The sequence below is a fragment of the Odocoileus virginianus genome, chromosome 27, assembly GCF_023699985.2.
Source record: "Odocoileus virginianus isolate 20LAN1187 ecotype Illinois chromosome 27, Ovbor_1.2, whole genome shotgun sequence".
Classification (NCBI taxonomy): domain Eukaryota; kingdom Metazoa; phylum Chordata; class Mammalia; order Artiodactyla; family Cervidae; genus Odocoileus; species Odocoileus virginianus.
In genome coordinates, this window is record NC_069700.1 from 3,089,788 (window position 1) to 3,161,532 (window position 71,745).

The window sequence follows — 71,745 nt, forward strand, 5'->3', positions numbered from 1 at the left end:
AAATACAACTTTCAGCATTGATCTTACAACCTGGTACAGAAGCAGCGTGTACTGAGAAGCTCCGTCACTCGGCATCTGAGCATTAAGCTGCCACAGCTTTCAACCGTGTCTGGGAGCACTTGGGTTTTATCTCGACTTATCTGTATTTTGTGCGTCCATCAGCAAGATGTGCTGTAGTCACTGCTTCTTCACTTCATGCCATCGGCTCACAGAAGGCTGCAGAGAAGGGAGGAGCCGCGCTGACGGCTGAGAGTTCACAGTGCTTGGAGTGTTCTTTACAAAAATACAGACTACTGTGCGATTGTGCAGAAAAACTGGGGGACACACCTGTACTATGCATTTTCATGATACCACTTCAGGAATCTTTTTCATTTAAAAAAATTTATTGGTATATAGTTGATTTACAATGTGTTAGTTTCTGCTATATAGCAAAAAAGTCAGTTAATACACATTAAGGAGGTTTTTTTTTTGAACCATAAAAGTACTGTTTATCTGATGTGTGGCTGCCGGTTCAACATTAGGTGAGCAAAACACTAAGTTCCCTATATTTCTACCGTCTTACTCTTTCTCTAAAAACAAAGTGAGCACATCTTGTTTAGAAGGATGAAGAAAGATTACATTATATAAGGCACTTAAAAAGTACACTGTAAGCTGTGTTATACAGATATAATTATTGTATTTACTTACCATAAATTGATTATTTCCACAGATAGTTTGAATCCTGACTTTTGGATCAAAAGTCAAAAGGATCAAAATAGTGTAATTATTAATTTATTGCTCTGTTGAGTGCACCGTGTTTGAAAACCCAGGTTATTTTCCTCTTGTTTATGGAACACAAATATGAAAATATCAGAGAAAATACGGCTTTGCTAAGGTGGACAGGCAAGTCACAAGAAAACACTGTTTAGGCAGTTTAAAAAATGAGAAGAATAAGAAAGAGCAGGTAGTAAGTGACAACTAATTACCATCCTCTATTCATTGTATGACTTTGAGTTATACTAAGTCAATAAAATATTAATCTCTGCATTTAATTGCAGTTGAAAATTAATGAAATAATTGTAAAACCTTTCTGAAAGACTAAAAGCAGGCTACTAAAAATGCATTCTCTATAATGATCTAGCTTCAAATAGTTTGAGTGAATTAACATTTTTAATATTTTTTCTGATATTTTTCATCCTGAGATAAAGACTTACAGCTGTAAAATGACAAAAAAGAGGCCTGAGGGTACAATTTCAGAAAAGGCAATCATTACGCCAAATTACAAAGCAATAAAACCCTCTGCCTTTTAATTTGCAATGGCAACCAAAACCCAATGTATTGAAACATACGTACTGTAGAAGACAGTTCAAGAAGTAAACAGAAGTGTTCAGACTGAAAAACCTATGTGTGACAGAAGCAGAAAGGAGAATTCAAAATGTACTTTGGAGGTATCTGTGATTTCTCCTGATTTTCATGGAATGTTGGGGTTAATACCACAAATCTAGTACTTCTATCTACATACTTATAACAGGGACCTGGCACATTTTCACAAACTACAATAATGTCCTAAAAAGAAAAAAAAAATTCCAAAATGAAGTACTCAGGTTAAGAGTCATACAGGTTCAAAACAAGACTACTATGCTCTTATTTGCTTTTATTAGCTCACGCATAGTAAAAAGAATTCAACAGAACAGAAACAATAAAATTAGCTTACAGACAAGAAACCTAATAATAACAATAATAAAAAAAGAAACCACCAAATAGAAAATATTAGGCACAATGACTGAAAGAGGAAGACATCATCCTTTATACTAGAATATGGACATGGTGTTTTAGGAGGGAAATTTGAACATAATAAAATCAACGTATACCTATCTAACATGCCATTTCTTTTTTTGGGTAACTTTATTTTTTGACTTTTTTAACTTTTTACTTTGTATTAAGGTATAGCTGAGTAGATCACTGCAGATGGTGACTGCAGCCATGAAATTAAAAGACACTTACTCCTTGGAAGTAAAGTTATGACAAACCTAGACAGCATATTAAAAAGCAGAGACATTACTTTCCCAACAAAGGTCCGTCTGGTCAAGGCTATGGTTTTCCAGTGGTCATGTATGGATGGGAGAGTTGGACGGTGAAGAAAAACTGAGCGCCGAAAAATTGATGCTTTTGAACTGTGGTGTTGGAGAAGACTCTTGAGAGTCCCTTGGACTGCAAGGAGATCCAACCAGTCCATCCCGAAGGAGATCAGTCCTGGGTGTTCACTGGAAGGACTGATGCTGAAGCTGAAACTCCAATACTTTGGCCACCTCATGTGAAGAGTTGACTCATTGGAAAAGACCCTGATGCTGGGAGGGACTGGGGGCAGGAGGAGAAGGGGATGACAGAGGATGAGATGGCTGGATGGCATCAACGACTCGATGGACATGAGTTTGAGTAAAGTCTGGGAGTTGGTGATGGGCAGGGAGGCCTGGCGTGCTGAGATTCATGGGGTCGCAAAAAATCGGACACAACTGAACAACTAAACTGAACTGAACAGCTGATTAACAAACGATGTTGTTGTATTTCCAGGTGAACAGCGAAGGGACTCAGCTATACACATACACACATCTATTCCTCCTCAAACTGCCCCCCTCTCCAGGCTGCCATGTAACACTGGGAGGCGTTCCCTGTGCTGTATAGTAGGTCCCTGTTGGTTATCCATTTTAAATAAAGGCGTGTCACACACTATTTCTGTACAGAGAAATCTCACTAGCTACTGAACAACTGAAATGCTGGAGAAAATTTAAACTATTTTTTTTTAATATATGGCTGAGTTCTTGGCAAATTAATGAACACAACTGAAGGCATACTGGGAAAAGCTGAAATTCCACAAGACAGTTTGGCTACAGAACTGATAAGTGTCGCAGGTCCCACCCTGATGCCTAGAAGGACCCCAGTTTTAAGGACGACACCTGCATGGGCGGCAGGAATCACGGCCTGGGACTGGGTTGGTCTGCTCAGGTCACCGTACACAGCTCCACAGACGGGCAGCGTACACGCAAGAAAATCATTTTCACATGGTTCTGGAGGCAAGATGTCCAAGATCAAGGCGACATAAAATTCCATCCCGTTGAGACCTCTTTTCTAGTTTGCAGACAGCCACCTTTTCTGTGTGCACATGGAGAGATGGTCTCTTCTGGTAAGAACACAGGCTCTGTCAGATCAGGGCCCCACCCTTCTGACTCCATTCAACCGTAATTACCTCCTTATCAGCGCCATCTCCAAATACAGACGCACTGGAGGCTGGAGCTTCAACATATGAATTTGGGGAACACAATTCAGCCCACACCAGCGACTGAGCTGGACTGCAACACCACTGATGACTCCCCAAATGACCCTCTCAGGGTGTGAGCTAGGAAAACTCCGCAAGTTTCTCATCTGCGTTCCAAGTGGAGATGTGAAGGATGAAAAAAGTCTCCAGGAATGCCTTATCATGGCTTGACACTGCTGCATGTCTGCGGAGGAAATTCACAAGGCTGTGCGTGTCGGCGAGCACACGGACACGCTGAAGGACAGGGAGGGAGCGGGGGAAACCCAAGGGAGCTCTGACTCTGAAGCAGCCCAGGGTTAGCAGGGCCAAAGGAAACAAAACGCAAGCGCTAGGGAAGAAACAGCATCACAAACTTCTCTGCTGGAACGTATCAAAAATCCCCCAAATGGAGTTCAGAGGATGTCAATTCACAACGACAATTCACTGATCACATCGGAAAACAGGTCATACACTTGTTTCGGACAAAACAAACTATATATTCAGATCCACAAAAAAAGGATAAAAATATTGAAATTATCATATACAGAATATAAAATAAGAACATTTAATATGATAAAAGAAAAGAAAAAGAGAGAATAGAGGAACTACCCCAAATGACCAAGAAAGTCTGAGAAAGAACCAAACAACATTTCTGGAAATGAAAAAATATAATCACAATTAAGAACGATAGACAGGTTAAATACATTAGAGACAGCGAGAAGACATAATTAGTGAACTGGACAACAGATGTAAAGAAATTATCTAGTGTTCAACACAGAAACAATGGGATAGAAAAATATGAAACAGAGATTATGAGATATAAAGAACAGAGTGAGATGGTAAAACTTAAGTCTAATTTGATTTCCTAAAGTAGAGAACTGAGAACATGCAAACGTATATTACTCAAAGAGGTCAAAGCTGAAAATTTTCCATAATTCATGAAAGGCACCAACTCTCAGATTCAAGCAGCTCAGTGAATCTGAGTAGATTAACAAAAAGAAATCCTCAGCAGACAAGTTTTAGTACAATGACATTTGATTGCAACATGTCAGAGATAAAGAACTTAAACATAACCCGACTGATCAGCTGACAAGGGTCATTTCAGAAGCATCAGCGGAAGCAACACAAGAGTGAAGCAGCATTATTAAACAATGAGAGAAAGTAACTGCCAATCCAGACTTGTATACCCAGCTAACTTTCAAGGACAATAAAACAGTAAACTTGTAGGTAAATTTAAACAAATACTGACTGTATACAATAGAATTAAACGGAGATAAAACTAAAATTCTAGACACTTATAAATTAAGGGAAGGCAATCAGATTGTGTTCAGAAGTCTGATGTTCAGCGTAAGAGTGAAAACATAAAACTTTAGATTCTGTTACTTAAATGCAAACTAAAATTCACAGTAAGCACTAAAAAGACAAAATTTGAGTTTTACCTTTTAAACTAGCAGAGAAAAAGTAGATGGAAAAACAAGAAACTCAATGCAGAAGATGGGGTGAGGGGGTGGGGGGGTGGAAAACACCCAAGGGCAGAGAGATGATAAAATGGTAGAACAAAAAAATGAACAATAAGATGGTATAAATAAACCCTAATATGTTAGTAATTTCCACAAATGTAAATCAATTAACGTCTCCAGCTAAAAGATAGATAGAAAAAAAAAATCTAGTTAGTTTTTAGTGGGTACATGAAAACACAGCATAAAGGTCTGACAGAAGAATAGAGAAACATATACCATACTAACACTAACTAGCTGGTGTGGCCTATATAATAAATATTTCTTTCAGAAACATAACAAAGTTTCAGAACATATAAAACAAAAACTAACACAATTACAGAGAGAAATTAGAAAATCCACTAGAACAGAAAATTTTAACACCTCTTAGAAACTGAAAGATCAAGTAGAAGAAAAAAGAACATTAAAATAGAGACAATCTGGCCAATACAATTAACAGTTTGGTCTAATGAACACCCAACAACTGGAAATAGGCATACTTTCGAGCACTAACACAACATTTAAAAAAACTTGACCATATTTTAGGTCAGAAGGCAAATCTCAACAAACTGTAACAGTTCAGTCTTATATGAATCTATTCTTGGACCACAGTCCAATGAAAGCAGAAATCAGTAAGAACAGAACTTAAAAGTCTACATGTTAAGGGAAAAAAAAAATCCACATATGCAAGTTAAAAAAAAAAGAAATCATGATGGAAAATAAAAAATAGTTAGAATTTAAAAACAAACATTTCTATAGCACTTTAAATTGACAAAACATTATTTCATTTGCCTATTAGAAAGTAATCCATGCAGTGAGCCACGCAGAAGCCATATTCTGCTAGACACCATAACAGCAGAAATGCTGTTTATTATGTAACTACTAAAGCAAATTCTTATATATAAATACATATCAAAAGTGATTTAGAAACTGAGAAATATAAGTGAAAGTGTTCACTACTAAAAATATTAAAAGGAAAAAGAACCAACCATCTGTTTTAAAGGTATACTGAGTAGCTAAAAAAGTTACAAAGAAGAGATTTAGCATCAATGTTTAAAGCTCAAAAAGTTCATAAAGTCATTTTGGTTTAAGAAGGCCCTTAGATCCTCATATAATATATACAAACTCATACGGTAAAGTATTTATTATCCACACGAGATGAATGAACATGGTCAAAAATCTATGCACAAGTGGAGGAGTCGTTACTGCTCACACACACGACCCTGGTTTCCTGGTTCCAGCATCTGTTCAGCGGGGCACTGGCAATTAATAGCTCTTCTGAAACTGCCTACAGTACAAAGGGAATTTTCATTTAGGGTTCCCCTCCCTTTTCATGTGCAGGATATTTTTGGAAGTATGTTTTCTTTTTCCATCTACTGAAAAGAGAATTAAGAAAATTCCAACATGCCTGCGTGTCAGCAAGTACTCTTTCTGGTCCAGGTACCAGAGGATGATGGATGAGCTTGTCAAGCCTACAGTAGCGGACAGAGGGAGTTGGCAGAAGTTCTGTGTTATTGAAAGAAATCTCAAATACTTATTTCATCTCCTCTATTAACTTTAATCACATTTTCAACATGCAGCCAAGAATGAAGCCTTGACAGAAAGCCATAAATTTACACAGGCAGGCATTGTCACTTTCCTGCAGCAACACTGAGATAACACAAGCGAGCTGGGTGTTTTCTTCGCTGAAGAGCAAGAAGAAAAACACCGAGAGGTCTATCCATACCTCACACTCATCTGCCATAAATCTCTTGAAATTATTGCATAAAATTCTGCTTGATTCATGGTAAATAATAAAAAAAATCTATTTAGTTCCTCAATTAGACTGTTAAATGCAGATTTTTAAAGATCACAGTGATGACAGAACTGGTACATGTTTCATCATAATACACCTGCTTATGAGGACAGACGTTCAACACAAAAAAGGATTTACATTTAACATGGATCATTTGCCGTGTGGGCAAATACTTCTGGTTTACTCAGAGCCAGGATCTTTATACGGTTCCAGAGGGAGGCCTTGGCAGAATTTGCTGATTACTCATTAAATGGCTGAAACATGTAGAGACGTTATTTATCTTACAAAGCTTACCCACAGCAAAAACAGACGTAAAAATGAGGTAAAGACTATGGGCAAGGTTATGGTTCTTGGTTCAAAGTCAACTGTGTTTCTGGTAAGCTTTTCTTTGTAAGCATGTTTTAAACAAAGCTGAAAACATGAAGTGTTGGAAGGCCACAATCTTAACAAGCGTGTCTTGTTGTCCAGAGAAAACACGGCATTATACGACAACTTCTCCCAACGGACTGTTCAGAGACCGGCGTGGCCCCATGTCACAGCAGAGACGTGGTCTGACGCTCCTCTCTCTGCACTATGATTTCTGCTCCCGGGACAGCTGTTTCTGTCTACATTACTCATGGAATAACACCATATACATTCCTTCAAGAGCCAAGGAGGCCACGACAGGCAGACACCATCTCTGCTTTCTAAGCCACGATGGTAAACTTACATTAACCCTGCAGAAGGAGGAATTACCTTACTTCCCTAAGAAGTCTGTACTTACAGTTAGTTCTCTGAGATAATCAATCAATGGAAACCACGACTGGTCCACATTAATCGAGAGCATGTGGACACCGCTTTCCTCCCACTTCTTCCCCTTCAAAGGACCATTTAGAGGCACTTGAAACTGCAAAGAGGTGGCACTCCTCTAGGAAACAGCGAAGGCTCCAGGACAGGGCTCCGTCTTCCGACAGAAGAGTGCCATCGAGTATATTGCTAAGCGTGAAGCAGAGGCTAACTGGTGGGTGGGAGCCGTTTTTCGGTCAGCTTTTCCTCGGTAGCTCGTCACCGCTGTGGCTCACGTGCTCAGAAGGTTGAGAACCTGGCCAGGCCCTTCTCCATCTCGGCATACTGCTCTCTGAGCTTCTCCAGGGCCTTCCTGTGCTCGCCGTCCACTTCGGCCTGCTTGCCGTGCTGCTCCTTCATGAAATCCTCCCACCGCGTCTCCTGCTGTTTCTCACGAGCTATCAAAAGGTCATTATGAATCTGAGAAAAGAAAATCTGAAAGTCACGTGACATTTTCCAAACAATTGTTTTGCCATGCAGGGAGACAAAAATAATTTTCTCTCTTGACATTTGCTCACTGCAGCATAACAATCAGCTTGTAAGTCACAATGATAAAACTCTGCTACAGTTTAATGTACAAAAAGAAAACAACGTATCAGACACATAAGGCAGTTCTCTTACTACGCCTGAACGTGGGCATTCACATTTATGAAATTTCAAAAATATCTAGTATTTTAAACGACAGATCCAAACACAATCCAAATAAATTTTCATACCTCTATTTCTCAAATTTCATTTAATTGCATATAATTTAAAAGGAAAGAATACATGCCAAAAGAATTGCTGTTGCAAGAAATTAAAATGCATGTCTTACACAAAATATTTTTTAGACACATTTAAAAGAACCACAGATTATTAATCAATGGGAGAGAATTCAAGCAATCTCTTTTAGCTCAGTTCCAATTCTTAAAACAAATAAACACCAAAAGTATCTGCATCAAAATCTTAAGCTCATCTTGAGATGTCCCTTACTATTTCTACATGAGGACACTAAATGTACTTCTTCATGGTCACTGAGCTGCTAAATCGCAGACTCAAACGCAGGGCTCGCTGACACCCAAACCTATGTCTTTTCTATCACAAATGCAAATCAGATCATTCCAGGGAAGTTTTACACAGTTAAAAGTCTTACATACACACACACAAAAAGCTATTGCAAGAGTATTTTTCTGGCAATCTGATCTAAAGTTCCTCAGCACCAAGGCTTTCCAAGTAAAAAGAGGTCAAGAGTGAATCTGAAGTTTCACTTAGAGTGAAGCAACCCCCTCAGGCATGCCCCTCGACCCACGGGGTCTGAGTAGGCGGACCGTGGTGCAGAGCGCGCGTCAGGGTGGGGTTTGCCGATCCAATGCGTTGGGGAAACAGGTTAGACAAAAGGCAAAACATGACTTTTTAACCTTTCAGCCTCAGAGGCGGTCATTCTTCATAAGATAAATAAAACATTAAGAGTTCATTAAATTCTTTTCATGGAACTCTGGCAAAAACTATTATATTCTAAGAGAAAAGCCATAGTCAGACAAGAAAAATGCAAATAAACTTCATCAAAATGATACTCTAATTTTAGTTGGAAATTAATTTCTAATAAGCACAGAGGATACTAACTAACCCTGCATACTCAGAAGCAAGTTAAAAAGTATTGTAAGCCGACAAGAGTGAAGGTTCTCTCGGGTCTCATCTATTCCGGTTGTCAGGAAATGCGGTCTGCCTAGCTGTGACTTCCCCAGAACCGAGCCTAGACAGGGAGCCCAACTGCTCTCCATCAGAAGCAGCAAAGATGCCCCCAAGCTCATCCCAACAGGAGCAGGCTTCCTGGCCTAACAAGCCAAGGACTCTGTTTACAATTAAAAAGGACTCTCTCAAATAAGGGACAGGGTGGGTGGGAGGGAGGCGATATATATGTATACTGAAGGCTGATTCCTGCTGTAGTGTGGCAGAAACCCACACAACATTGTAAAGCAATTATCCTCCAATTAAGGGCTTCCCTGTGGCTCAGACGGTAAAGAATTTCCCTGCAATGCAGGAGATCCAGTTTCGATCTCTGGGTCGGGAAGATCCTCTGCAGAAGGGCACGGCAACCCACTCCTCCAGTGTTCTTGCCTGGAGAATCCCATAGACAGAGGAGCCTGGCGGGCTACAGTCCACGGGGTCACAGTCAGACACGACTGAGTGACTAACACTACTACTACTATCCTCCAATTAAAAATAAATTAAAAAAAAAAGGAACAATCTTGTAAACTGTGAGCTCACGTCAGATGACCATCTTAATTCGGCTTTTAAGGTGGTCAAATAAAGGGACTGTGTCAGATTCAGTCTGAAACAAGGACTCCTCTAGCTGAAACACTCTTGAAAAATCACTGTCACATCTGTCCTCATGCTCAACAGATTCACACATGACTAACAGAAGAACACAATAAAGCAATCAAATTATTTACCTGTAGTAAGTAATAGTTAAAATTACCTTTAATAGGTAATTATGGTTTGCAGTTAAAATTTCTAGCAGCTACCAAAAAAGTGCATACTAAATTATACATTCAAAAGTTGATGTTCATGGTGGTGGGAGTAATTAGTACCTTTGGCAAGCAATCTGCAAAAATCTATCAAAACAGAAAGTGTAAATATTTATGGCTCAGTAATGTCTCTTGGATTAGCACCTCCCCTTCATTTTTATTAAAGTATTACAGAGCTTAGAAACAAATTCAAATACAAGATTATAAAGGGACAGTCCCCCTCCTTCACCCCCCCACACACATCAAATCCATGTCCTTTTTTCTAGGACTATTACTAGTTCTACGACTACACTTGTAGTCTTTTTCCTATGTTTATGCAAACATTTACTTAATAACAAAATGGGAGTCATATTACACGTTTGCAAGTACACTTTTTCAATAATGATACAATACAGCAGGAGTGGGGAGAGCTCTGCCTGGGTGCAGGCAACAAGAGGGTGCACTGTCCAAACAAAATTTCATCAGTGACACAAACAACGGAAAGACTGGTTCTTATTATCACCAGGCACTGGCAGTACGGAATAAGGTCAGACACAGGACTCCTCAGCCCCAAAGACTTCTTTGGTCTGAGCTCTAAACAATTGCTGAGATTACTGTTGAAGTTCAGTAATACCCAAGTTTCAAATTAAGACATTTTCATTGTTTATCCTTTAATAATAAACTCTGAAGTTAATTCAAAGGACTTCCAGTTACAGAGCCAATCCTGGACAAATTGAGTCGCCCACACATGTTCATTTCCAAAGTAAATCCCAACAGCTCAGAACCATGTCGCGTGCTTTCCTTAGACGCTCAGCCCCTCTGACTCCTGGGTCACTCAATACTCCTGCATTTTTTTAAAAAAGTGACATAGGTGAGCAATTGCAGAAATAAAGCCTGAATTAGCTCAAATCTAGAATTCTACACTACAATGTTTACTTAAGTTTACATATTTTTACTCTGTACTTAAAATTTTTATCCTGTGGAGACTGGGACCCACTACAATGGTTCCAAAGAAATAAAGATAGTATTGCAATTTCTAGAATTTACTGTGAAATGTGCTTTTTATGAATCTTTTCCAGACTTACGTTTAATACTTCCCCCAAACTATGTATGTGTGCATTTTATCACAATTAAAAAAACTTCAAGTTTCAGGGTGGGTGGGGTTCCCAAATGAAATCAACTGCATACTCAAAGATGTAGACATATTTGTTTTCTCAAGATAAAAAAAGAAAACCCCACTTTAAAAGAAAATAAAGGAAAAGTTTATTAAAGAACTGTAACTGGTACCAAAAGTAATTAGCTGTAAAGGTTTGTCTCTTTCTACAACAGAGAAATAGTAATAACAACCCAGCTTCCTTACATCCCATTGGCAATAAATGTGAAGTCAGTCCTGAAGGCAAATCGTGTCCAGGACCAGGTCTATAAAAGAACTGACGGACACACAAACATTTTTGCACGCTTTACTCTAAGCTGGTAATTCTCACCTGGGGGGTGATTCTGATGCTCCTGTCCTCTCCTGTCCCCCAGATTTTTGGTTATTACAATGCGGGTTGAGGGGGAAAGGGTCATACTGGCATCTGGTAGGCAGCGGCCAAGGACATGCTAAACATCCTACACAGACTCTACAACAGAGATTTATCTGCTCCAAAACGTCAACAGTGCAGAGGCCGAAAAACCCGGGTCTAAGGGAAAACTCTGAATAAACCAACGGTTGTCTAAAAGGTTCTTTGGAATATCTGTAAGCAATACATGTGCCTTTAATCTCACATATGCCTTACACAGATAAATGAGAAAGCATAAAGTGTCAGAACAGCAAGTGTAGTTATTTTCAGTACTTAAAACACTATGTACAGTCACCCTGAGGGATCTGTGGGGTGATGATTCCAGGACCCTCCCGGATACCAAAGTCCGCAGATGCTCAAGGCCCTTAGAGAAACGGTACAGGACACGGCATGTAACCCGTACATCTTTCTACACATTTAAAGTCATCTCTAGATTACGCGTAATGCCCATTCTAATACAATTGTAAATGCTATGCAAGTACAACATAAATGCTATGCAAACAGCTGCCGGCATGTGGCAAATTCAAGTTTTGCTTTTTGGAACTTTCTGGAATTTAAAAAATATCCATTTAAAACAATTTGGTTGAATTCATGGATGCAAGACCAGCGGATACAGACAGCCTAGTGTACTGACCCACTACTTGGTATTTTCAAACTCTATCAAGAGAAATATATAAGCCACACTATCTCACTGCTCTCATAACAAAACAAGAAATAAAACTAAAGCTAGTTAAGTATTTGTGGATGAGATGAATCAAAGGATTCACATTCACTTTATTATTATCTCTAGTGTGATTGAACAGAACTTCAAAAAGTTGATGCTTGTGCACAAACCTCAGTATAAACTAGTATCAGATAATCAATCAACTCATCATCTGCTTTTGGCAGCTTATTTATGTCACTGAATTTTATCAGCCATTTGTATTTTCATCTCACTACTCTTATTGGTAGCACCCAACATGCAACTTGTATTAGTTACTAGTTTTTAAGGCATATGTCAAATAGCTGGGGAATGCGAATTTGTTGTTCTAAGTGTACTTTTAGGTATCAATTGCGGGAAATGTGACTTGGATGAATGACGTTTATCATAATTTACTTCCCACAGAATTCCACAAATTGTCTCGATATGAAAGCAATAACGATTAAAGGCAATGGTCTATTTTATTCCATTACTACTCCCATCTTTCTTTGTTCTGAGAACCATTCAAATACACAAAATGCAGCCAAGAGAATAACCAAGGCGACGGTTAACATTAGACTGTAAAATGCAGCTAGAGGCCAATTTTGCTTGGTACAGACTTGCTAGACGAGAAATTAAGCCTCACTTTTCTGTCTTATATACATGTAGTCCCACACATTTTGGGAAAACCAGGTGTGACAGTTGAAAAAGAAAAGACCTTGAAGATCTGTATTTCAAATGCTCTGCTAACTAGATAAGTACTAATAAAGATATTTCAATGTATTCTAAAATCCTGATTTTTAATGTGTATTCCATTAAAAAAAACAGTTCAATAACAATCTTTGAGATAATACCTACAATGTACTTAAAATGAAATTTAAGATGAAAATCCCCAAGGGCTTTATTATTTCTTGAGGCTTTTTTTTTTTTTTTTAAAAAAAACCAAGGGACAGTATCTTTTAATTTAGAAAATCATCAACAGGCAGGATTCTCAAGAACTTCACCAACCCTACAGACCACAGCAGGGCTCTTATCCAGAGTGACTGCCTGCATCTCACCCAAACGATCGAGCTGGCGGGGGAAACGCCACCTGACATTTGTAGAGTAACACCATTTCACATAAATCACACAACACAGTGTATCAGACATAAAGCATCAGTCTATCCCCTGAGAAGAACAAGCATTTTCGTTGAAGCTCAAGGGCTTATCCAAGGGCATATGGTCAGCTAACAAAGGCAAGTACCTAAAAATAGAAGACACCAGGTTTTTCCTTTTTATCCAATCTGGTAATTTTCCTACTTAGACACTATTAATACACCAAATGTGAAAAAAAGTTCAGAGAGTCAAGAAGAACCATCCATCCCCAATATAATTTAATTTTAGGTTAGTTCTGTTCAAGAATGGCAAGAATTGCCATTTTATCAGAAACCAGAATTGCTCTGAGAATGTCTTAGAGACAAGGATCAATAACGAGTGCACAGTCACATAAAAAAAAAAAAAGACCCTTTTTCATTTTTATTTTGAAAGCCAAGAGAACAGAATATGTTAAAGCCAGGGCTCTATCATAGTCTCCCTGATTCTCAAACGCAAACACGTCCCTGGTGCTTCCACAACAAACTGCTTCACATCCCACGCCTGGTTCTCTGTGCTCCTCTCCGGCAAGACCCACGTGGATGCTCCACGCACCAGTTCCCTGGACCCCTGACCTCTCCCATCCATGGCTCTGCTCCCCCTGTTCCCTGTCCTACAGTATCTTTCTTTCCATCTTCCATCACTCACGTTCCTACACGCAGATCAAGGTTGGGCTGAGGTGCCCCCATCCTCCTAGTAAATTACACTCTTTGCCCGGGCCATGCAAAGTTCTCCACAACTTTATGAGAGGTCTTAACTTTATCCTATACTATATTAGTGTCAGTGGTTGGGACTCCTAGACCTTTAGCTTCTGTGTACAAACTGCCTTAAAGTAAAATCTTTCACCCCCAGTGGCACCTAGTCAAGTGGAGACCGGAACAATACCTGCGGTCCAGCAGGGCCTCGCCCACCCCGCCCATGCCTTGTGCTCTGGACACCGGGCGGGTACGACGCCCCGACTTCGCGGCCAGCACGGCCCGGCCAGGTCACAGGTGTGCTCGAGACAGCCCTGCTTCCCCCCGGCCCACCGGGATCCTGTTCCTCCCAGGCAGCCTTCCCACCTGGCTTCATCGTCAAGTCCTCTTGCTGAGGCTTGATGTATCAAACTGCTGAATCTTTAAACTTCATATCAACATTAACAATTGAACAGAAAGTTGAGAAATTTAAACTTGGGCATGGTTCATTTCTCTTTTTTTACAGTGGCAGAGCTGTACCATTATTATCGATTAACCACACACTGCAGAGAAATGGAGACAGTAATACTTGCTGATACAACACACGCAGAAAGACAGTATTTTCCGTATTTCTTAATAAGCATATTTCTACTGGCTTAGAACAATAAATAACTCATAAAAATTCTCTAAACTGCAAGTTAAAACACCAAGTATCACGGGAACTTAAATTCTTGTGTTTTTCCACACCTGAATTTAGTTAAGATATAATTTAAATAAGCAAAGCACTAACCAGCAGGTGATTCGCACACTCTCAGATTAGTCATTAAAGAACCCATCCACAGGCATGAATGCCTCCTTCTCTAGAAAAAATATACATCATACACTCAAGGCTTCAGGCTCAAAGACTGCTATTTCCAAGCTGGTGGGTATTTTCTGTTCCATGTAAAAGTCCTATTCTTTCTCCTCTTAGAGAGAAATCCATTTTCAGGGAACAGATGGAAATGTTGAGAAAGAAAAAAAAGAAGTCTGTAATCTGAATGATAAAAATATAGACAGTGCAATTATGTGACTTCACTGACTCAGCACATCTTCAATGAATCAGCCACTTTTTAATCTTTAAAAATCACTGCATAAAAGAAAATAAATTCAGAGTTTTTTTTTTTTAACCGAAAGTAACTGCTAATAATATGATGATAAAAGCCCTGGAGTTACAGGCTCCACATTATCCAAAGGATCCACTTTTACCTTTTTTTGCTGCTGTTCCCTCTGCTGGAGTCTACAGACCGAGTCAGTAGCTGCTTGCACTGAAACAAAACACACAGCGATTTTCAGTCACCAACCCTTACTCAAGGGGAGACTTATTTGGATTAAAAAGCAAAAGGACAAACAAAACAACACTTGGATTGTCTTAGATCTCAAGAAACCACACACAAAAAAGCTAGTTTTGTTCATGGCATGGTGGCTAAAAAGTGAGGGGAAAAAAAAAGATTCGGAATGGCATAATAAGAACCACTATCATTTGTGAGCCAAGGACATTTAGTACCAATTTCAATGAGAAGTCATCATTATAACAACCTCAAGATTCTCTGGAAAGATATAAACACATGATAAATGCATCATTCCCTTCCGATGGAGCGGCCTTTACAGCACCTCTGATTCATCAACTTTCCCTCTCCTTTTCCTCATCCCTTGCAGGCAGGAACTGATACCCAGAAAGCTGCAAGGACCTTCTACTATTCTTCTCCCGCCTTTTAATTCGCCCTGGCTGCTACTGCCAGACTCAGGTTTCTCTGGACTGCTTGCTTTCCAGTCAGCTCCCTTTCCAATGAATTGAAACAGCTGGTAACAATGACTGTAGCTAATTGCTGAGTGTTACTGTGTGTCAAGAGCTGCGTTAAGTACTGTCCATGTTACTCCTCTCCACTTTCCTACTAGGTGAGGATCACCTTCCCATTTGACACATTTTTGACATCTGTAGAAAACTGAGGTGTGAAGAAGTGAAATGTCAGTATGTGGCTAACAGACAGGCAAAGCAGGACTTAGATGAGGCCCTGAGTCTGAAGACTCGGCGCTCACCGTCAACACTGTCCCTCCTACGATTTCACCAAGGAGAGCGGCCCGTCACGCCAAACCTCCTCATCTCCCAGACCCACTTTACTGCTGTGCACACGTTCTCACTTACTTGGCTGGCCTGCGTGCAGGCTGAGTCAGCCTCCGCGGTCACACCCAGAGCCTTACTACCTGGGTAGCCGCGCTGGGGCGTGCCTGCATCCTCACTCATCTGTCAGGCGATTTCTTGAGCACCTGCGAGGTGCCAGGTGCTACCGCTGCTGCTCCTCACCTCTCAGAATCTTAGCTCCTCATTTGTGAAACGAACATAACGACTGGCGACAGGACTTAAAGAGCTGATGGCAGAAATAAGTAATGAAGTAGACAACATGCTTAAAACCACAGAAAGACCAATATTAATAGTATAAGCCACTCAGAGCAGTGGTTCTTGCATATGGTAAGCAGTCAGGAAACGTCACTGATGCTATCATTCTACACCCTGGCCTCTCCCTGTTCAAAGGGCTTTCCTTATTCCTCTCCTCTAGTTATAACGTGGACATGTTTCAGAAGCTCAGTCCCAGGTTTAGCCCTCCAGATGAAACCTATCCCTATGTGGATTTCCTCTTATTTGAAATTCTTTTATCAGGGAGGTGTATATCCTACCCCGTGACCTTGCATTGCCTCAAACAGAGGCTTCCCCAGCTGTTTCCCAAGTATGCCTTCTACCCGCCCCGAGCCAGCCCCAGTGAGATCACAGCTCCATGCAGGGCAGGCGCTGGGACGTCCTTCAGAAAAATGTTAGGCCCCTCCCTGTGAGAACATGGCAAAGAGGAGGATGCCACTTTAAAAAGTCAAGTTTTTATCAGTAGCCATTTGTTCCAGTCATATCAAAGATAATACTCTAGTACTAAAAATGAAGGTTCCCAATCACTGTTTGTTCTAATAGAAAAGCTGAAAACAAAACAAAACAGGAGTCGATTAGATCTGCCTTCTTTCTGTGGTATATTATTATTACATCATCTCTCCCGAGCAGTGGTTCCATTTCCTGGTTTTTTTTCCCCCTGGCTCTGAACATAACTTTTAAAAAATCCACTTTATGGACTTTGCATGCTTCATCATTTTCTGGGCTTAATCTAAGTGTTAGACGAACACGACACTTATCTTGTTGTTTCAAAGTTTAATTAGAACACATCTGACAAAGGCACACTTTTCTTCCTTATCACAATTATCTTTGTACTTAGAATATCCATTTTTAGAAATTTCAGTCTCTGAAGTAATGTTTTTTTAACTTTTCATCCACATGACAAAAAAAAGGTTTGCTTTCCAAATTTAAGGAAACCTGCTTTTCTAAAATCTAAGAAACCATCTTAGAAGTGACTACACTTTTCTTTTCCCTTTCCTCACAAGTCGAGACTCCAGGAGGAAAAGGCTCATTTCTCTAACCTTTCCTATCTCTTCTACACCACCAATAGGTTGTTCCCAATTCAGTAGCAATAGGAACAGATTCTATGAAGAACAGAGACGCCTCACCCCACCATAACCACTCCACCCCCTGAAAAATGAGAAAAAGAAAATGGGTTGACAAAATTCTTAGAACTCTAACATGCTTTAATTTGCAGAGAAACAGAGGGTGGGGCGGGGAGGTAGGGAGAAAGGGATACAATGTGGGAGAGACAGATAAGACAAAGCTTTCATTCTGAAAGAAAACCTCATAGAAAACTCTCCACAGATAGTCCCTAAGAAAAATCATCATACGAGTTTATTAAGAGACATCAAACACGCGGCATGAAAAATGAGAAAACCGCAGAACTAAGGAAACAAACAACTATGACCACCTCGTTACAGATCTAAACACGCATCAAAGACAAAGAAACTGAACAGTCTTCAGACTAAACAACTGGCAGCATTATTACTGCAGAACAGAAAGCAAAGACTGTAAAACCTCATTTGTAAACAAAGTCAGGGGTCACAACTGAGAGGCCTGGGGAGGAAGCAGAGGGAAGGGGTGAGGGCCTGACCCTCGCCGCCCCCAGCATCTCATGCATAAACAATAGGGCTCTAACTCTTGCCCTCTTTTAGTCATTATTTTCCTCTGAGTGATCTTTCAGTAAAAACTCTCTTTTACAATAAAGAAACAATTATTTTAATGTATTTCCTTCAGTTTTACTTGAGATTTTGTTCTGGTAAATTCAAGTAAAATTTAAAATTAATACCTTAACTTAAAAATTGCCCGAGCCCATTCTCAACAAAAGTTCTCTCCCCTCCTCACACCTTCCCAACTGTTCTTTCCGTTACCGCGTCCACTCAGCCTTCTATTTCGATAGATATACACAGAGATGTCAGGGTGACAATTCACCAAAGTTAAAAAGCAACGGTTATCTTTAGGTAATTAAACTGATTTACTGCTTTCTTCTTTTTCTTCCTTATTTTCTTATTTCTACTTTCTTATTACTTAGACATATATCCTTTTCTCTAAATAATGAAAAATAAAGTCTTAAAAGAGAGGAAGGCAGGAAGGGAGAGAAAATTCTTATTACTATGGCCTTGTTAATTTAAATTGAGAAACAACCTAGAGACTGTCTGTCCTTCTTACCCTCTCAAAAGAAGGACTGGTTCTTGATTCTAAGCAAGAAGAACAGACACTCAGCAGTGTCTTTGGGACGGAGATACGTGAGGGCTGTGTCCTACTGACGGGGTGCTGTGGGGGCCACTGTCCCCACTTACACAGCCTCCCAGAGCTCCGGGACTTTCCGGGGTTAAAGTTTCCAGAAGCCACGGGGGACCCTCGGCTCTGTCAGCCCTGCTCACCCACTGCTGAGACGCCCAGCTCGGACTCTCTGACCGTCTCCGCGCCAGCAGTCAGGACGCGCCCCCACCCCAGACCCCGCTGTAGCTCAGGTCCGCGCAGTGTTGGACCAACAGCTGCAGATCCGCACTCCGAGCTCTGGGGGTCTCAGCTGACCGCATGCCCAGCTCAGCCCTCAGATGTGCAGAGCTCAGACAGACAGGCCTGACAGGCACAAGACGGACCCCCACGGGCACTAACCCTGCAGCTCAACTTTAACTTCCTTAGATGAGAGCACATCCCGTAGATAAACGCAAGCCAGCATCGCGGCTTAAAATGTCAGCTTTTCAAACGTGAAATTCCCCAGGAACAGCAGCTGGGCCCAGGCCAATTCTTAAAAAACGATGTTGGCTCTAAAAGCAAACGATTACCCCCATTATACCTGTGACGTCTGTGATAACAGATACAAGGACGTCTTTAGGCTGGAGCCTACTGAGGAAGCCATTCTGGTTTCTAGCCTCAGCAGTACCCCCAAGGCCGCTGTGTGTTTCTAATGCTAAAACTTTCATTACTGCCTCACGTTTTAATTCTTCCTTTTAGGAAAATACATTTATCGTCTGGATTCCCTATGACCTGTAAAACTTTGCTATTTCATTGTGAAGACTAAGCTTTTTAAAAAAAATTTTTTGGCTGTGCTGGACCTTCACTGATGCACGGGGGCTTTCTCCAGGTGCGGCGAGTGGGGGCTACTCTCTGGTTGTGGCATGCAGGCCTCTCATTGTGAGCCCCTTTTGGTGTGGAACACAGACCCTGGAGCACGCAGGCTCAGCAGCCGCGACGCAGGAGCTTAGCTGCCCCACGAACCCAGGGATCGTGGACCAGGGATGGAACCCGTGTCCCCTGCCTTGGCAGACAGATTCTTAACCACTGGACCACCAGGGAAGCCCCAAGACTGTGCTTTTAACATGAGGCTTCCCATTAGAAATAGCTATGGCCCAGGAATGAAACTGATTGAAAAATCCATTCATAGTTTTTTTTTTTAAACTAATTGTAATCCCATTTATTTTTATACACTCAAAGTGTGTAAAAGGAAAGTTACAGCACATTTCAAGAGCACACACAGGCATTCTGATCACTAAATCTGAGTTTACTTCCAGTGTAATCTAGACAGCTTGTCGAGGTTAAGGAACTGACTGTAAGGAGAAGGGAGTGTCTGCAGTGACATGTAAAGCCTGAGACCAGGTTTAGACTCTTCCCTCTTCCACTCAGAGAAACCCCATGTCCTCTCCACCCTCCTCCAAGCATCTGAGGGTGCAGACTCCCCTGGACTTGCACACACGCCATCAGGTAGCTCGGTCATTAACCAAGCCCTCCCGCTACTTCCCCTCACAGGCCACTATGTCACCAGTCTTTGCTTTCTTTTAAAAAAAAAATATTTATTTGGCTGCACCAGGTCTCAGCTGTGGCATGTGAACTCTTGGTTGCAGTATGTGGGATCTATTAGTAGTTCCCTGTCTAGGGATGCAACCCAGGTCCCTGCAATGTGAGCCCCGAGTCTTAGCCACTGGACCACCAGGAAGTCCTGGTGCTCCCCTTTTTCACTTGAAAGACGCTGCTTCATTTTCCAGCACCCCGTCCTTGGACAAACCGGAGAGCATCAATGTGGATTTGGGGGGAAGCCCTGAGTTTCTGATAACACCTCTAATTTTAAACTCAGTTACTCATAAAACTCCTTTGATTTTGTAATTTGATATGTTTGATAAATATTCTATTTAGCAAACATCTTTCCACATTAAAACATTTTGGTTAATAAAAAGTGATGAAACACAAACATTTATGACAAGAGTTTTTTTTAAGTTAAAAACTCTGGAATCCTGCTTGGCAACAAACCTTCATTGCATACCCTAATTCCTGGTCATCAAACATTTTCTTGCAGATACATTTTTTAAGGTAAAAAAAGGTTTCAATTTTCTTACATCCTGGAAGGGTAATCTTGCGTGCCCACCTTGCTGTGGAGGTTAATGCTCTTAACATCAAGGGCGACACACACTAATCACCTGGTTTCTGAAACTGGGCGGCTTCCCTCTCCACCTCCCACCAAACACTCCGGGAAATCCGTTTGGGCAGAGCGTGCGTTATGAAATAAAGCAGTATTAAAAAAAAAAAAAAACACGCTGGCTTACATCTCTGGAGAACTTGGTTTAAGTTGTCTTGCATTGTTGCTCTACACATCGGAAGAGTATGTTCATTTGTCTCCTGGATCATATGCTTCAGATTTTCAAGAACTCGCATTTCTCGAAGACCACGTTTTTCCTATTAAAAGAAAAGTACATATTGTGCCTTAAATCTTAGTAATTACTTTCTGAGACTTCCACCCAAGTTCTGGTTGCTATGTTACAACTTATTACTAAAATTTATACAGTAAATTAAATTAATTATTTGGCGGTGAATGAGGTCACAACCTGGGGGTATTTTTTTTAATTATGAAATGCTTCAAAAGTTGCAAATATGAGTCATATTTTCATACTGATGTTTAAAAATGGGCATGAGAAACACCAAAAGAACAAGAGACCTAGATTCCATGCATTTCATCTGTGGCAAAGAAATGATCAGATTTCAAATTATATTTTGTTGTTCTTATCATCATAAAGCTTCTATTATTATGCTCCGATCCTACTTCACTCCAATAGAAACGCGTGGAACAAGCAGTAACACGCGGGTTCTTCCCTCTGTAGAAGAGCTCTCACTGAGGACCTGAGACCAGCTTACAAAGGCCTGCCTGCACGGCTGGGCTCGGTGGAGACTGGGAACTGGACCAGCCAACAGCTGAGGACCTGAGACCAGCTCACAAAGGCCTGCCTGCACGGCTGGGCTCGGTGGAGACTGGGAACTGGACCAGCCAACAGCTGAGGACCTGAGACCAGCTCACAAAGGCCTGCCTGCACGGCCGGGCTCGGTGGGGACTGGGAACTGGACCAGCCAACAGCTGAGGACCTGAGACCAGCTTACAAAGGCCTGCCTGCACGGCTGGGCTCGGCGGGGACTGGGAACTTGACCAGCCAACGGCTGAGGACCTGAGACCAGCTTACAAAGGCCTGCCTGCACGGCTGGGCTCGGTGGAGACTGGGAACTTGACCAGCCAACGGCTCCCAAGCAGGTGACACTTTGTGTCCATGACAAGACACCTCTCTCCTTCCAGGAGTCCGGAACTTTGAGACATGACAGGCAGAGGCTACCTACCTGTCGGGTCCCTAGGAAGAACCCTGGACCCCGAGGCTCAGACGAGCTTCCCCAGAAGACAACACATCACGTGTTGTCACAACCCACTCGAGGGAGTGAAGCGTGCCCCATGTGACTCCAGCGGGTGAGACCCTCTCGGAAGCTCCTGCCTGGCCTCCTCCAGACGCCTCCCCAGGCACCTGCGCCCTTTGCCGAGTCTGCTCCGCCTCCTTCGGCCATGATAAGCCTCGGGCTCCAGCATGCTGAGAAGTGCTGCTGAACTGATGCCCCTTGGAGGTGGTCCTGGGACCCCAAGCCCAGCCCCAGCTTCAGAAAGCTGAGCTGAACCCACCCTCCCGCTTGGGTGGGCTCAACTGAGTGACTAGCTTCCAGAGAATAAAGGGGGAATGAGAAAAACATGGACTTCACGGTGCAGTCAACGAAGGTGACCTCGTGAGTGACGTCATGATGACAGCATGCACTTCCCGAGGTGACGTGACCACAAGGACGTGCTCCCTCGCTGGGACGCCTTCCCGGAGCGCGTCAGCCCCATCTAATCCTAAGAAAAACATCAGACAGACCCAGACGGGGCCACACTCTACAGGATACTGGCCAGAACTCAAGACTGTCAAGATCAAGAGAAACAAGGAAAGCCCGAAAAATTGTCACAGACCAAAGCGGACTAGAGACATGACAATTAAAAGCAGTGTGGTGCCCTGGATTAGGTCCCGGGACAGGAAGACGGCTGTAATGGAAAAACCGGTGACATGCGTGTAAAGGCTGGTGTTTCATTAGCAGTAATGTTCCAGTGTCAGTTTCTTAGTTTTTACCGATGTCGCACAGTAATTAATATAAAAGATTAATAATGGGAGAAAGTGGGCAAGGGGTACGTGAGAACTCTGTGCTGTATCAGTAAGTTTACTGTAAATCTTAAAATAATATAATGCAAAAAGTTCGTTGAATATGAAGGGTGGTAAATGTGATTATGAAGAAATAATGTTATAGTAGTTACTAGAAGTTTTGTTTTGAACCATCTTACAGAGCAGCTGGGGAAAGATATTTTACTCCAATTTTTCCATAATAAAAAATTTTAAACTTATACACAAGTTGAGAGAGAAGGAAAGAATGAAGCTTGGTTTCTGATGTATGACACCCCATAAAATTACAGATTCGGTGAACTTTTCTCAAATTGAAACTGATAACAAGGGCTCATATAATGTGCTTAAGACAGTACTTGGCACAAAACACTTAAAAAATGTTAGCAATTATTCAGAGTATCAGTACAGTTATTATATTTTTACATTAAAGATGTAATTTAATAGTATCAGAGAGGAAATGAGAGACTGATGTAATATTTAAATTTTTCTTTCCTTCAAAAAATAGTCCCACAAGTCCTAAAACCATACTGCATATCTATATAAATTTATTACATGTCATATGGGGGATAGACTTTTTCCTTATATTTAATGATCTGAGATACTTTTACACCCTAACCAAAATGAGAGATCAGATGTCAAGTGAAATTTTACCTTGTTCTGCCTTTCAAGGGATTTTCTCTTTAATAAATCAACATTCAAATGCATCAACATGAACCTTCCCAACTCTTCTCATTACTGTACCTATCTGAACAATCTTTTTTTTCTCCCTCAAATATAATCAACATTGCCTCTACTTTTTCTGTATTTCTCTAACATCTATGTTTCTTTCTCAGAGCAAACATCAGCCCGTCTTCTAAAGAGTTCCCTCCCAACTCAGTTGAGAGTTGTTCCCTCTTCTGAGATCTCAATCACTGCACTTACTTTAACATCGTAATTTCATCATTACAATCTGCTCTCTGCAGATGGTAAATCCCTGGAGGTAGAAACTGTTTCTTATTCATTTTTGCATATCTGCTGAGGCAGACAGTTCTGGATCCGTTCCCCTCTTCTCTCTTCCTCTGAACACCCAAATACCATTTGGTGGTGATCACCAAGTGTTTCTATAGTCCCTGCGGCGGCAGCCTGCCTGCTTGGTCGTGCTCAACTCTTTGCGGCCCCAAGGATTTTAACCCACCAGGCTCCTCTCTCCCTGGAACTTTCCAGGCAAGACCACTGCAGTGGGTTGCCATTTCCTCCTCCAGGGAACCTTTCCCACCCAGGGATGGAAGCTGTGTTTCTTGCATCTCCTGTGGTGGCAAGTGGATTCCTCATCACGGAGCCACCTGGGAAGCATCTGGCGGTAAAGGTGCCTGTGGCACAGACGCCACTAGCTGCCTCCCACCTGCCTTCCTCTGCTGCAGGAAAGCCACACGTGATGGCTGGCCTCCTGGAGCCACTCTGTGAGCAAGAGGACGCGAGCAGCCTGCTGGAGCAACGGTGGAGGGCGTGGGGCTCTGGCCGCTGTGGGAGGAGAGGACAGCCACTCTCTTCGGGGGTCTGTCCCTAGGAACCAAGCACCTTCCTTCAGACACACGCAGGTATGTTCAGGAACTCTTGAGTAAAACAGACAATGACACTTGCTGAAGATGAAGCAGGGAGCTGGTGCAGGACCGCAGGTCATGAACTGTGACCCACGTGGGCCTCCCCGCTCAGAGGCCGGGCACCTCTTTCCTCGCTGAGATCACCAGGAGGACGCGCACTCCAGGGGCCCCCCCCCGGATCTCTGTTCACAGCACTGACTGGAATCGGGGGAATAAACGCGCTGTGCAAAGTCGGGAGCAAGATAGTCAACGGTCTTGAAACACTAGCGAACGCAAAAAGAGGGCCTCCAGTATCCTAACAGGATGCCGATCACTGAAGTAACGCTGCCACCGTGTGGCGCTTACTCCTTTCTTTTGGAGATAAAATTTTATAAAGAAAAAGATCACTGTTGCCAGGTGCATTAACTTTTAAAAATACATAAACTACAAACAAGCTTCCCTTTAAACATGAGCCAGTTTGCTTCAAATGAACGACATTTAAATGCTCTAGAGAAGACGAAACTCAAGGAACCACATTCAATGTCATATAATAATCTGTAACGGAAAAGAATCTGAAAAAGAAAGTGTGTGTAACTCAATCCCTTTGCTGTGTACCTGAAACACTGTTAATAACTGCACTTCAATAATTAAAAAAAACTAAACAAAACAGGAAACTTCCAGGAAGCCCTGCCAGCATGCCTCACCACTCCTCTGGGCCCAGCTGTGCGACTCAGGAAGACCGCTTTCCTGAAGGCGGGGAGGGTGTTATTTGGGCCAAGAAAAGATCTGTAAACAGGGCACACATCTCCTCAACCGTAAACCTCTAAGCCGCTTTCAGCGTCTCCCTCACAACTTGAGGGGAAAGGTTAGCGTGTAACAGACAGAAAAGGCGGCTGAGCCCGACACAGAGGAATTTCCACTGAACCCCCAGAAAGACCCAGGAGGTGAGCGCGGGAGAGGCCAGCACCAGGGACCTTTCATGAAGACGGGGACGCGACAGGCAGCTGCCGAGAGCGCCAACACGCCGCCGAAACGCTCTGAGCCCTTCAGAGACGCTTCTTCCGTGAGGACAGGAGTCAGCCCGGCTGCAGAAGAGGGGCCTGGGTCTGTCTCACCCACGGATACGGCGCTGGTTCCCAACACGAGGTCTCACAAAGGAAGTGCTCAAGATGTTCTGTTGGGCCTTCTATAACAAGCTTACATCTACCATATCCAGCATGCAAATTTTATCCTTTAGTAAACAATCTCCTTCCCAGGTGGCGCTAGTGGTAAAGAACCCGCCTCCCAGTGCAAGAGATGTAAGAGATGCCAGTTTGATTCCCTGGAGAAAGGAATGGCAACCCACTCCCACCCCCAGTATACACTATGTGCTATGGTGTGCTCCAAGCGGCTTCAACAGGATGAGAACTGACAACCTCCAGATGTTCAAGCTGGATTTAGAAAAGGAAGAGAACCAGAGATCAAATTGCCAACCACCACTGGATTATAGAAAAGGCGAGAGAGTTCCAGAAAAGCATCTACTTCTGCTTCACTGACTATGCTAAAGTCTCTGACTGTGTGATTCAAAAAAAACTGGAAAGTTCTGAAAGAGATCAGAGTACCAGACCACCTTACCTACCTCCTGAGCTACTTGTATGCAGGTCAAGAAGCAAGTTAGAACCGGACATGGAACAATGGCTTGGTTCAAAATTGGGAAAAGAGTACATTAAGGTTGTATATTGTCACCCTGATTATTTAACTTATATGCAGAGTACATCATGAGAAATGCCAGGCTGGATGAAACACAAGCTTGAATCAAGACTGCCAGGAGAAATATCAATAACCTCAGATATGCAGATGAAACCACCGTTATGGCAGAAAGCAAAGAGGAACTAAAGAGCCTCTTGATGAAAGTGAAAGAAGAGAGTGAAAAAGTGGGCTTAAAACGAAACACTCACAAAGTAACATCCTGGCATCTGGTCCCATCCTTTCATCACAAACAGATGGGGAAACAGTGTCAGACTTTATTTTCTTGGGCTCCAAAATCACTGCAGATGGTGACTGCAGCCATGAAATTAAAAGACGCTTGCTCCTTGGAAGAAAATATGACCAACCCAGACAGCATATTAAGAAGCAGAGACGTTACTTTGCCAACAAGGGTCTGTCTAGTCAAAGCTGTGGTTTTTCCGGTAGTAATGTATGGATGTGAGAGTTGGACCATAAAGAAAACTGAATTGATGCTTCTGAACTGTGGTGCTGGAAAAGACTCTTGAGAGTCCCTTGGACTGCAAGGAGATCAAACCAGTCAATGCTAAAAAGGCAATCACCCCTGAGTATTCACTGTAAGGACTGAAGCTGAAGCTCTAATACTTTGACCATCTGATGCGAAGAGGCGACTCATTAGAAGATCATGATGCTGGGAAAGACTGAAGGTGGGAGGAGGAGGGGAGGTGCTGCAGTCCACGGGGCCTCAGAGTCAGACACGACTGAGCGACCAAACAGCAACATCGCTCAGGCCCGTCAGACTCTGTGACCCCCTGGAATGTGCCACCAGGCTCCTCTGTCCACGGGATTCTCCAGGCAAGAATGCTGGAGTGAGTTGCCATTTCCTCCTCCAGGGGATCTCCCCGACCCAGGGTCACACCTGTCTCCTGCGTTGGCAGGCAGATTCTTTACAGCTGCGCCATCCGGGAAGCCCACACACATCTGCCAGTGATTCAGTCGAATCCTAATGGAAGTCCTGCTGTGAAGCTATTCTACAGTTTACCGGAAGTCTCACATCAGCTGACCTTAAGGGAGAGGATCCCAAGGAGGTCTGACTTCATCAGTGAGTCCTTAACAAGGCGTGGACTCTTCTCAACAAGAGAGACTTGAAGCATGAGAGGGATGCCACCTGCTACGTCTTTGAAGAGGAGACCACACGGCCGCAAGATGGGCGGCTTCTAGGGGCTGAGTGACCCCCGGCTGACAGCGAGCGAGGGGATGGGGTCTCTGTCTGTGTCGGTGAGGAAGTGAGCGCTGCCACAGTCACGGGAACCAGGGGGACCCTGGGCACCAAGTAACACTGGAACCCGGCCCAGCCCCGGATTTTCACCCGGTAAGACCTTGGGCAGAGTGCCCACCACGCTGTGCCTAGGCTTTCTCCTAAAACAGCCAATGACCTTTACAGAGCAGGATAAGGGGACAGGGTCTAGTGAGTTTTCTGTGTGTGAGGGATAACTGTTCTTATCCTGCAACAAAAGTAACTATGACGAAGAAAACCAACAGCTACCTTCAGGTACCGGAAAATATTCCAAGAGACACACACCTTTCACCTTCACAACAGCCCTGTGAAGCAGGCGTCCTGCAGACTGAGCCTGCTGAGCCCAGAAATGGTGTCGAGCGCGGCAGCCCTGTCCGCACCTCCTGAGTGCTCTGTACCAGAGGCTTTCCGGACTTGTAAAGGGTTTATGGAAACCTCTCCTTCTGGCAGACCTAAGACTTCCTGCTTAGAGTCTCACTTGAAAATAAAATCCTGACTCACAGAGAATCACAAAATCGTTTGTGTACATCATCAACCTATCAGGAACTTGGGCTGTTACTATGCAATGCACAGTGAACCAATTATACGTGTGCAAAACCACAGTCAAATGCAACAGGATGGCAGGCTGGTGCATCAGGACTGTGGGGACAGAATACATAAGGCTAGGTGGTAGATGGTCCAGCTAGAAAGACAGGGACCAGGTCACAAGAGGATACTGGCCTTTGTCTATAGGCAGAAAGTGCCATCCGAGGGCTTTAACTCTCTGGCAGAGTCCCTTGGACTATCAATCCTACAGGAAACCAACCCTGAAAATTCATTGGAAGGACTGAAACTGAAGCCGAAGCTCCAATACTTTGGCCACCTGATTCGCAGAGCCAACTCACTGGAAAAGACCCGGATGCTGGGAAAGATTGAAGGCAAAAGAAGTGGGCGGCAGAGGATGAGCTGGTTAGACAGCATTACTGACTCAATGAATTTGAGCAAACTCCGGGAAAGAGTGGAGGACAGAGGAGACTTACATGCTACAGTCCTTGGGGTCACAAAGAGCCGGACACGACTAAGCAACTCAACAACTGCTACGCTGGCAGCAGGGTGAAGACTAGATCTGACTGGGTTGATAGAGTAGGCACATCAATCAGAAAGGATAGATTTAAGCAGTAAAGTCTAGAAACTTGATCACTGAATGTGACCTACAGGGGAGGGTATAGCCAGGGGTGATTCTCATGCTTTAACTTGAGAGCTTTGGGTAGATACTGCTGCCTCAAATGAGAAAAAAAATATACAGAAAAGGGGTCTGGAAAACTGACCCATCCATCTTAAAAAAATTTTTCTTTTCTTTTTTTTTTTTTTAAACTATACCTCATCTTACAGAAAAAAAACTGAGCTCAACAGACAATAAATAAGCCAAAGCAGGCGCCAGACCTGGAGCCCGAGGCTCCTCCCACCTACACCTGTGCTCCCTCTATCCATGTCAACGTCTCTTAGTAAGTTTTACTTTGTATATCTTATGGACCCAAGAACAGAAATCAGAGATTTTAAAACTAGACAATTTCCCTTCTGTGTATTAACACACTAACAATCAGGGTGGTATTTTTGCAAATTGAGTTGCAAATACTCACTTCAAATTCTTTCACAAAATAACGGGTTTCACCTTGGATAACTGGTCTGTGATCTAAGAGCCTTGAATGAATTTCTCCAAGATCTGTAAAGAGAAAATGAAATTCAAGGTCAACCCATGCTAAGTGGCACAATCTCTAGCTTGTTTCACTCTTCCTGTTCCCCATAAACATACGCAGGTTAAAATCTGGTTCAGACTATGGATTATCCGGTTAGTAAATTGGTAAAGTAGTTTTGAGAACAATTAGGCAATATCTAATAAAGTAAAGGCATATACACCCAGCAATTTCATGGCGAGATTAAAATCCAGTTCAGACTATGGATTATCTGGTTAGTAAATCGCTAGTTTTGAGAGAGCAATCTGGCCACATCTAATAAAGTTAGATGCACACCCAGCAATTTCATGCCTAAGTACGTGCCCTAGAAAAATCTCTTTTACAAAAGAGAGAGACTGTAGGATGTTTATTACGGGACGAGTATAGGGAGAGGAAAAAAAAAGGGCGGGGGCGGGGTGAACAACCTTATATACTCATGGATACTACAAAGCAGTGAGTGAAAATGAATACAGTGGGGTAATATTTATTAACACGGACAAATCCCACAAGTAAAACGCCAAACACAAAACCAAGTTTCAGAAGAATAAACCCATTTATATAAACTTTGAAAACAGGCGGCTTCAACAAGGAAGCAGCAGGAGCTGGGTCGGTCTGCCGTTGCTGGGAGGCACCTGGCGCGGAGAAAGGGGCGCACTCGGGCCAGGGTCCCCCACCCCCAGCCAGCCGCAAACCCGAGGCCGCTGGGGCTCAACCTGCGGCTCGGCCCCGGGTCACAGGGCGCCGCCTGGTAGGTGGGGGTGCGCTGGGACCACCAGGCGAGAGCCCTGCTACGCCATACCCTTGATAATGAGGTGCGCCGGCGAGCCCGCGAACCCCAGAGAGTCCTTCTTCTTGCCACCGCCGCCTGGGGCGGCCTCGCAACCCGCAGGGGTCTCCGTCCCACCGCCGCTCATCCCGGCCAGCTCCGCCCACCCGCCACCGCTCTGCGCTTGCGCACGCCTCCGCGGACTGCTCTCCCTGCGCGGGGGTTTGGCGTCATCAAAGGGCGTCGGGGAAGCCGAGTCGACCCCTGGGCGGTTCCCTTAAGAGCACTGCGGTGTAGCCAGTGACCTGACCTTGAAAGAAGCCGGTGCCGCCATGCTGGATTAGGGCAGGTGCTGCCGGCAGAGGAGGTTGTCTGAACGTTAGAGCTAAACTTATTCCTCCTCCCTAAACCCGCTGGAGAGGCTTGGAGAGGTTGGCGGAGAGGGAATCTAGTCATAGAGTAATATTAATAATGTGTGTGTGTGTGTTAGTCACTCAGTCGTGTCCGACTCTGCGACCGCATGGACTGCAGCCCGCCAGGCTCCTCTGTCCATGGGGTTTTCCAGGCAAGAAGACTGGAGTGGGTTGTCGTTCCCTTCTCCAGGGGTTATTAATAATAGTGGCATAAGTATTTATCCGTACTGTTAACAGCCACCAGCATTTCACAGAGGATTTTGACGTGCGTGTTTTGCCACCTGGGGGAACACTCTGGGGAACACTCTGCCACTCTGGGGAACATCTTTGTCATTTCTAATAAATGAAGAAATAGGTCTAGAGATTAGTTTGCCCAGATCACTTCTCCGAATCATTCATGCCCATGTAAAGAGCAAAAAGTCTGTTCTCGGCATCTGTATTCACAAAATCTCAACCAGTTGTTCCGCAGGCTAAGAGAAAACACGTGTAATTATGGAAGGGACCGTTTCTTGCTAGGTTGCTTTGATTTGCAGTCGTGAAGAAACAAATCTGGTGCTGACAAGAATCTAGTGCTGCTGTGTGGTAGCCTTTATAAAGTTCATCTCGTAGTCTCAACAAGCCTTCCTGCCTGTTGAAAGGACGGGACAGTGCAACTTGACAGTCTCTTCTTCACCTCCTGTATTCATCCAGGGTTTCTAAGACCCATCTCTTAATCCCTCCCTTTCCCCTCCTCTCTTCCTGCACAGTGCTTACTCTCAAGGGTTTCTCTAGCCATCAACATTTACAACCTAGGGCATTATAAATGATAGTATGGAAGAAGGCGCAGCACACATGTGGGACACCTGGGGACAGGAGGTGGTCAGGAGAGACTTCCCAGAGGTGTATTTTGTCTTCAGATCTGAAATGAGGTGTTAGGTGGGGTGGGGGTGAAGATGGAACTTAGGAATTTCTAGCAGAGGAAATAAAAGAGGCATAAAATAGATGAATTCATAAACAGAATGTGAACTTGGCTTATGGCAAGTTATTGAGTCAGGCTTCTAACTTTTCATTTCCCTCCCTTTGGCATCTACCTCCAGAAAACATAATTATTTTTAAAGCCCATCATTATCCTCCTCACGTCTAGGCACTTCTCCGACTCAAGTTTTCTTCTACACCTGCAAGACTAAGTCTTCTCTAAGCTTGTCTCTGAATGTCTTTGAACTACTGAAAAACCTGGGCAGATCTGATACCTAGCAGGACCCTGTGGGGTTCCTGGGCGCAAAACCTCTTTGTGGCCCCCATTTCTTGATTACAGGGAATAGAATTCATTCAGCCTCCATGACCTTCCCTGAGTCCCAAGGAACAGGTTCAAACAGTTGTTAATTAGTGAAGGGGGGGGCGGATGTGGAGACGAGAGAAACAGTTAACAGAACCAATAATGTCTAGAGTTCCCTAGTGGTCGAGTAGTTAGGACTCCATGTTCTCACTGCTGTAGATAGATAGTGAAAGTCGCTCGGTCATGTCTGACTCTGTGACCCCATGGACTATACTGTCCATGGAATTCTCCAGGCCAGAATACTGGATTGGGTAGCCTTTCCCTTTTCCAGGGGACTGTCCCAACCCAGAGATCAAACCCAGGTCTCCTGCATTGCAGGCGGATTCTTTACCAGCTGAGCCACAAGGGAAGCCCAAGAATACTGGAGTGGGTAACCTGTCCCTTCTCCAGCGGATCTTCCTGACCCGGGAATCAAACCGGGGTCTCCTGCATTGCAGGCAGATTCTTTACCACCTGAGCTCTCAGGGAAGCCCCTCACTGCTGTAGTCTGGGTTCAGTTCCTGATTGGGGAACTAGGGTCCCTGCAAGCTATGAGGCAAAAAAAAAAAAAAAGTGCAGTCTTGGGGCAGGGTGCTGGTTCCCCCTCAAGGGATACACAGAACAATGTCCTTGAGCTTTTCTGCAGATACTGAAACCCCTACCAGGTGGGAGAAGTTAACAAAGCTGCCCACAAGCATGTGTAGACCCCAGACTGGTTGGAAAACAGAAGGTTGGTGATGCTGACTCCCGCTGACCTTATCACCAGGCCATCAGAAGAGTGTCCACGAGCTGATCACACCCTGTTTGAACCATTAGTATAAAACTCTCACTACCCCCTCCACGATGGGACACGCAGTTTTAAAGCTGTTCTTTTCTACTTCACCCAAAACTCTATCTCCAAAGTTTAATTTGGTGTCGGGGCACAGAGGCTGGATTCACCTTCGGGCTCCCTCTTCATGAGTGATTGCTTTTCCCACATTAATATGGAGTTAAAAATGAACATCCTGGGTTGTGCCTCCCAAGTTCTGTTTTAGTGGTTCTGGGGTAGCTGCTCCCTCCCCTTCTCCAATTGCCAACTGATTAGGAGATAAGTGACAAAGAACTCCAGGTGCAGTAGTTAACACTTCGGAATCAGACAGAATTGGGTTCAAATTCTGGCTGTGCCACTTGCCTGAATTTCCTTTTCTACAAAATAGCCATAAAATATCTATATTATAAAGCTGTAATGATTAAAGAAGATAAAACCTGTAAAGTACTTATAACTGTGTAACTTGTATGCAGAGTACATCATGAGAAACACTGGGCTGGAGGAAGCACAAGCTGAAATCAAGATTGCCAGGAGAAATATCAATAACCTCAGATATGCAGATGACACCACCCTTATGGCAAAAAGTGAAGAGGAACTAAAAAGCTTCTTGGTGAAAGTGAAAGAGGAGGGTGAAAAAGCTGGCTTAAAGCTCAACATTGAGGAAACTAAGATCATGGCATCTGGTCCCATCACTTCATGGCAGACAGATGTGGAAACAGTGGCTGATTTTATTTTTCTGGGCTCCAAAATCACTGCAGATGGTGACTGCAGCAATGAAATTAAAAGATGCTTGCTCCTTGGGAGGAAAGTTATAACTGTGCCTGGCACATATCAAATGCTCAATAAATATTATTTCAATAACCTCCTGTATCTTCTTTTAAAGCCCTGTATAATCTGCTCTCATTCTTCCAGCCTGCCACCACTGTAATTTCTTGCATATGTTTTGCACTTTACAATTTATAAACTGTTATCACACATAACATGGGCTTCCCAGGTGACTCAGTGGTAAAGAACCCACCTGCAATGCAGGAGACGAGGGTTTGATCCCCGGATGGGGAAGATCCCCTGGAGAAGAAAATGGCAAACCACTCCAGTATTCTTGCCTGGGTGAGCCCATGGACAGAGGAGCCTGGTGGGCTACAATCCATGGGGTCGCAAAAGAGTTGGTCACAACTGAGCAACTAAACAACAACACATAACATACCATATTCTCAATCTTCACATTAATCTATTTGAGGAAATGTTAAAATACCCATTTTCAGGTCTTCCCTGGTGGTCCTATGGTTAAGACTGTGTGCTTCCAATGTAGGGGGCGTGGGTTCCATGCCTGGTTGAGGAACTAGGATCCCATGTGCTGTGAGATGCGACCCCCCCCCCAAAAAAAATAATTAAAAAACCAAAATATCCATTTTTTAACTACAGAAACTCAGGAGTACAGAACATGGGTGAGATTCTTGCCTTGCACACTCGGGACAGTACACTGCTCTGCCATCAAGAGAAGGACTTTGTTCTCCTTCCAGCGGTCGGTCCATCTGGACTGACCTTGTGACTTCCTCTGACCAGTAGAACCTATTTTTGAAGTGGGTTAACAAATTAAAAATGGAAGAAACTGATGAAAAGAAAGGAAAATATTAGACGGTCTTTAGGGGTAATATAATTGATATTACTGTGTATTAATCATATAAAGTTTTGGAAATGCCTCTGGCACACTAAGCCCGGAGGTGCGTGTGTCGTGAAATAAATGCGCTGCATGTTGGTGTCAGCTGTCTTCTAGGAGCAGCTTTACAGTTCTGATCCTTCCTGGACCGAATGCCGCTTGTTGCCCTGAGCGCTGCTTCCAGCGTAGCTCTGTCACTTGAGAACGTGTGGTGCTTTGCCGCGAGAGCCGCTGCTGTGAAGCTGCTATTGGGACAGAGACAACCGTTCGGAGGTCAGGATGCTCCGACAGCACACTGGGCCCACCTCCAGAACACTGCACTCAGATATGAAAAACGACAAGAGCACCCATTTGAGGATGAGTGCAGCTGCTCTGTGTCACCCAAGCTTCCGACAGGTGGTTCTCGTGGCGGGGTTGCCACACCAGACCTGTTGAATCAGAAACTCAAACGGGGACTCAGTCATCTGTGTTTTGGGAAGTCCAAGGTGATTACCATTCATACTCAAGCCTGAGAACCACTACATTCATGCAGTGTCTGTCATCCATGCCCCAAATTTCTGACGATGACAGTTAACTCTAGAGTACTTTCATACAAGTCACAAGGCTCGGGTCAAATGCCTAACAGTCAGGAACTGTAGAGCTGGTGAGGCCAACCAGAGGGCCAAACATTCCCTGGTGGCTCAGGTGATAAAGAATCTGCCTGCGATGCGGAAGACCTGGGTTTGACCCCTGGGTGAGGAAGATCCCCTGGAAAAGGAAGTAGCAACCAAGTCCAGTATCCGTGTCTGGAGAATCCCATGGACAGAGGGGCCTGGCGGGCTACAGTCCATGGGGTCACAAAGAGTCAGACACTAGTGAATGACTGTGTGTGTCTGTGCGCATGCCTGTGTGTGTATGTGTTGCTGGAGGTCGGAAAAAACTGAGCCAGTGGAAGAAGGATAACCCATTTTGCACAAACAGACTAGTTCGTGGACTGCACCAAAGAAACTTTGTAATCAGATGGCTGGAAGTTTGTGGCCTTGCGCAAAGCAGGCCTGGGGCCTTGATGTTTAGAGCAATGCCTTGTCAGGTTAGCTGTGTGGCTGTTGTATTTCAAGCTTAACTTGGACAGACAGGCCTGCCAGGCACAAATTTCTCAAGCAGATGATGTTCGGGGGGACAAAAGTTATCCACAGCAAGGCCTCAAGCACAGATGACCCTCAGCAGAAATGGCAAGCCTAGTCCGTGGGATCCCTCCTACAGCTCACTAGCCCTGGGGACCCAGCCTCTCTGAAGTGGAAGAGACAGCACGGATGGGCCATCACATTAACTCGGCAGGCTGGAAGAGTTGCAGCGCTTTCATTCTCCCCACAGAGAAACGCAAGTTTAAAAGATGAAACTATTCCTAAAGGAATCGCACTAATGGAAGAAGAAACCCTTGAGCCGCAGCAACAGAAGTGGCCAGCATCTCAAATCCTCCTGACTTCCTGTCTCCCTGCTTTTGGTCTCGCTCGTAAGTGAAAGATGAGTTTTGCTAGATAAGGTAGCAGTTGGAATTAGTTTTATTCATCAGCAGGAGGGAGAATAAGGCAGAGCCTGCAGGAATATGGGCCCCAGCAACAAGTAATCATTATTGCAAAATCAAATTCCCCATCTCATCTCGGATATGCCTGTATGTAACCCTGGAGCTGGGCTTCAGTGTTATAAATCCAGATCTAAGACGTGGAGGAGTGGGATGAGGAGCCCCCTTGTGTACCGAGAACCTCTGCCTGGCAAGAGATATATGATGGCAACTTTCCCCCATTGCTTTTGCAGTAAAATTCACCCAGAGCTCCAGGAAGAGTTGGGAATGTAATTCAGCTTCAATAAATCAAGACTAAAATTAAGATGGCCAGATATGTAGCGGCCTACTCAGGTGCATGGAGAATTTGAAATTTAGTGCCCTGGTAATGGGTCGGAACAGGTTATCCAATTATGGAGAGAAAGAAGAAATATTGCTCTCTGGGGTTAGAAAGCTAAATGCTCAAATCCATGACACCACCACATCTTTGCCAAAGCTAGATTAATATTAAAATTTGTGTAAAATCTGATTCTTTTTTTAAGTAATGAAGTCAAATGATAGGAAAAATACACAAAAGAGCTGTGCTTCATAATCATTCTAATTTGACTCCTTGTCAAAGAACTGTGTCTTTTATCTCTTAATGTGATGTATGTGTAACTGACTGTTACAGAGTTCTATTTTTTCCTAACATTACTTCTGCTTAAACTTTTATCAAGACATCTTGAAGCTTTTCTGGAAGGACTTTAGCAGGGCTCTCACACTTAGCACCACGAGAGGGTGATCTGCCCATTCATTCCACTTCTACCTCCCTGCCTCGGTCCCTGCAGGAAACAACGTGCCCACTGAAGACTGTGCGGACTACGGCTTCAGACTTAACTGGGTGGAGCCAATGGGGGACTATATGCTTAACGGGAGAGAAAATGAGAATGCCCGCACATCTGTTAAAACTCCCTGGTGTGGGACTTCCCTGGAGGTCCAGTGGTTAAGAATCCACCTTGCAAGGTAGCGGACACTGACTTGATCGCTGGTTGGGAAGATCCCACATGCCATGGGGCAGCTAAGCCTGAGCACCACAACTCTGAAGCCTGCACATCCTCGCCCCCGCTCACTGCAACTAGAAAAAGCCCACACGTAGCAATGAAGACCCAGTGCAGCCAAATATGAATTAAAAAAAAACAACTCAGTGCAATAATCTTATTGCTGAATGTGGATGGTGGTGGGATAATTTAAATCAGGTCACTTTTCCTACCACCTTGGGATAGCATCTGCCTGTCATGGACTGACAACCACAGAGCTCCACAAATCACTTCAAACCCCAGTGTATGCGAGGATGACAGGTGATGTCCTCCAATTCTGCAGTCGTAAGGCTCCCATTCACGCCAGCTGTGGCCTCACTGGGTGAGCAGCATGAGGGTTAGTCTCAGCCTCTGCCATGGTTCCTAAATTAACATGAGATAATGTGTATGCTGTAAAGTGCCTGGTGCAGAGCCCAGAACACAGACATGACTATGGTATCTCATTATTTCTAGTTACTTTCAGAGAATCCACAGGCTCTGTGGATGACAATTATACACTTGCCCTCATAGACTTTCCAATCCAATCGTCTGTAAACAAATTCCGGAAACAGCATGTAAAGCACTCTTGGACAGGCTGCCAGCTGCTCAGCACCCCTTCAAAGTACGGAAGAATAGACTTTCCTGTCTACTCGCTGTGACAGCCAGCCTTGTGCCTACCTGCCCCTTCTTTCCTTCCTCCTCACTGACAGAGCACAGGCTTTACTCTGGTTGGCGATGTGTGTGCTAAAGACCTACATTTCTGGCCTCCCTCCCCGCAGGGGAGTGTAAAGTCGTGTAAATAGATATTGCTGAACAGGGCTTCCAGGAAAGGCCCTTCGAGTGAACTGACTCAGCTGGGAGAGGAGTCTTCTTGCCCTTCCTCTTGGCTTCCTTCTCTGAATCTTATCACACATTTAAAGTCTGGAGCCAGTCGCCAACTTGGACCATGAGGTGACTTGAGAAAACAGAAAACTACTTGTTTTGTATGAAGAAGTAGCTGGATGCCTACCAGCAACTGTGGACTGTGTTCTTTCACATGAGAAAAAAACAATCCTTTGGTTTTTCTGCTATCCACCTGTACCTAATTGCAACTCGCACTTACACTTTTCTTGGCTAGCTCAAGATGTACTTAATACTACATTCTTCAACAAACATATCTAGCATCTACTGTTATGTGCCAGTCATTGTTTTTGACGGCTGCAAAAAGTACCTGATCTCAAGGAATTAAACATCTGGTGGGAGACAGGTGATCAAAAATAGCACAGTGACGTTCACTGCCAGAATGGGAGATGCGGTGGTCAACATGGACCTGATTTTCAGGACATGACAAAGTTGAATACTGAAGAGGTTATCAAAGAAAGGGCATTTCAGGCAGAGAAGTGCCTGATGGAAATGACCCGAGATGCCCAGCAGCCTTTCTAAGGGGAACTGAATGGTTTCAATTTAGACACTGAGAGTATTGTTTAATCTTTGCCCGAGGGAACAGGTTTTTCTCTTTTCCTCCATCCTCATTCTCCAAGATCATCCTGGCAAGTAGTACAGGAGAATCTGTTTGTTTTTTGTTTGATTGCACTCTGGGGCTTGCAAGATCTTAGTTCCCTGACCAGGGATGGAACTCTAGTCCTCAGTAGTAAGGGCATCGAGTCCTAACCAGTGGACCTCCAGGGAATTCCCTGGTGATAACCTGTTGAAGCAATGTTGAACTCAGCAATGAAGAACTGACTAGCAGATGTCAGGAAGCCCAGAGGGTTAAGACTCACAAGGCACAAGTGGGAAGAGGGTCCATTCAGCAAAGAGGCGTCCTCCGCCCCTTTCCTCCCAGCGGACCTACACTGAAGTAAAATGAAATGCTCAGGCGGGAGGGAGGGCTAGTCCGTCTCTCCTCTATCCTGTCTGTCCTGCTTACCTCCCCCGGTCCAGGGGACACCAGAGAAGTGTTAGAGGAAGGTGTGATTCCCAGGAGTTGAACTTAAGGTGGAAGGCTTACAGCAGACCCAGCTGGGGGAGTGGTTCGCATGAAAAGTCAGATGGAGCAAGCCCCCCTCTGTGGTTCACAAACTCCCAAGATGAACTTGAGCCCTCCAGTCTCTGAATATGCAAACACAAGTTCACAGTTTCTAATACAAAGGCTACTTTGTAAAAATGAAAAAGGCTCCAAGTAGCAGTGAGCTGTGAAACCCAATCCTGTAAAAACTATCTTCGTCTATGGGCTTCCCTGGTAGTTCGGGGAAAAAGAATTCACCTGCCGATGCGGGAGACCTGGGTTCAGTCCCTGGGTTGGGACGATACCCTGGTGATGGAAAAGGCAACCCACCCCAGTGTTCTTACCTGGGAAACCCCATGGACAAGGGAGCCTCTCGGGCTACAGTCCACGGGGTCGCAAAAAGCAACTACACAACAAATTACAGTATACTCAACACTCCTGCCTATTAAATCTCTTGACTCAGGAGGGGTGGGGCTCTTGTAAAGGCAAAGCTTGACCGATAGCCAGGGGCTGCGTGTTAAGGCTTTTCCACACACACTGTCTCCTTGAATCCTCCAAGTTTAGAGTCATCCTTGTTTTTACATTTTATCTTTAGTTTTACATCTTAAGAAAACGTGGTTACCTGACTTGCTTCAGGTCACGCATGCAGCTAGAGTGTGATCAAAGCGGCAGGGAGCCAGAAGGACGTGAGGGACATTTCCCAAGCCTCTGCTCTTTGCACTTGAACTCTGAATTGTATTCTAGTGAGACTCAGCGGGGGCACCAAAACATTACATCACAATAAAGTGCTCAAAGACTCCGCTTTCCCTACAGTTTGTAAATGTGAGCTCTTTAGCTCTCAATCACTGATTATTTATTGACTCAGCTGCTAAGAGTTATAAATTATATCGGCTTGTTAATATGTGTGTGAGTGTTTGTTCTTTAGGGTATCCAGGCGGTCTTTCTATGTTGGTTTTTATTAATAGTTTAGAAAAATCTAGTAGTTACAGAGTCCAAAATTAGGAGGGTGGTAGGAATTTCCTATCCCTTTTTAGCTGCTGCATATTCCAATAAGCCCAAGGCCAACAAAAGAACCATTAACTCAAAGGAACATATTTTATTCCACTTTCCTCTCTGGCAGAGCAGCAGTTGGTTTCACTTCAATGAATACTGGCTACAGGAAAGAAAGAAACAAAAAAGATTTTTCTCAACCACCTTTACTGGCTCACATAAATAACGAAAGACAAATCCACCTGTCTTCCCTTTTTGTTTCCTTGGTGACAATTTACTCTAGCTGTTAATAAACAAACTACTAGAAATACGCAGAAGGGGAAAATGAATTTTACAAGATAACAGAGGTCAATTAGCAGTCAAATATGTCAGTCACTGGAAGGACTTTTTTTTAAAAGATTAAACCACTGATTTGCAACTTTTATTAACAGAAATTTCATCTATAAAACCCAAGATAATTGATAACTTGATTTCAACTCAAGTTTTGACAGCAGTTGAAGTTTTACATTAAAAAAACTGCAAAATGTCAACTAAAAAAAACAGACAAAATGCTGGGACATGAATTTGTACTTAAGTTCTACCAACTTCAACAAATAGAGAATGGGTGCATATCAGTTCACGTCAGTCCTCTGGTCTGAAACACACTTTCCACTGGACACAGGTTATTCCCTCTTCTGGGCGGGCGCGGGTGGCTTCTACTGGGAATTAGTATATAGTCTGTTCTTGATGAAGACAACACTAGACAGATGCTGCCTAATCCCTGGACAGTGCTGAATGTGACAAAACCAGCGCGACACGTTAAGATATTTCTCCTTCTCTTGAACTGTCAGGTCAACCTAAGTAGAGATGAAAGACACACACAACACAGACATTACATAAGTATAACTGTTAATATCCCTCGAGTGGGAGACAGAAACTGGGGGGCCCCACGGGGATCAACGCCAACATATTCAGATGGGAGTGGACCATCTCAGCCACTTGGACGAGCTCTCCATTTGTTTAAGGCTTTCATGTTGCCGTCAAGACCAGACGTGCTTCTGAGTGAAATCTCAAGTTTTCAACAAATGAAAAGTCTACATTAAGTCAGGATCTGGAAGACCAGAGGGGTTTTTTTTTTTTAATTAAATTTTATTGAAAAGGAAGAGAATAGCTTCTGAGAGACTAAGATATAGTTCTTTCTCCAGTATTTTTCGCAAATCTAAAATAAGGAAGGTTTGTCAGCATCTAACATACTTGACAAGGGAATACAAAGTAAACTCACACACATGCATATCTACAAATACACACGCACACACACACACACATATTTCTGGATGACTGCTGTAAATAAACATGCAGACAGCTGCTGATTTCTACCACACTCTGGAGAAACGCACAATGACCCTTTTACTGTTAAGTAATTACCGCTTAACAGAAGAAGGAAGGGCTATTTCCAGGGTGTGTGCCTCAGATGAACTAAAGGCATTCTGAATTCTCTTTGCAGTAAAGCTGAACTTGATCTTTAGAGGATGCAGCAGCTCACAGAATTGACTGTCCCACTACAAGGAGGCCCAGAGACCTGGTTAGGGAAAGATGCAATCAACACGGTGGGTCAGACCCCCGATCACTTCACTGGGCTCAGATCCCAATGCAGGCGACTTGAAGCCGTTTCTCCGAGCCAAATTTTGGATTGGAATCATGAAGAGGTGTCAGGCAAGAAGAGGCCAGCAGGCCAGCCACGGACCAGGTAAGACTAGTGTAGTTCCTTCTCCTGTTGTTAGTTCATTTACTTAACACATTGCAAGTCTCCATGCAACTGAGTAGGAATGCTCACAAACACACAAAATGTCAGTCACCCTCTCGGACTGCAAATCCATTAGCCATCTGCTTGTTGCATACACTTGTGTCCACAGGCAAATGCTCTCCTAAGGGACCAGTTCAGCAACACTGAAGGACAAATCACTCTGGTATTTGATAATTATTACAGAATAGAAAATATTATAAAGGGTAGACAGGTAGCATTTTCTCAATAAATGTTTAATTGAACTTGTATTTTCCTTTCATGTTTACTACCAGGCAATTTAAATGGAAAAGTGGAGAGACGTCATCAGCCTTCCTTTTTGCCTTCATGACATTAGGATACAATTGTACTAATAGATGATCTGTTAACATCATCTTTGATATCAAATGTCTATCTCTGTTGGACCAGTTTACTAGCAGTGAGAGTCTCATTGCTACTGTTACATAAAATTTCACTTTCCATTTTAAAGCCTACATGCAAAGTACTATTTGTTATTGTTTTGTTGATAGGTCATAGTCATGTCCAACTCTTTTGTGACACCATGGCCTGCAGCCCACCAACCTCCTCTGTCCATGGGATTTCCCAGGCAAGAACACTGGAGTGGATGGCCATTCCCTTCTCCAGGGCATCTTTCCAACCCAGAACTGAACCCGGGTCTTCTGCATTAGGCAAATTATTTACTGTCTGAGCCACCAGAGAAGCCTACTTTCACACAAACACAAACATATGTATATATACACATAAATAAAACTCAAAACCAATTCAACAAGCCTCTTCACTGACAGCTAAAGCAAACAGAAGTAGCAAATATCACTCCAACTTGATTTCATGTCAGCTGTTGATACATATGCTGAGTCCAATTTGACTGCTTACAATCTGACTAATTTCAGAACTCTTTCATTTTAAAAAGCCTCTACTCAGCTGTTTTGTGAGATGTGATCGTTCAGAATGAATTAAAACACACAAAGAAAGCATTTCTGTACAGTAACGCTTGTTTGATCCAGGTTCAAGCTGTTCACTCAAGTTGTGATTGGGGGGGGGAAGGGCAGTGTCTGTTTTAAAACCACCAGGCCTGCGGCTGTGTCACAGCAGCCACACACACGGCGCGTGGCCGATCAGGACCTTACAGCCTGAAAGGCACACATCTCCCAGCCTCCAGTGTCAGGAACACAACAGACCCACAGCATAACGCAATTTTCATTCCAAGAGCTTCTGAAGTTTCTTCTAACACTTCCTCATTGATTCTTTTAATTAGATGATCTATGTTAGACTCTGTAAATTTGTTCACTTTCCCTCAGGACATTTTGCGAGAATACAACCTGTTTCCAGGAAGAGCACGATACACCTAACCTTTTGGTTTTATTACCACCACTGCTCTTTTGGAAAACATACTGTAAACAGAGCAACAGAAGACTTGACTCTCACCACGCTTAAATTCTTTCAGAACTCGTGGGATGGGATCCCCATCAACTATTTTACTAATGACTGATTTTCCACCATCCCTTTCTAGCTGACAATTTTTCTTTCTCCTTTTTCTTTTTTTAATAATGGGAAACACAATGCGATTGTTCTAATTAACACTTCCTGTTTCTTACTGGTCTGCGTGCCAGTATGTCTGCAGTGATGTTCAGCCTTTCTAGCAAATCATTCCTTCATATTTATACTGGCGCTCTATAACCAGTTTGAACTGTAAGGCCAAACAGATAATATCTTTAGTCACTAATTTTCCATGAAGACATGTGAGAAACACCCTGAGCGACCCTTTCCAGATCAGAGGAAATGCTGGTCTGCGAGCTTTCCGGCAGACTCCACGCTGCCTCTGGGACACTCTTCACAGCTGGTGTTCCTGAATTGTTCCGTAGCTCTTTCTTTTTTACTTCTCCTTTCTTTCTAAAAGAATGATACCTCCACTGGTGTTCCAAACTCCAAAACAAATGTATTTCAATTGGTAACAATCTTATAGTTGAGCCACATGTAAGGTTACAAAGGATTTTAATAATCTCGAGTAACAGCCTGTTCACGGGGGCTGCTGTGTACTGGTGAAATCACTTCAAGAGAGCAGTGAGTCACGGGGCTGATCACGGACGGCCACCGTAACTGGCACTGCAACAAAGGAAGGACAACGTAATGCTCCTCAGAGGGAATCAAAGAGACCAGACCTCAAGAGTAACTAGGCCACAGCTAAACCCGGGCTCACGCTGAAACAAAACACAGCGGGATCATTTGATGACTTAAAGGTTCCCTGTTTCCTGGACCGTGCTGATTGCGCTGATGACATATTAAGTTTTAATAATGTGAACAAGGAGATGAAGGAACATATGAGGGTGAAAATACACAGCCAAGAAAAACAAGAAGCTATGGGATGAACTTGAGCATGAAGCTAGCTGAATCTTCCATCGACCCTGCCTGAAATCAATACCTAGAAATCACTTTCTTCTCACCTGGGTACATTTACACCCAACTCAGAAGGGCTATCATTCAGCACCTCAGGCTCTGTCTGGGAGGCCTGCTCCTTGAGAAGGTGTCTCCCGCTCCTACGTGACCTGCCTGCGCGTGCAGCAGGGTGGAGGAACAGCTTCGGTTGTGGACTCATTTGATGAACCCCAAGGGACGGTGAGGTGATTTACATATTATTCCACTCAATTTTGTTTCAGAAAAAATGAGCATGAGAGCCTTAATCATAATATTGCAATCATATAACGAGGATACACATCCCAAAACAGAGATATAAATAGGCAGGGATCACTGAATACTGTCAATGGAAGACTAGGTTTTCGGGTGGTTTTTTTTCAAGTTTTATTTTGTTTACTTATTTTTGGCTGAGCCACATGGCTTGTGGCATCTCAGTTTCCCTGACCAGGGACTGAACTCAGTCCACAGGAGCGAGAGCCCAGAATCATAATCACTAGGCCACCAAGGTACTCCCAGAAGCCTCGTTTTAACACGCGGCATTGAATGAAACACTTCCAACCTGCTTGGGAACACAGGCCCTTGTAGGCACCCAGAATCAGTGAGAGAGCCTGGCAGCTGGTACATTAGGGAATTAGGATTTTGTTCCCTCTGCTGGCAAAGATTTCCACACAAGCTCCCTCCTCCTGAGTATTTCCTTTCCCTACTGCATGACCTGTATAAGCCAGAGAGAATGTAACATAAGCACTGGTTTGCAAGAGTCACACTTCCATATAGTCCTTTATTTTTTTAATCAGAGGGGAGAAATGCTCATCTTCTTAATGACAGCTTGTGCGTGATTTCTCTGACACAACTGAGCAGGGAGACAGAACTGAAGGCGTGTATCTGGACGAACCAAGAGCTGAGGATTCAAGTTACACATCCAGCGATCTAGGCTGGATGGGAAAGAAAGTGCACAGGCTTGAAAAAAGGGGAGAAACTGAATTACTTCAGGTAATGATGGGATCAGGGAGTTAAGACTGGAGGGAAGTGAGACTGGAGTGAGAGAAGAGGTCGCACAGAAGGTGGGGCACAAAAGCAGGAGTGGACAGGTGATGGCAGGGTCCAGGTGAGGATGACGACCAAGTCCAAAGGGGGCAGAGAAGGAGCCACAGAGAAAAGCAGGAACAAGAACAGGAACAAAACCAAGCATGTCAAGGAGCAGGAAGCTCCCACGTGTGATGGATCCACGGAAGGAAGGAATATTTGCATAAGGTACCTTATATAAAAATAATCCCTTTCATTTGACAAGGTGAAAATGCAAATTTGATTTAAATTCAAGACAAATGAAAAAAAGGCATTCTGAACATTGCAGACAAAAAAAGCCAATAACTATTTGAATACTCACAATAAAGCGATGAAGCCCATAATATAATAGGATATCTGCTAATGTGAAGTTATATCCTGTAAGGTAGACTTTATCTTCAAGATATGAATTAAGATCCTAGAAAAACAAATAATAAAATATTAATTTAAAAAACAATAACAATAAACTATATATTTGATTTGAAACATTTAGAAAGCTATTAGAAAATAAAACACTGACATTTAATAAATTCAATCTTTGACAGTAACAGAAATTTATTTGAAATCACAAATCATACATCAACTCATTTTAAAAATCAGGATAATTATTATTCATCTTATTTTAAAGAAATAAGAAAACATTAGAAAATGATATTCACAGTGCCATCTATGGTAATTTCAAAGACTCCAACTGTTTCTTTTGGGAGATGGGGGGACATTTTGTAAATCATGCTCATGTTAGATTTATTTTCTCCATTGAAATATGAAAAGCTCCTCAACAATTCCTACATCTTAAGAGAATTATAAGGCATTGGTTTGTTAGATTTTTTTATATATGTATACTTTTAACTTCTTAATTGAGATAAATACATGTAACACATTAAATGCTTTTGAACTGTGGTGTTAGACAAGACTCTTGAGAGTCCCTTGGACTGCAAGGAGATCCAACCAGTCCATCCTAAAGGAGATCAGTCCTGGGTGCTCATTGGAAGGACTGATGTTGAAGCTGAAACTCCAATACTTTGGCCACCTCATTCGAAGAGCCGACTCATTGGAAAAGACCCTGATGCTGGGAGGGATTGGGGGCAGGAGGTGAAGGGGATGACAGAGGGTGAGATGGTTGGATGGCATCACCGACTCGATGGACATGAGTTTGAGTAAACTCCGGGAGTTGGTGATGGACAGGGAGGCCTGGCATGCTGCGATTCATTGGGTCGCAAAGAGTTGGACACAACTGAGCAACTGAACTGAACATGTTAAAATTAATCAAATTTTTATTTACCATCACAACCATCTGTAGGTGCATAATTCACTTAATGTTAAGGATATCCACACTGTGGTGCAATCGATGTTCAGAACTTTTTCATCTCAGAAAACTAATGCTCTGTGCTTTTTAAAACAACTTCCCCTTTCTTTCATCCCCAAGGCCCTGGCAATCACTATTCTGCTTTCTGTTTCTATGAAATTTATTCACAGAATTTTGCACGCAGTCACTATTTTGCTTTCTGTTCCTATGAATTTTATTCACAGAATTTTGCACATGCTGTATATATAAGCAGAATCATGTACTATTTGTCTTTGTGTGACTGGCTTATTTCACTTAGCATATTCTTAAGATTTATCCATGATGCGGCCTGTGTCAGAATTTCCTTCTTTATTAAGGCTGATTAACATTCCTATGTAATCATTCTAGAAAAACTTCTTAAGCTGCAGAGAGAGCAGTTTGTTTTCACTCTCAAATCATATGCCACATGCTTGGCACACAGTGGTTCAGTAATCAGTAAATGTTAGCTGAATTGAATCTGAACTCTTTGAATATGCCCAAGTCTTCATTTAAAGACAGTAATTTTCAAGACTGTATATGAATATGGGATTGTAAGTGGTGGTACAGATGATGACATAAAGAAACATGTACATAGACAAGGAAACAAATGCATAAGAATCAAAATAAAACTGGGCAGAAACGGTAAAACACAATGGTATATACAGGCTATCACTTAAATTCCCTAGCAATCTGTTGGATGGAAATGTTTTTTCCTCCAAATGTCTTCATATGAAACAAGTCTGATACAGCATAAGAATAAAATAAATATATCTACAAATAATTTTAAGAACCATCTCTTAAAGAATCTGAAATAATTTAACACTGCTTTGTGTAGTGTAGATATTCTTAACACAGTCCATATCTATGTTTTAGTTAGGGCTTTCCTGGTGGCTCAGAATCGGGAAAGAATCCATCAGCAATGCGGGAGACCTGTGTTGGAAGATCCCCTGGAGGAGGGCACGGCAACCCACTCCAACATTCTTGCCTGGAGAATCGCACACACAGAGGAACCGAGCCTGGCGGGCTCCAGTCCATGGGGTCTCAAAAGTCACAAAGACACGACTAAGCGACCAAGCACAGCACAGCATGTTTTCATTATAAAGACTCTTTTAAGGTGATGCTCTTCAGTCATAAAAACTTTAAAATGGAGTTTCAAAAACTATCAAGAGGTAATATTTTTCTGATTAGTGATATAAGTCAAAATTTTCAGAAATTAAATTCTGATTTTTCAGAAATTGAATTCTGAAATTTTATTCTGAAATTTAAAGCAGAGAATTTCACACTCAAAATATTCATAGAAAAGAACTATAGTCTGATGTTCATTATATATATTTTTTAAACAAGTATTTCTGATGCCACTGCCAAACTGGCATCAGAGTTATCTGACTTTTTTGTTTAACTATTATTAAACTTACTTCAGTATTCTGGCCTAGGGAATTCCATGGTCTGTATAGTCCATGGGGTCGCAAGGAGTCAGACACGACTGAGCAACTTCCACTTCTTCACTTCACTGATATTCTCTATTTGATTAGACATTGCTCTCAAAGGGCTGCCAAACAGATTAATAGTGACAATTCTTTGGGAAGATCCCCTAGAGAAGGGAAAGGCTACCCACTCCATTATCCTAGCCTGGAGAATTCCATGGACTGTACAGTCCATGGGTTCACGACTGAGTGACTTTCACACATCCTTCATCTGGATCCAAATGTCAGTGTATCATAACGTCAGCTTTTTAAAAAAAATAATTTTATTTATTTTTGGCTGTGCTCTGCGGGCTCTTCTCTGGCTACGGAGAGTGGGGCTGCCCTCTAGGTGTGGAGCGTGGGCTCTAGGGCACACAGTCTTCAGCAGCTCTGGCGCCTGGGCTTAGCTGCTGCTCAGCTGGAGGGACCTCCCTGGGCGAGTTCCGTGGTGTCCGACTGTGGCCCTGTGCACTGGAGCCCACCAGGCTCCTCTCTGTCCTTGGGACTTTCCAGGTAACAATACTGGAGTGCGTTTCCATTTCCTACTCCAGGGGTCTTCCTGGACCAGGGATCCAACCTGTTTCTCCTGCATTGGCAGGTGGATTCTTCACCACTGAGCCACAGAGGAAGCCCAATGCCTGTTTTTAAATTACATATTACCTTAGCTCTGAGTCACTGTGGTTTTAATTTTGAAATGGAACTTTAGCAAGTATATTAAATCTTTTTACAATATCCTTATAGCAAGATTTTTTAAAAAGTAATAAAAACAGAAACAGCCCAGTATAAAAACAGGCAAAGAAAATATGTAAGCAAATTTTTAAAAATGATGATGAAAATGCTCGTGTTATGGAAAAAATGCCACAGCATTAATAATGTCGCACACACAAAAACAGCAAAGTAAACAAGGAGATCACTTCTGGGCTTTGTCATGAAATCAGGGTGGTACAGGAGGAAGAGGGGTAACATCTATGTCAGCAGGGGTTTTGAGGAAGAGGCCACGGTCATCGCATACTGCCAAGCTACAATAAAACACCTTCCTAGAAGGGAGATGAGCAACATAGCCTTAGAAATGTATGTAGCTTTGGTCCAACAGTTTCTCTTACAGTTTAGCGTAAGGAAACAAATGGAATGCGTTAAAATATTTAGCCACAGTCTGGTAACTACATGGGGACAGACTAAATGCTGGCAAGACTATATGATAGAATACTAAAAGGTTCATCAGAGACAATATAAGTGAATATTTATGGACTTGAAAGGCTTCCCTGGTGGCACAGTGGTGAAGAACCCGCTTGCCAATGCAGGAGATGTGGGTTTGACCCCTGACCTGGGAAGATCCCACATGCCTCGGAGCAACTGAGCCCGTGGGACTCCCCAGTTGAGGTTGTGCTCAAGAGCCTGGAAACCGCAGCTACGGAGCCCCCAAGCCCGTGCTCCACAACAAGAGAAACGACTGCAACGAGAAGCCTGCTCACCAAAACGAGAGTGACGCTCCTGCTCGCTGCAACCAGAGAAAGCCTGCGCAGCAACAAATACCCAGCCCAGCCATAAATACACAAATAAATAGATAAAATTATTAAAACAACGACGAACAAACAAAAACACTTAAAAAAAGGGTAGCTGATCATGATAGACCTATGAAGTAAAAAGATGTGGAATTTATTTTCTACCAGTTCTATTATGGTGTCCGTCAGGAACAGAATTTAAACCGCTTCCCCCAGATGGTAAATGAAAAGCTTTCAGTCCTCTGAGCTCTTCTCGTGCAACTGACACTACCAATTTATAACTGGCACAAAATTAGGAGACAGAAAGGATTCCTGCAATGACGTGGCTGTCTGGGTGATGTCTAAGGTTCCTTCAAATTTTAAGCTTTTTTAATAAAAAACTGCTTTATTTTTATATAGGTAACAAAAATAATTTTATTTAGAAACTTTCATACTTGGTGACTCTAGAGCCACATATGGTTTATATTTTATAACAATAGATTCTTTAATTCTAATTTGATTTCTTTAGAAAGAAAATATAAATCCTAAAGCATTAAGTCTCAAGGGAGGGAAATAGGAATTCTCACATCGATTGGACAGGCTTTTCTCAAACTACAACCCCCTCAAACTCTGATTCCTTCTTTCCTTTAAGAAAGTACTTTGCTGCTTAGAGAATCAGAACGACTGACTGGGGGAAATAAGTATCAAGCAATCATATAAAAGAAAAAAATCATAAAAAGCTATAATTATTGACTGTGCTGAGTGCTACAAAGGAAAAGCACAGGATGTTAGTAAAGAAAAGCATTTAAAGAAGAAAGTGCATCTGTGAGAGAGAGAGGTATTGGTCAAGGATGTGACTGAGGAGGGGGTCCCAGCCGAGGCAGGAGCCGAGGGCCGGGCAGAGTCTGTTCCCGGGAAAGGCAGTAACAGGTACAGACAGGGGAAGGCAGTAACAGGTCCAGAGTATCTCGGGGTAGAGGAAACAGTAAAGAGACCAAGAGCTTCAGTTACTGAATCTAGGGAAAGCAGAGCCCAGCAGTTCACACACACGTCAGCCCATAGAAAGAAACCCGGCCACACCTTCAGGACAGCGCGGATGTCGTCCTTGCTGGAGTGTCCGTCCACTCGAGTTACCCTGTATTCTAACCACTGCTGAACCACGGCTTTCTCCTCTGCCGTGCTCCCCAGCAAATAGTCCTTGTTGGCCTGCTTGACGAGGTGAGCTGCTATGGTAGTCAGTCCTGTTAGACTTGGACCACTGTTCGTCTGAAGAACTGGAATCTTAAACAGAAAAAGAAAAAAAAATCTTAAAATACCATCACAACCGGTAAGTTCTAAATCCTAAACTACTTTTTAAAAAATACTCTTAAGATATTAAATAGGCTTCTCCGGTGGCTCAGTGGTAAAAGAATCCACTTGATAATGCAGGAGACCCAGGTTCCATCCCTGGGTCTAGAAGATTCCCCGAAGAAGGAAATAGCAGCCCACTCCAGTATTCCTGCCTGGAGAATCCCATGAACAGAGAAGCCTGGTGGGCTAGAGTCCCATGGGGTCGCAAACAGTTGGACTCAACTGAGCAAGTAAGCATGCATGCACGAAGATATTAAATTATATACAAATCAAAGTCAGGAAAATAACAGTTACATTAGTTTACATTTGATAACAGTTGCTTCATGCCATGAAACTGGTAGTAACATTGCAAAAATGAGTAATGATATTTCTACCTTATTTATAACTACACATGTACAAAAATAGAAAATGGAAATCCTAATGATACCACATTAATTTCGATCAAGATTACCCACACCCTATTTAGCAAGGTGAATGAACATGCTTAAATAAACCCAAATCTGCAATAACAAAAACAAGAAACAATTGTAGTGAGCACTGAATTCATGTTGATACAGCTAGAACCACCAAATAAGCTGTAGCCTGGTTTAAGTGACATGTAATCTAATATAATTAGTTACCCCATTAACTAATTAGTTAACTCATTATATGGTATGGACTGTGATGGTGATTTTGCTGTCATGGATTGCATATTCATCAATTTTGGAGTAACTTAGAATGAGTACACTGATAATAAAAGTCTACAATAAAGTCAGGGCTTCAAGTAATCATCAAACAATTCCACTTTTTAAAGTTTTCCCGTTTATAACAGCAATACAAAGGATCAGATTATAAGAAACTGCTAATTAAAAGTTTTTGATGTACAACTAGGCAAAGTATTTTGAGAAATTTAAAAGAAAAAGGGAAGTATCACCAATAGGGAGACCAACCAATTATAAAGAACAAGTAAACAATCTAAACGACTTCAGGAAACCGAAAGAGAACATTTTCAGGAGAAGACGGCTGCTCTTTCCCGCTCTCTTCGGTCTCCTGAACTCGGAGTGACTTACTCTATGCAGGGCCCTTTCACACTCAAACCTGGGTCAACAAGACCATGTGAAGTATATGGGAAGATTAACATTTTATGGATACAGATTCAAAGATTACCTCCTAAACAATAAAGGAAGTAACCAAAGGCGGTCTCAGCTTTCCACTTCCTCACCAGCTATTTCCATTCACTACCTAGCTCCCTGAACTCTCACTTTTGCCTTCACCCTCAAGCGAAACCATCACTTCTAAGATCACCAATAATCTCCTTTAAGAAATGCATTAAAAAGAAAACATATGAAACTCGTAGAGGGTGCGGCCAATGATCCATTCCCTGACTGTGACTGTGTGTACTTTACGGTGTTGCTTCAGTCACTAAGTCGTGTCTGACTCTGTGACCCCAGGGACTGTAGCCCTCCAGGCTCCTCTGTCCATGGGATTCTCCAGGCAAGGGTACTGGAGTGGGTTGTCATTTCCTTCTCCAGCACTTTATGGTAGGTAAAGAGATGCCCATGCTTCTAGGAAGGCAGGGAGGTCAGGAGGGAAGAAAGAGGAAAAGAGAGAAAGAGGGAGAGGGTGGGAGGGAGCGAGGAAGGAACAGAGAGGAAAGAAAGAGGAAAGTAAAGAACTCACAACTGCTGAGCGTGGGAGGAAAAGGACAATTCTAAAGAGAATTATTTGTAAAAATAAATTATCCACAACCCCATCACAGGAAGTCAAAAAATTCCTGGTTACTTTCTCATCTAATCGTTACATCTTCTAAGATCTAAGAGGCAAGTAATTTCATCCTCAGTTCACAGATGAAGAACAAAGTTCACCAGGTTTGTGATGGGGGAGTCAGGATTTCAGTAAAGTACAATTGGCTGGAAAGTTCATTTTCTTTCACTCACACAGCCTAAGCAGACAAACCTTACGCAGTTGCAATCATGGGACACATATTACTTCACATTCATCTTAAGGTTCCACGGTCTTCAAAGTAATCACTTTTAATGGCTACATAAATAATACCGCAATGTGCTGATGTGCCATAATTTAACAACGGTTCTCCCAGAGTTGCATTTCTGGATTGTTTTGAAATTTTAATTATTATTGATATTATTGCAGAGAATGCTTTATTGTGGGCTAATTACTGTAAGTTGTTTTCCCCCCAAAATGAATGAACCTTATCATAGCATCATCATCCCTTTCCCCAAACACATCAACAAACCTTCAATAGCTGCTCTCTGCTTAAAAAAAAAGAAAAAGAAAAAAGTTTAAATTAAACTCCACAACCCTCCCAACTAGGACTACTATAATTCTGGGTTTACCTTGTATTGCATCATCCATCACATTGCTCTACTTGTTGCCTCAAATTACCCAATCTTCAGTTCAGTCGCTCAGTCGTGTCTGACTCTTTGCGACCCCATGAACTGCAGCACGCCAGGCCTCCCTGTCCATCACCAACTCCCGGAGTCCACCCAAACCCATATCCATTGAGTCAGTGATGCCTCATCCAATCATCTCATCCTCTGTCGTCCCCTTCTCCTCCTGCCCTCAATCTTTCCCAGCATCAGGGTCTTTACAAATGAGTCAGCTCTTCGCATCGGTGGCCAAAGTATTGGAGTTTCAGCTTCAACATCAGTCCTTCCAATGAACACCCAGGACTGATCTCCTTTAGGATGGACTGGTTGGATCTCCTTGCAGTCCACCATAATTTATTAGTTTTATACACTTTAAACACCAACTATTCGTGAAGTTTCCAAACTCATTTTTATAGTCAGAATTAACTTTCTCTTTCACATTCATCAACAGCGCTTTCCTTCATTTCGTAACTATTCTGTTCTGCTTAAAAAGAGCCCCTAACGACTTTTTCTCATGCTGGATGGTAAGCTCCCTGAAGGCAGGACTCATGTTTGGCAAACGTGTGGGGGAAAAAACACAAACCAAATGAGAGAGAAGCAGCGGGAGGCCGGAGAGAAAGGAAAAAGCAGGTCTCTCTGGCTCCAGTCAGTGGGCTGGTCTTCGGCACGTCACACATCTTTTCGTGTGTGTGTCTGTGTGTGTGTTTAGCTGTGTCCAACTCTGTGTTGTGTGTGTGTGTTCAGCTATGTCCGACCCTGTGTGAGTGTGTTCAGTTGTGTGTGATTCTCTGCAATCCCATGGACTGCAGCCTGCCAGGCTGCTGTTCACAGATTTTTCCAGGCAAGAAGTAGGTTGCCATTTCCTACTCCAGGGGATCTTCCTGACCCAGGGATCCAACTGGAGTCTCCTGCATTAGCAGGCAGGTTCTTTACCACTAAGCCGCCTGGGAAACCCTTTCTAGACTTCAGTCTAACTTGTAAAAACTACAACACGACTGCTTTGGAGATGAAGCAGTCTTCAGTTCTTCTGAAGAATCGAAGAAATCAGAAAAAAAAAAAAAAGAAAAAAACAAAAAAACAAATGAAGAACCGAAGAAGTCAGGAAAAAAAAAAATTCATCAAGAAAAAAATCTCCAAGGGTCAAAAACATTATATAATTCAAAGTTGTTTTCCTACAGTCCCCTCCTCTAACACACTCATTGCTCCACCGCAACCACTTAGCTTTATAAAACACAGAAGCCCTTCAAAGCCCTTAGAAATCTGTTCCTACGCCTCACTAGGTCACCTCAGACCGCGGAACTTCCCCCTCGATCTTTGTACGTTGCACAAGGAACGTGATCAGACCTTAGAACAGGATTCCATTAAGGGATCAAGCGGCCGTCCACGCCGCAATGCCGCACTTTTCAGCACTGTAACCAAAATAGCTGCAATGTGTGTCCACTCAGCTAAAAATTAAGCCTCCGGAGGAGACGAGAGGGGCGCGGCCGCCTCGACCACCGGCCGTACCCCCCGGCCTGGCACGGTGGACTCCGCACCCCGTTTGCCCTCTGCGGTCGATGCGGAATTCTGATTTAAAGGTACTGTTTACAGTAAATGCTGTCACTGAACGCACACGCCGGGCCTCCAGCCTGCTCTACCTGAGGGCTCTCTGACGACCCCCTCGCCTTCCCAGAGCGGGAACCCGAGGGCTCTTTGAGGACCCCCTCGCTTTCCCAGAGCGCGATGATGACAGTTTCGCAGGAGGGAAAGTTCGCGGCGAGCGGAGCAGGTTCCTCCCACTCCCTCCGGTCCCTCCGGGAGCCAGGGCCGCAGAAGACCGGTAGCGCAGACACGTGAGGAGGAGCCGGGCGGCATCCTCCCTCCGCCGCCTCCCCCGCCCAGGCGGCCCTACTCGGGCTCAGCCGGCCGCACTCCCGTCCCCATCTCCTGCTCCGCGCCGCCTCCGCGTCTCACCTGGCGCTCGCCCTGAGCGCTGTACTTGTTCCCTTTACTTAGCCCCAGAGACTTCTCCAGTAGCGTCAGCTCCGCGGCCGCCGCCATCTTCCGGCAGACCTCCCGGCAAAAGGCGGGACCGAGTCAGCAAGGATCTCCTGCATTGGCTGAGAGGGACGTCCCGCTCCCTCTAGCGTCACCGTCTATTGGCTGAACGCAGGGGGCGTGCCAACACGCTGGAGGCGGGGTTAATGAGGGCGGGGCCGAAGGCGGGGTGTGTGACAGGTGGAGAGAGGCTGGCCAGCCTCTGAGATGGAGCTGGGGTAGCAGCAGAATCCCGGATTTAAAGATTATTCAGAGAGCGCTGGGTATGTTAGTGTCCAGTAATTTGCGTAGCCCAAGAAAGTTAGCGTTTACTTGTTTTAATGATCTTTACTTACAATGCCTCTAAGATATAATAGTGACACAATTTGTGTATATATTTATTTATGTGTATTATATATATATGTGGTTTCCCAGGTGGCCCTAGTGGTAAAGAATCCACCTGCCAATGCAGGAGATGCAGGAGACCTGGGTTGGATCCCTGGGTGGGGACGATCCCCTGGAGGAGGAAGTGGCAACCCTGTCCAATATTCTTGCCTGGGAAATCCCATGGACACTTCAGTTCAGTTCAGTCGCTCAGTCGTGTGCGACTCTTTGCGACCCCATGGACTGCAGCACGCCAGAATTCCCTGTTCAGCACCAACTCCTGGAGTTTACTCAAACTCTTGTCCATCGAGTCGGTGATGACATCCAACCATCTCATCCTCTGTCGTCCCCTTCTCCTCCTGCCTTCAATATTTCCCAGCATCAGGGTCTATTCAAATGGGTAAGTTCTTCGCATCAGGAGGCCAAAGTATTGGAGTTTCAGCTTCAGCGTCACTCCTTCCAATGAATATTCAGGACTGAGCTCCTTTAGGATGGACTGGTTGGATCTCCTTGCAGTCCGAGGGACTCTCAAGAGTCTTCTCCAACACCACAGTTCAAAAGCATCAATTCTTCAGCGCTCAGCTTTCTTTATAGTCCAACTCTCACATCCATACGTGACCACTGGAAGAACCATGGCTTTGACTAGACGGACCTTTGTTGGCAAAGTAATGTCTCTGCTTTTTAATATGCTGTCTAGGTTGGTCTTTCCTTCCAAGGAGCAAGCGTCTTTTGATTTCATGGGTGCAGTCCTGGAAAGCTACACAGTCCGTGGAGCGTGAGAGTTGGACACCACTGAGTGACTGAGCGCAGCACACAGAGTATATTTATGTTTAATTGATGTGGGTGTATTCAGTGATAGTGACAACAATTTATGTAGCTTCTGGTATATAAATAAACAATGCACATAACCCACTCTCCCTAAGTTGCTGTAGTCTTACATCTTCAAAGTATGAAATGGGGTAGTATATGTTGAATCTCGAATATTTCCAAAATATTACTGAAAATAATTTCCACACTAATGAATGAATAAACAATGTGTGTATTAGTCTGAGAGAAGTGGAAAAGAGGTACAAGATAGTTGATCACTAAGTCAGAAATACAGAAGTTTAGTGGAGAATGCTATCACTGTGTGACACTCTCCTTACCCTAAAATACTTAATGAGTTAATTCTGGCAGCAGAAATAAAGGTAAGGAAAAGAAAATTTGGCCAAATAGACATAAACAAAAGACAAAGGAAATTCCAGTGTAAGTGGATTATTGTGCCTTAATTATCCTTATTTTCCTTATATAGAGACTTGACTATTTCTCTACTTCCAAAAAGGCTAATCCTCTGACAAAATTCACTCATCTATTTTTAGTGTTTAGGTATACTGCTTGTAATGAAACATTTAAAACATTTCTACAGTTATCTAATTCCAGTGGGTGGTGTAGTTAAAATAAGACTAGATCTAAATCACTTAAACTAATATTTGAGGGCCTTCAATGGTGGTCCAGTGGTTAAGACTCTGCTCTCCCGATGTAGGGGACCTGGGTTTGACTCCTGGTCAGGGAACTAGATTCCACATGCTGCAACTAGAGATCCTGAATGTCTCAAGAAAGACCTGGAGCAATCAGGTAAATAAATATGTTTTTAAAAGGTTTGATTGTATTCTGGAATAAAGTATCAGGGGCTTCCCAGGTGGCACTAGTGGTGAAGAACCTGCCTACCAATGCAGGAGACATGAGATGCTGGTTCACTACCTGGGTCAGGAAGATTCCTTGGAGGAGGATACAACAACCCACTGCAGTGTTCTTGTCTAGATAATCCCATGGGCAGAGGAGCCTGGCGGGCTACAGTCCATGGGGTCGCAAAGAGTCAGACACGACTGAAATGACAGTGCGTGTGCGTGCACACACACACACACACACACACACACACACACACACACACACATCAGAAAGGACAGGCACCCAAATAAGAAGTAGATTGAATACATGGGTGAAATATCGCTTTGTAATTTATGCACTTTGATTTGAAATGTAAATAAATTTTGTACTTTAAAAGAAAGCTGTTTGTTTTAGAGGAGTTATAAGTTTACTTCTTCCCTTCAAATCCTGAAGATTTTTAACCTCGAATTTCCTTTTCTTCCCTGTAGTCTTCCTTTTGTTGTGAGTGTGAGTAACTGGGGAATAAAATTGGTTGACCAATGCACTGCTTCTAAGATGGAACAGAAAGGTGGTGTCACATTAAAAGGGACAAATTTAAACCAGACTTTAGGAGTCAGAGATGCTGCTTTCTAATTAGCAAGAACTAGTGGTGTCACTCCAGGAATGCAGGTAACTGTACTGGGACTCAGTTTTCCAAAGTATAATACAAATGGCTGGGGTTAGATATCCTCTCTGGTTTCTTTTGGTGTTGATGTCTAGTTTTTCAATATTTGGAGACTTCTGCCTTAAAGTGAGCGTGTATTTTTGTACCATTGTAATTTTGTAGTGTGACTGTGCCACTATGCAGTTTTGTGCTGTTGGTTGGAAGGGCCTTTTGTTGGGGCTGACTGTGGTGTATAAATAAAATGCTTGCCTGTTTGAACATATTTGGGGGCTGGCCATGGGGGGGGGGTGTCTAATGTTCCTGTCATACTTTCTCACCTTAATACCAGCAGATGTGGGATCTAGTTTCCTGACCACAAATTGAACTGAGCCCCCTATATTGGGAGTGCAGAATCCCTGCTAGACCACCTGGGAAGTCCCAGAAGTTTCTCTATATAGAAGTGTTCCAGCTAATAAATGAAGATAAAACAACAGAATATCATTGTTTTGCATCAGTTCAGTTCAGTTGCTCAGTTGTGGCTGACTCTTGACCCCATGGACTGCAGCTTGCTAGGCTTCCCTGTCCATCACCAACTCCAAGAGCTTGCTCAAACTCATGTCCGTTCCGTCGGTGATGCCATTCAACCATCTCATTCTCTATCATCCCCTTCTCCTCCCACCTTCAATCTTTCCCAGCATCAGGGTCTTTTCCAATGAGTCAGTTCTTCCCATCAAGTGGTCAAAAGTGTTGGAGTTTCAGCCACAGCATCAGTCCTTCCAATGAACATTCAGGACTGATTTCCTTTAGGATGGACTGGTTGGATCTCCTTGCAGTCCAAGGGACTCTCAAGAGTCTTCTCCAATACCACATTTCAAAAGCATCAATTCTTCCATGCTCAGCTTTCTTTATAGTTCAACTCTCACATCCATATATGACTATTGGAAGAACCATAGCTTTGACTAGACAGACCTTTGTTGGCAAAGTAATGTCTCTGCTTTTTAATATGCTGTCTAGGTTGGCCATAGCTTTTCTTCCAAAGAGCAAGCATCTTTTAATTTCATGGCTGCAGTCACCATCTGCAGTGATTTTGGAGCCCAAGAAAATAAAGTCTGTCACTGTTTTCATTGTTTCCCCATCTATTTGCCATGAAGTCATGGGACCAGATGGGGTGATCTTAGTTCTCTGAATGCTGAGTTTTTTTTTTTTAAGCTCAAAAGGTGGTTTTTTTTTTTGTTTTTTTTTTACATAGTGAAAACTTTTATATTTGGAATTAGCCAGCTGTACTCAGTTTAGATGATCCCAATTTTGTTGGCAACATCCAAAGCATCATAGTCAGGAGCCAGTCGAACATATGCCTTCTTCTCTCCATCAGGCCTGATCAGAGTATTGACCTTAGCCACATCAATGTCATAGAGCTTCTTCACAGCCTGTTTAATTTGGTGCTTGTTGGCCTTGACATCCACAATGAATACCAGTGTGTTGTTGTCTTCTATTTTCTTCATGGCTGACTCGGTGGTGAGGGGGAGTTTGATGATGGCATAGTGGTCAAGTTTGTTTCTCCTAGGGGCGCTCTTCTGAGGATATTTGGGCTGCCTCCTGAGCTGCAGTGTTTTGGGCCGCTGGAAGGTGGGTGACGTCCGGATCTTCTTTTTCTTGTGGCTGTGGACACCTTTCAACACTGCTTTCTTGGCCTTCAAAGCCTTTGCTTTGGCTTCAGCTTTAGGAGGGGCAGGGGCTTCCTTCTTCGCCTTTGGTGCCATCTTCATGAAAAGGGCCAAAAGGTGGTTTTTAAAAAAAGTTTGAAGTCCCTGGTGCTCCAGTGGTTAAGAATCTGCCTTGCAATGCAAGGGACATGGGTTTGATCTCTGGTCCAGGAAGATTCCACATGCTGTGGAGCAACAAATCCTGTATGCCACAACTACAGAGCCCAAGGGCTACTGAAGCTGGTGGGCCTAGAGCCCATGCTCTTCTAGAGTAATTGGGGCTTCCCTGGTAGCTCAGACAGTGAAGAGTCTGCCCATAATGCAGGAGACCTGGGTTTGATCCCTAGGTTGGGGAGACTCTGAATGCTGAGCTTTAAGCCAACTTTTCCACTCTCCTCTTTCACTTTCATCAAGAGGCTCTTTAGTTCCTCTTCTCTTTCTTCCATAAGGGTGGTGTCATCTGCATATCTGAGGTTATTGATGTTGATATTGTTTTGCATATCCCAGTGAAATAATGGGTCCAGGCAATGATTATCAGTAACTTCACATCACACAAATAGAGGCAAAGAGACTGAATGAACTTCTGAAAGAGGTATGCTTATCACCTAGGAGGTAGTCTTGTCAGTTGAGTCTGAATCTGATTAAGTCTTTTATCAAACACTCAGTTCACAGGAAATAATAACAGGAAAGAAGAACTGATTAAGTGAAACCATGGATAAGCAACAGCAAATTCTAAACCACAGGAAACTCTGTAGGACAAGGGAGTGGCCTGATCGTTTCAGTAAATAATTTGCAAAGAAAAAAGAAAAAGCAGAGGGGAGATGGAACCGATAAATGTAAAGAGTTATGAGGACATATCAATAAATTACAATGTATGAATCTGTTTTCAAACTTGATTCTAGAAACAAAAAAACCGTTATTAAACAAGAAAAATGTTGATGGTCAGTTAGGACAGTGACAGGTGTCTATGATGCTCCATTTATATGCCAGGAATATTAAGTTAGGGTGCCCAAATCCACATGGCTAGATGTATGGAGGGAGTAACATGGAAATTTACAGTAGCATATGTAAAATAGATGGCCAACAGGAGTTTTCTGTGTGACTCAGGGAACTCAGACAGGGGCTCTGTGACAGGCTGAAGGGTGGGATGGGGAGGGAGGTGGAGGGAGGTGGAGGGAGGGAGGGGACATGGGTGTCCCAGTGGCTGATTCTTGTTGACGTTCGACAGAAAACCTCAAAATTCTGTAAAGCAATTATATATTTTAAAGAAGTAAAAAAAAAAAAAATCCACGTGGCTAATAGATCTATGCATGAATCACCTGGAAGATTTAAAAATTGCAGATGTCATGCCATACTCCTTGGAGATCCTGATTTATTTTGTCTGAGGTGGGAATAGGCATTGGTATTAAAAAAATATCCTCTGGTGATTTTAAGGATATGGAAAAGATACATGCACTCAAATGTTCATTGAAGCTCTGTTTACAATAGCTAAGACATGGAAGCAACCTAACTATCTGTCAGCAGATGAATGGATAAAGATGTGGCTCATACATACAGTGGAATGTTAGCCGTAAAAAAGAATGAAGTAATGTCATTTACAGAAACCTGGGTGAACCCAGAGATTATTATACTAAGCGAAGTAAGTCAGACAAAGACTGATATCATATGATACTGCTTATATATAGAATCTGAAAAAATGATACAAATGAACTTATTTACAAAACAAAAATAGACTCATGGACATAGAAAACAAATTTATGGTTATCAAAGGGGAAAGGTGGGGGAGTGACAAACTAGGAGGTTGGGATTAACATACACTATATAATATATACAGTAAACAGAAGGGACCTACTATATAGAGCAAGGAACAACAGTCAGTGTCGTAATAATCTGTAAGGGAAAAGAATCTGAAAAGAATATATATGTATGTTTATCTGCATCATTTTTCTATATGCTTCAAAAGTGTATAGAATACGACATTGTAAACTGATCATACTTGAATTAAAGAAGAGGAAAAAAAATTCCCTGGTGATTTTAACGTAAAGCCAAGGTTGAGACCCTCCTATAATAGATGGAGAATCTGGACTTTTGAGTCAACTTTCCGGTTCTGAGGCCCACACACTTGTAACTTCCCACTGTCCTTTCCCCTGTGTTTGTGGGGAGTGGATACATGCCATCAACATTAGGCCTCAGAATGATAAGAGAGGTTGTATTTTACTTACAATAGTCAATAATCTGCATATTTGACTTTGAAATATCCATGCGGGGACCACGTTGCTCATAATAAAAATAACTTGACAATTTGATTTTGTGAAATGGAACCCTTCTCTAATCTGCTGCTGTCCTAGTCAAGTTTTAAATCTACAGTACCTGAGGATACAAATTAAACGTCAAAGGAAATTAATTTGTCAAGTGGAACACGAACCGGCTGATTTTCCTTTCTGGAGCAGACCTGACAGCTTTCTGTCTGTCATCTCGGCATCTGTTAAAATGAGCTGCGTGTGCCAGAAGCCGTTACTGTATCAGATCGCTCTTAGCAGTGCCTGTCTGCAAATGTTCAGTTCTAGAACTGCAGTTTCCGTTGCAGAAGATGCTGGGATCTTAAACCTGTGTTTAAACCCACGTTTCATTGCCATCAACCGCGTGGTAAATAAAGTGGTCAGGTGCAGCGCGATCTCTGACATCGTGCGGGTAACTCCCACATCCACGTCTGTCCTGCACTTATCCCAAGGGTTCATTCAGCCATTACTACGCGCCAGCCCTGACTGAAGCGCTAGGGTCACACGGACAAACAATAGCTCCCGTGTAGGGAGACTCGAAGGAAGAGGCTGGAAGACAGGCCATTAGAATCGTGTGGGACGAATAAAAGAGTCGTGTGAGAGACAAGGAGAAGGACACAGAGAGAAAGGCAGGAATACACAGAGAAGCCCTGCCTCTGCAACTGGGGGGGCGTCGGGGAAGGGAGGTTCCTGGAGGTCAAGGTGTCTGAGCTGAGACTGGAGGGACGAAAAGGTGTTTTTCAGTGACAGGTGAGAGGGAGCGCTGGTGGAGAGGTTGGGGGCTGGGGATTGCACGGGCTGCTCCTTACCTGCTCAGTCGTGTCTGACTCTGCGACCCCGTGGACTGTAGCCCGCCAGGCTCCTCTGTCCATAGGATTCTCCAGGCAAGAGTACTGGAGTGGGTTGCCGTGTCCTCCTCCAGGGGGTCTCCCGGACACAGGGATCGAGCCTGCGTCTCCTGCTTGGCAGGTGGATTCGTTGCCGCTGAGCATCCAGGGAAGCTTGGGGGTCACACATGCAGAGGCTGTACATTGCGCAGAACAGTATTCTCGCAGGAGCTGTTCTGGGTCAGCAGGGGAGAGGGAAGCTGGGCGAGCAAGCAGGTGCTGGACCAGAAGGTGTCTTGTCAACTGCGTTAAGAAATCTTTGCATCAAGGGAGCCTGCTTACAGTATTGGTGGGAATGTAAATCGGTGCAGCCTCCATGGAGAAGAGCACAGAGGTCCCTCAGAAAACTAAAAAGGAATTACCATATAATCCAGCAATCCCCCTCCTGGGCATACACCTGGAGAAAACTCTAATTCAAAACGATACATGTGCCCCAGTGTTCGCTGCAGCACTCACTGTTTACAATAGTCAGGACATGGAAGCAACCCAAACGTCCGTAAGAGATGAACGGATAAAGATGTGGTACATACATACAAAAGAATATTATTCAGCCACAAAGAGAATGAAGTAATGAAGCATCAGTAATGGACGAACCTCAGGATTATCACACCTGGGAGATTTCCTGGCAGTCCAGTGGTTAGGACTTGGCATTTTTCACTGCCGAGGGCCTGGGTTCAATCCCTGGTCGGGGAACTAAGTTCTTAGAAGCCGTGCTACAGCTCTCTCCGCCCCCACTAAAAAAGAGAGAGAGCTACAAATGAACTTATTTACAAAGCAGAAACAAACTCACAGATGTAGGAAACATATTTATGGTTACCATAAATGGGAATAAATTAGAGGGATAAATTAGGAGTTTGGGATTAATGCTACTATAGATAAACAACAAGGTCCTACTGTATAGCACAGGGGACTATATTAAATAACCTTGTAATAACCTACAATGGAAAAGAATATGAAAAAGAATGCATGTTCACATATAACTGGGTTACTTTGCTGTACATCAGAAACCACCACACCATGGTAAATCAACTATACCTCACTTGCTGCTTGGAATTCCATAGATGACCTGGCTGCCCATATATTAGCCTCGGTTTTTGCTTTAAATTAGGCAACTGAAACTCATGTTTCTCTACTTTGTTTGATTTCAAACCAAGCATCCTCCCAACTGAGAGGCATTTTTCAAATTCCCTTAAAGTTTGTGAACAAGAATCTCCAAGGAGGTTTGCTGTCTTTGCTCCTGATTTGTGCGCTCTCACTAGCTTGGAGCTCTTTCCAGGCTCTCTGGTGTTAAATTAATAACAAATGATGTGGAGCTGACAGGTAGGTGAAGATATGGGGGGGGGGCGCTAAGATATTAAAAAAAAGTCTCAATCTATTATGTAGCACAGTGTGCAACACTTTGTCAGGTTTTGCCTGTAGGTATCTCAATTTTATTTAAATATTTTGCTCACATCTTTTTGAACCCAGAGGATGGAAACACAGCCCTTAGCAGCTCTCTAACAGACTCGGTAGCATATACGGGTGTGATCCTGAATACTGAACAGTGCTGGGGTTGTGGGGGGGATTATTTGAAACTGCACTGAATAAAACAAAAACAATAACTATACTTTCTTGGTGGAGGAATTGTCTGATTTTCATTGGAAGTTATAAGAGGTCCTATTTTGTGTCCATTTCAACGTATTTTCCTCACCAGCAGAGCCATCCGACTCTGACTGCCCAAAATGAGTGTGCTGCTTGTCCTCATAAGCATTTAAGCGGTGCCAGACCATCTACCAAGAGTTGCTTGGAAATGATTCTCAGTGAGTATGTAGAATATTGACAGTATTAATTTGGCGGTGTTTCAGCTGCTCGGTTTGTTTCATCTGTTCAATTTCAGTGCAATCTTTCTTTAAAAAGAGTTAATAAGGAACATTTTGGACATACACACATGTAAAGAAAGTAATATGATAAATTCCTATTAATGATCACACAGTTTCAACACATAAAGTATCATTTAAGAAGTGCATTTGGGTAAACTCCGGGAGTTGGTGATGAACAGAGAGGCCTGGCGTTCTGCAGACCATGGGGTTACAAAGAGTTGGATACTACCGAGCGACTGAACTGAACTATGAAAAATGAATGTAGAAACTGATGGATAATGTCTGAAGTTTCTATGATTCCATTTTACAGGTAATATATGCCTCCCTCTCTTGAAGGGTCATTCTCTCTCTATTTAGTCCAGTCACTCAGATGTGTCCGACTCTTTGCGACCCCATGGACTGCAGCACACCAGGCCTCCCTGTCCATCACCAACTCCCAGAGCTCATGTCCAATGAGTCGGTGATGCCATCCAACCATCTCATCCTCTGTTGTCCCCTTCTCCTCCTGCCTTTAATGTTTCCCAGCATCAGGGTCTTTTCCAATGAGTCAGTTCTTCCCATCAGGTGGCCAAAGTATTGGAGTTTCAGCTTCAGCATCATTCCTTGCAATGCTATTTTTTGAAAAAATATTGATTGATTTATTTGGCTGTGCTGGGTCTTAGTTGCAGCACACCAGATCTTCAGTTGCAGTGTGCAACTTTTAATTTTGTCACATGGATCTAGTTCCGTGACCAGGGATCAACCGGCTCCCATGCATTGGGAGTGCGAAATCTTAGCCACTAGACCACCAGGGAAGTCACTCTCCATATAAGTTGAAAGCGAAGGCTTTGCTGTGTGCTCTTCCTGAGCTGTCCTAGCCACTGGCCCTCTTCATCTCCTCTCACAGCTTTGCTGTTCTTGTGGTTAGTTGCTCAGTCGGGTCTGACTCTTTGCAACACCATGGACTGTAGCCTGCCAGGCTCCTCTGTCCATGGGATTCTCTAGGGAAGAAGACCGAAGTGGGTTGTCGTGCCCTTCTCCAGGGGATCTTCCCGACCCAGGGATGGGACCCAGGTCTCCCACTTTGCAGGCGGATTCTTTACCGTATGAGCCGCCAGGGAAAGCCCACAGCTTTGGTGTGGACAACTATTACTCATTTCTCTGCTGGCTACAATAAGCATCACTTGCTTCACGTGCCTGTGGAGGAGTAAGGATGGGCAGGCTCCACACCCATTTCTGCCTTCTTCCTTTGTTTCCTTGCACATCACCTGAAGCGTCAAGGCAACAACAGAAAATTACAAGCGAAAGAAGCCTAAAATTATGTTGCACATTTGACTGTTTCATTTGCTTGAAGAACAGGTCTGTATCCCAGAAGCTATACCTTTCCAAGGAGGATGTTTGGGATACCCGCATGGGTATTCCCAGATCCTAATCTCATTTCTTCCACCCACACATTTATACAATTTTGCCAAGGTACTTCCCCTCCCCCCAACTTTTAAACTTCCATGATGTGGCTGTCCATCGACCTCCCAGAAAACTCCAACCTATATGCACTGAGATTGGTCTCTCTCTTCTGACTTGTGTATTTCCCTGAGACTGAGTTATTCAGTCTAGGACATGATTCCAAGGGGAAGGGCTCCAGGAGGATCCTACATTTGCATGGCTAATTCCATGGAGGGATTCGATACGGAGGCTCCAAGTTCAATACTCACGAGGGTGTCCGCTACCCATCTTTATTCTCCATTTTGTCCAGCGAGTCACTGCTAAAGCAAATACAATCATCCATTTCCTAAGGCTAAGCTTGCATCCTGTAAATGTAAGGTGTAAGCTGTTTAAGGGAAACAAAAGGGCCACAAATTTGCAGCCAGCGGATCTGCCTTCGTCTATAGATATGCTGGTTTATCCAGCAGGATGTTGAACTCTACAGTTTCAGAGGATGAGTTAGTAGCCAAATGGTGAATTAGTAGCCAGCATTTAAAATCAAGAAATTTTACATAAAAATCCAGATTTCTGGCTTTTTAAAAAACCATGTATTTATTTGCCCTGCATTATCTTTGTTGCTTCAAGTAGGCTTTCTCTAGTTGCCGTGAGTGGGGCTACTCTTCATTTCTGGGTGCAGGCTTCTCACTGTGGTGGCTGTCTTGCCGCAGGGCACGGGCACAGACTCTAGGCACAGAGGCTTCAGTAGTTGCAGCAGTCGGGCTCAGTAGTTGTTGGCATACGGGCTTAGTTGCTCTGAGGCATGTGGAATCTTCCCTGACCGGGGATCACACCCACGTCCCCGAATTGGCAGGCAGATTCTCTCCTGTACTGCCTGGGAAATCCATACACTCTCTATGTTCTTAAGATGCTGATTTCTCCCAGCTCCTTCCGTGAGTCCACACTTTAATACCTCCACAACTGTGGCAGGGGCTCCTCATAGCTGCCATTAGAGACCTTTGTTTTCAAAAAAGGTGAAGACACACAGCAGTTACAGGTTCGTAAAATTCTGGAGTTCAACTGGGCATGTGTTGCCAGGTCCATGATCAGGGCACAATTCCGATGTCTGGGAATGATTCCCCGCGGCTCTCCATTTCACCCTCTGAAATACGCTTCCTTTTCCATGAAATGTGTCCTTGTTTGAAGCTGAATAATTTCTCAATCTGGTTTCTAACCGTAGAAATCTGAGCATTCAAAGGCATCGTTTCATGTTTATTGTCTGCTCTCAATTCAAGCTAATGTAATTCCTTTAAAAATTCCTTGTGTGTGTGTGTGTGTGAACTCATCTGTAATCCCTTCCATTATCTAAAAGAAACACTTAAAATCTCTCGACTAAACCTTTCTGCAGCTTAGATTGCCTGTAAGGCAGCGTCCAAGGAACCAAGGCTTTAAGACTCTTCAGTTCAGTTCAGTTCAGTCGCTCAGTCATGTCCGACTCTTTGTGACCCCATGAATTGCGGCACGCCAGGCCTCCCTGTCCATCACCAACTCCCGGAGTTTACTCAAACTCATGCCCAACGAGTCGGTGATGCCATCCAGCCATCTCATCCTCTGTCGTTCCCTTCTCCTCCTGTCCCCAATCCCTCCCAGCATCAGGGTCTTTTCCAATGAGTCAACTCTTCACATCACGTGGCCAAAGTACTGGAGTTTCAGCTTCAGCATCAGTCCGTCCAATGAACACCCAGGACTGATCTCCTTTAGGGTGGACTGGTTGGATCTCCTTGCAGTCCAACGGACTCTCAAGAGTCTTCTCCAACACCACAGTTCAAAAGCATCAATTCTTTGGCGCTCAGCTTTCTTCACAGTCCAACTCTCACATCCATACATGACCACTGGAAGAACCATAGCCTTGACCAGATGGACCTTTGTTGGCAAAGTAATGTCTCTGCTTTTTAATATGCTATCTTAGATGTCTCTATTTGAAATGAGTGCTGCCCTTATGAGATTGTCACAAAAGGTTTAACAATCACATCCTTGGCTTCATCTGTAGACAGTGATTTCCTGACATACTTTGGGTTTGAGCTTTGTCTGAAAGGTATTTCTTAATCTTAGCGCTGTTTGCTACTTGGAAAGCTGACAGGAGAGTTTTCTTTTTGAGCCTAAGAAGTCCTGATTCCTTTGTATCTAGCAGTTCTTTAGTTTACTGAGCCTGTTTCTCTCCAGCGGCAAATCAAGGCAGGCAGCGCCTTCCATACTCTGCTTGGAAGTCTCTGCAGTTAGACTATCCCTTTCAGAAGCACACGTTCTATTTCCATGTTCCCACAGCCACAGTGTTACTACATTTCCAGCTACAACATCACAAGTTGCCCCTTTCCTCTGGTCTCCTAGAACATTTTCTTTTCCTTTGGCCTCTCACCGATAGTCTCCTTGGGGCCATCATCAAGGCTCAGCCAAGTCTCTGTAAGACCCTTGGGGCTCCTACCAAGCTCTCAGTCCTGAAAACTGGCATATTTCTAGGATTTAGTTGGGGTAGCATCCCACATCCAGGGATCCAAATCATTGGTTATGGAGACCTCAGTTCAGTTCAGTCGCTCAGTCGTGTCCGACTCTTTGTGACCCCATGGACTCCAGCATGTCAGGCCTCCCTGTCCATCACCAACTCCCAGAGGTTACTCAAACTGATGTCTATCGAGTCAGTGATGCCATCCAACCATCTCATCCTCTGTCGTCCCCTTCTCCTCCTGCCTTCAGTCTTTCCCAGCATCAGGGTCTTTTCCAATGAGTCAGTTTTTCCCATTAGGTGGCCATAGTATTGGAGCTTCAGCTTCAGCATCAGTCCTAATGAATGGAGACCTGCAGGACAAAAATTCACCCACAGCCCTTGAATTTCCAAAGTAGGTGATAAACAAGGCAATCACATTACCATTATTTTTCTGTCATACAGTATTTATGAGGATGGCTCTCTTTAATAGTGTTAAGATGGTTGGTATTTGTTTAAAAAAACAGCAGCACATTTAAAACTTTTTATTGCAGCATAACTTGCCTACTGAAAAGCTCACTCAGCAAAAACATACAACTGAGTGAAATTTCATCAATAGAGCACACTTGTGTGGCTCTGACTTGCTTTCAGCTCAAAGGCAACATCACCTGTATCCTTGTCATCCTTCTGGTGGGGACCTAGCCCAAGAGTACCCACAAGAGATTAGTTTTGGCTGTTTGTTGAACTTCATGAATCATGTAGTAAGCACTCTTTACCAGGGGGTTCCTGGTGGCTCAGACGGTAAAGCGTCTGCCTGCAATGCGGGAGACCTGGGTTCAACCCCTGGGTTGGGAAGATCCCCTGGAGAAGGAAATGGCAACCCACTCCAGTACTCCTGCCTGGAAAATCCCGTGGATGGAGGAGCCTGGAGGGCTACAGTCCATGTGGTCGCAAAGAGTCAGACACGACGGAGTGACTTCACTTTTAAGCACTCTTTAAAAAAGTACTTTGCATGTTTTATTGAGGCATAATTGACACACAATAAATTGCATATACTTGGAGCCACAATTTGATAGGTTTTGACAGATGAATGCACCCATGAAATCATCACCACGATCAAGATAATTAACATATTCATCGCCCCCAAAGTTCCCTTATCTTCTCTCTCCATCACCCCTACCTCTCCTCTCCCCAGGCCACCACTTTCTGTCATCATGGATTAGTTTGCATTTCCTAGAGTTTTAAATAAATGGAATCGTACAGAATGTACTTTGTTTTTTGTTTTTCATTGCCCATCATTATTTTGAGACTTAACCATGCTACTGTGTGTATTGATGTATGCATGCTTAGTCGTGTCTGACTCTTTGCAACTCCATGAACTATAATCCACTACTCCTCTGTCCATGGGATTTCCCAGGCAAGAATACTGGGGTGGGTTGCCATTCCCTCCTCCAGGGGATTGTCCTGACCCAGGAACTGAACCTGAGTCTCTCGCATCTCCTGCACTGGCAGGTGGATTCTTCACCACTACTGGCAGGTTGTATTAGTATTATTGTCCTTGGTATTAATATTACTCAGTCCTGCCCCATGGATGGCAGTGTCTCCCTACGTGAGGATTATATGAATACTTCTCTGCCTGCAGATGTCAGGGGTGGGCGTTTGACTTATTTTGGTCAGTGATTGGTGAGTGGAAGCTTTAAGCTTTATGGTTTGGTCTTAGCTCTTTTGTCACTAGATTTCTGTGTCCCAGACATGGGGCATTTCTGTAAGCCCAAATCTGAACAAACAAGGCATGTAAAACAATTGCTGACCTACAGCTTAAATGGATAATGAGCAAGAAATCATTGTTATTGTGGGCAGTAGTTACATATAAGCGCTTCTTCACATGTGAGAAAATCAACTAGAAATACTGAGTCACTGGTTGTGTTTTTATAATAACACATTCCAATTGCCAATATCTAATTCTAGTGTTTAAAATTTTAAGGCTTCTTCCATTTTAATCAGTCTTCTTATTCTTTCTTTACCAGTATATTTCCTTTTGGAGAAGGAAATGGCAACTCACTCCAGTATTCTTGCCTGGAGAATCCCATGGACAGAGGAGCCGGGTGGGCTATAGTCCATGGGGTTGCAAGAGTTGGACATGACTTAGCGACTAAACCACCATATTTCCTTTACCTTTAAAATGAGTTTACCTTGAATCAAGGAAGAAATTACACGGCATTGTAAAGCAACTCTGCTCCAATAAAAATTAATTTAAAAATAACCAAAAAAGAGAGAGAAATCATTCTCTGAGTGCCTAGGTTTTCTCGTTTAATCCTTGGTCATCCAATTTCTCCTCTTCAGAACACTATTACATATAGACAGCTGCTTCCAAACTCAGTGGGAAACACTCCGCCTGCAATATGGGAGAGCTGGGTTCGATCTCTTGGGAAGATCCCCTAGAGAAGGGAAATGTTATCCACTCCAGTATTCTTGCCTGGAGAATTCCATGGACTGTATAGTCCATGTGATTGAAAAGAGCTGGACACGACTGAGTGACTTTCACTTTCCAAACTGTGCTCTGTGAATCCCAAGAATGTTTCTTCACCCCTGCCCTGCTCCACGCTGTGTATTAGAGGTTTGATTCTCAGAGCCTTCTTCCAAACCTCCTCTCAATCCTCTGTGCCTGCGGTCTTGTTCTTCTTCATCCATGGAATCTCCTGTATGGCTTTAAAAAAAAAAAATGGCAACAGTAGGGTTAAGCCATCAGCACCACGCTAAAATTCCTGCCCAAAGCCCTCTTTCTGGTAACCCAGTAAAAGAGGTCTAACTAAGATAGACTAGACTCTGTTCTCTTACGACCTTTCCCCTGAATTGTTCATTTTCTTGTACTTCATGCTGTGTCTGCTCTGTCGCTCAGCTGTATCCAACTCTTTGCAGCCCCAGGGACTGTAGCCCACCAGGCTCCTCTGTGCATGGGATTCTCTGGCAAGAATACTGGAGTGGGTTGCCACTTCCTGCTCCAGAGGATCGTCCCCACCCCAGAAAATGAACCCACATCTCTTGCATTGGCAGGAGGGTTCTTCACTACTAGCGCCATCTGGGAAGCCCCACTCATGCTGGGCCTGGGCTAGTTGGCAAAGCTGTAACTCTCCAAAAGGAGTCACTTTTTGTTTTAATATGGTCTGAGAATCCATCTCAAACTGTGCTTGGTTTCCACTTTATACGTTAAAATCCATTCTCGATCTACAAAATTCATGCACTTTATTTGGGCTGATGATTATACTTGTTGTCCCTGGAAGGTTTTAAATTCCCATTTCTGAAAGCTCACTTCTAAATTTATTATTACTCCCAGTTATTGATATTACATAGTTGGAAGAATCATTATAAAAAACACTTTGAAATTCGAGTTATTGTATAGGTGCTGAAAAACACCTTTGCCAGATGATTCTCATCTGTAGCTGACTTTTAAAGGCTTTCAAGCCCGTTCCTCCCGGGCTGGGGTGTTGTTTGGGAACTGACCAGCTGATGTCACTATGGGACCGTGAATGCAGGCGTGTTCCCAAGTCCTTGGCTTAGAGGAACTGTGGATTGGCATCCTGGC

At 43.5% G+C, this 71,745-nt stretch overlaps 2 protein-coding genes and 1 pseudogene across 4 annotated transcripts; all 3 read right to left on the bottom strand.

Moving 5' to 3' along the window:
- Positions 1-1,618: 1,618 nt before the first annotated feature.
- Positions 1,619-30,069, bottom strand: BLOC1S5 (biogenesis of lysosomal organelles complex 1 subunit 5). Its single transcript, XM_020869646.2, has 5 exons — positions 29,922-30,069; positions 29,030-29,112; positions 20,937-21,066; positions 15,165-15,223; positions 1,619-7,807 (listed from the first exon to the last, which is right to left on the bottom strand). The coding sequence occupies exons 1-5, from the start codon at positions 30,034-30,036 to the stop codon at positions 7,628-7,630; spliced, it is 567 nt and encodes a 188-aa protein (XP_020725305.2). The 5' UTR covers positions 30,037-30,069; the 3' UTR covers positions 1,619-7,627.
- A 9,750-nt stretch (positions 30,070-39,819) lies between these two features.
- Positions 39,820-54,958, bottom strand: EEF1E1 (eukaryotic translation elongation factor 1 epsilon 1). Of its 3 annotated transcripts, none has more exons than XM_020869647.2 (4): positions 54,821-54,955; positions 50,232-50,432; positions 45,206-45,301; positions 39,820-40,465 (listed from the first exon to the last, which is right to left on the bottom strand). In XM_020869647.2, the coding sequence occupies exons 1-4, from the start codon at positions 54,905-54,907 to the stop codon at positions 40,325-40,327; spliced, it is 525 nt and encodes a 174-aa protein (XP_020725306.1). In that variant the 5' UTR covers positions 54,908-54,955; the 3' UTR covers positions 39,820-40,324. The 3 variants fall into 3 exon arrangements, with proteins under 3 accessions (XP_020725306.1, XP_020725307.2, XP_020725308.1); XM_020869648.2 differs by lacking the exon at positions 39,820-40,465 and adding an exon at positions 42,752-43,512 and having other exon boundaries at positions 54,821-54,958; XM_020869649.2 differs by lacking the exon at positions 39,820-40,465 and adding an exon at positions 44,570-44,753 and having other exon boundaries at positions 54,821-54,957.
- Positions 54,959-58,803: 3,845 nt separating this feature from the next.
- Positions 58,804-59,323, bottom strand: LOC139031523 (large ribosomal subunit protein uL23 pseudogene; annotated as a pseudogene).
- Between the last annotated feature and the right edge of the window lie 12,422 nt (positions 59,324-71,745).

What these genes read in the sequence shown, in the direction of transcription:
- BLOC1S5 (XM_020869646.2), bottom strand. Translation starts at nt 30,036, where the DNA reads ATGAGCGGCGGTGGGACGGAGACCCCTGCGGGTTGCGAGGCCGCCCCA. An exon ending in GGCGCACCTCATTATCAAGG is followed by an intron (nt 29,113 to 29,921) that starts GTATGGCGTAGC and finishes TTCTCTTTACAG; the next exon opens with ATCTTGGAGAAATTCATTCA. An exon ending in GGGAACAGCAGCAAAAAAAG is followed by an intron (nt 7,808 to 15,164) that starts GTAAAAGTGGAT and finishes TTCTTTTCTCAG; the next exon opens with ATTCATAATGACCTTTTGAT.
- EEF1E1 (XM_020869647.2), bottom strand. Translation starts at nt 54,907, where the DNA reads ATGGCGGCGGCCGCGGAGCTGACGCTACTGGAGAAGTCTCTGGGGCTA. An exon ending in GCGCTCAGGGCGAGCGCCAG is followed by an intron (nt 50,433 to 54,820) that starts GTGAGACGCGGA and finishes TTTCTGTTTAAG; the next exon opens with ATTCCAGTTCTTCAGACGAA. An exon ending in ACATCCGCGCTGTCCTGAAG is followed by an intron (nt 45,302 to 50,231) that starts GTGTGGCCGGGT and finishes TTGTTTTTCTAG; the next exon opens with GATCTTAATTCATATCTTGA.